This window comes from Anarrhichthys ocellatus, unplaced genomic scaffold (genome assembly GCF_004355925.1).
Source record: "Anarrhichthys ocellatus isolate YVR2014 unplaced genomic scaffold, GSC_Weel_1.0 scaffold1, whole genome shotgun sequence".
NCBI classification, from domain to species: Eukaryota; Metazoa; Chordata; class Actinopteri; order Perciformes; family Anarhichadidae; genus Anarrhichthys; species Anarrhichthys ocellatus.
The window spans coordinates 13,008,338-13,079,056 of NW_022280031.1; the positions used below are offsets into that span (position 1 = coordinate 13,008,338).

The 70,719-nt window shown below is 42.3% G+C and overlaps 4 protein-coding genes and 3 non-coding genes across 12 annotated transcripts in view; 2 read left to right on the forward strand and 5 right to left on the reverse strand.

Moving 5' to 3' along the window:
• Positions 1 to 3,543: 3,543 nt before the first annotated feature.
• eogt (EGF domain-specific O-linked N-acetylglucosamine (GlcNAc) transferase) lies at positions 3,544 to 19,896 on the reverse strand. 2 transcript variants are annotated; one of them, XM_031843013.1, is made up of 16 exons: positions 19,360 to 19,896; positions 17,569 to 17,821; positions 16,653 to 16,753; positions 16,267 to 16,375; positions 15,943 to 16,037; positions 15,762 to 15,866; positions 12,821 to 12,927; positions 11,900 to 12,003; positions 10,901 to 10,993; positions 10,525 to 10,596; positions 9,657 to 9,743; positions 6,390 to 6,458; positions 5,989 to 6,050; positions 5,690 to 5,809; positions 5,123 to 5,225; positions 3,544 to 4,866 (listed from the first exon to the last, which is right to left on the reverse strand). In XM_031843013.1, exons 2-16 carry the CDS (start codon positions 17,770 to 17,772, stop codon positions 4,720 to 4,722), a joined length of 1,578 nt encoding a protein of 525 aa, XP_031698873.1. In that variant the 5' UTR covers positions 17,773 to 17,821; positions 19,360 to 19,896; the 3' UTR covers positions 3,544 to 4,719. The 2 variants fall into 2 exon arrangements, with proteins under 2 accessions (XP_031698873.1, XP_031698880.1); XM_031843020.1 differs by having other exon boundaries at positions 17,569 to 19,896.
• trnae-cuc (transfer RNA glutamic acid (anticodon CUC)) lies at positions 7,932 to 8,003 on the reverse strand. The gene has a single exon. It is a non-coding gene; the product is annotated as a tRNA-Glu (tRNA).
• trnae-cuc (transfer RNA glutamic acid (anticodon CUC)) lies at positions 9,198 to 9,269 on the forward strand. The gene has a single exon. It is a non-coding gene; the product is annotated as a tRNA-Glu (tRNA).
• trnar-acg (transfer RNA arginine (anticodon ACG)) lies at positions 14,647 to 14,719 on the reverse strand. Its single transcript has one exon. It is a non-coding gene; the product is annotated as a tRNA-Arg (tRNA).
• Positions 19,897 to 20,004: 108 nt separating the features above from the next.
• tmf1 (TATA element modulatory factor 1) lies at positions 20,005 to 29,442 on the reverse strand. Its single transcript, XM_031842999.1, has 17 exons — positions 28,683 to 29,442; positions 27,207 to 28,585; positions 26,560 to 26,663; positions 26,122 to 26,248; positions 25,836 to 25,941; positions 25,329 to 25,471; positions 24,774 to 24,940; positions 24,107 to 24,263; positions 23,431 to 23,523; positions 23,134 to 23,290; positions 22,822 to 23,014; positions 21,887 to 21,956; positions 21,705 to 21,797; positions 21,465 to 21,587; positions 21,209 to 21,367; positions 20,843 to 20,968; positions 20,005 to 20,755 (listed from the first exon to the last, which is right to left on the reverse strand). The coding sequence occupies exons 1-17, from the start codon at positions 28,813 to 28,815 to the stop codon at positions 20,615 to 20,617; spliced, it is 3,471 nt and encodes a 1,156-aa protein (XP_031698859.1). The 5' UTR covers positions 28,816 to 29,442; the 3' UTR covers positions 20,005 to 20,614.
• A 91-nt stretch (positions 29,443 to 29,533) lies between these two features.
• Positions 29,534 to 34,461, reverse strand: uba3 (ubiquitin-like modifier activating enzyme 3). Of its 4 annotated transcripts, XM_031843054.1 has the most exons (18): positions 34,432 to 34,451; positions 34,269 to 34,307; positions 33,467 to 33,587; positions 33,282 to 33,362; positions 33,107 to 33,189; positions 32,914 to 32,994; positions 32,628 to 32,671; positions 32,181 to 32,245; positions 31,876 to 32,031; positions 31,658 to 31,760; positions 31,438 to 31,551; positions 31,141 to 31,194; positions 30,918 to 30,954; positions 30,730 to 30,811; positions 30,533 to 30,633; positions 30,323 to 30,386; positions 30,170 to 30,224; positions 29,534 to 30,073 (listed from the first exon to the last, which is right to left on the reverse strand). In XM_031843054.1, the coding sequence occupies exons 1-18, from the start codon at positions 34,449 to 34,451 to the stop codon at positions 29,985 to 29,987; spliced, it is 1,389 nt and encodes a 462-aa protein (XP_031698914.1). In that variant the 3' UTR covers positions 29,534 to 29,984. The 4 variants fall into 4 exon arrangements, with proteins under 4 accessions (XP_031698914.1, XP_031698923.1, XP_031698905.1 ...); XM_031843063.1 differs by lacking the exon at positions 34,269 to 34,307 and having other exon boundaries at positions 34,432 to 34,461; XM_031843045.1 differs by lacking the exon at positions 34,432 to 34,451 and having other exon boundaries at positions 34,269 to 34,419.
• Positions 34,462 to 54,350: 19,889 nt separating this feature from the next.
• Positions 54,351 to 70,719, forward strand: part of fgd5a (FYVE, RhoGEF and PH domain containing 5a) — a 30,449-nt gene continuing 14,080 nt past the window's right edge. For both annotated transcript variants that reach the window (XM_031844881.1, XM_031844891.1), the window contains exons 1-6: positions 54,351 to 54,827; positions 56,734 to 59,506; positions 64,853 to 64,970; positions 66,005 to 66,063; positions 66,448 to 66,478; positions 69,653 to 69,807. In XM_031844881.1, coding sequence (XP_031700741.1) covers positions 54,818 to 54,827; positions 56,734 to 59,506; positions 64,853 to 64,970; positions 66,005 to 66,063; positions 66,448 to 66,478; positions 69,653 to 69,807 — 3,146 coding nt within the window. In that variant the 5' untranslated portion in view covers positions 54,351 to 54,817. The remainder of the gene's footprint in view (positions 54,828 to 56,733; positions 59,507 to 64,852; positions 64,971 to 66,004; positions 66,064 to 66,447; positions 66,479 to 69,652; positions 69,808 to 70,719) is intronic.

Sequence of the window (70,719 nt, forward strand, 5' to 3'; positions counted from 1 at the left end):
CCCGCCCAGTTCACCAGCTCCCAAGTACACCCCCTCTTCCTCACTGATGTCATGTAGTTTACAAGTAGCTTGGACTGTCGGGGGGTGGGGGGGTCACCTTAACAAGTCATGTATCGTCATTGTGGAATACTTGACTTGTCCATTTTTTCATTTTTTATTGTTTTGTTGTTATGTTTTATGGTTTGTATCAGTTCATCTTAAAACGTACCAGGTACAACAGATCGGGGGAAACAATGCAGAGGGAGTATTTTGGGTGCACACCTGGTCATGCACCGTTTAACATTGTCATACATTTTACATGGGATATTGTCTTCCTAATTGAAGAGTTCCATTGATTTTTGATCAAATTGGTAAGAGTTTGCCCCATTGTGAAAGTGTTAACACGTCACCACTCCAGTACTTGTGTATAACTTATGTGTGTTGAGTTGAGGAGGGGTCTGGTGAATGACAGCTGCGCTATGTGCGCGAGTCGATGACCCTTGCTCATCACATAATAGTCCACCTCGTCTCCACACTTCGATCATGTTACAGATGGTGTCTGGATATCAATACTTGGGTCTGTACTTGGCTAATACGCGCGGATGGTGTAAATCTAACCCCCCCTCCCACTGCGATGTTAAACAGAATTTAATCACCGCCGCCTCTCCGTTACGCACCAGGAGACAGCCTATCAATTATTCCATCCCTAGAATATTCTAGTGTGTTGATGGCGATTGATTGCTTTGCGCTGTATTTGCAGTCGTTAAGACTTAGAGGAGGTCGATGTCTGCTAACGACCCAAGGTGAGGAGTATCCGATACGTTCTGACGTCTTCCTTGTTTTTTTTGTTGCGAGCATTGCTGGGCCTGTCAGTGGAAGTATCTTTTTGTTGGGAGTTGTTTAAAGATACGTGACTTTTAATTTACAGTAGCAAAAAAACATGAAATGTAACGAATTTCAAGACTGAAACATGGAGCGCTGGCATTTATCTAACACTAATCTTGTCAGGCACTGTCCTTCCCTTATGACCATTGTGCAACCTGTGCATGACTTTGAACTGAGACCATTAGTCACTGACGTATATGTTCGCCAGGACTGAGGTACAAGCAGCCCTTTAGTTGCAGGATGCAGAATAAAAAACAAACATTAAAATGAAGTAAAGATCCTAGTTTTAGCACCATGGACAGGGCCAGACGCGCTGCATATAAATTCAGAACGCTGGACAGCTCCAGACTGTCCTGTCACTGTGCTTTTCTTTTAGCTTACTTTGCTGTCAAGTGGCTAATCCGCTTTGCAGACAAAATAAACAAAAGTAGATGAACTGTGTTGAGTCTGCGTATTAAAAGGGAAAGAAAAAAAAAACACCAGAAACTTGATAAAACATAACATATCAAGTTTGCACCGGCAAGTGGTTGTGTCTACTGAACCTGTGTGTCACAATGGGGATCTGAGGCCTTCTATCTTAAAGTGAGGCCGCTAATGGATACAACAGCCCACAGCACTTATCTCATCTATCCATCCTCTGAGGGGCCAGGTGGTATCAGAGGAAACCCCACCATGTGACGTAAACACGGACTTGAAAGTGCAAGATTGAGCGGGGTGAAATCTAATTTACTTCCCTTATTCCCGTCACATTTGTAAGTGGTAAAGAGCCATCTGTTCACTTAACATGTTTCTCAGCTTGTATCCGTTTCAGCGTTTCATTCTGAAGCCGGAATGAGAAGTTAAAGGTTGCATCCTCATCCTTACAGGTGGTGGAAGGGGTCAAAGTATAGGCTGAAGTCTTCTTGGCGTGTCACGTATCGGAGGAGCGGAGTTATAGGATATCCTCTGGGATTGTTCCCCCAATAACCATCGCCACAGGGGAGAAAAAAAACATTAAGGAAATATCTGCTCACAAACGCTGTTTTCCTGGTGCGAGGGGACGCCTGGAAAAGTGGCCACGGTGAAATGATCGGGTTGTGATTGATTTGTCCGATTTCAGAGGTGAGAATTGTTTGTCTTTTGAGATCAATTAAATTATGCTCATGGTCACGTTATAAAAAGCGAAGATACATCATCTTTGGGTAAGAATGAAATAAATAAACAACAACAAAGCTGGTGTGGACGGAACAGAAAGTTCAGAATGTAACTGCAGATGCGGCTCAGACTAAAATAGGGCAATAAACAGTCGCCAAGCTAGTGAGATATCTCACGCGAAAAGCAAACTCGCATAACAACTCCTAATTCTAAAGTGTGAATCGCGCTCAGACGTGATAATGACTTTACTCACAGCTTCCACCTCAGTGATTAAACCTCGGCCCTTTCTTGCAATCAGCTCTCCTGTCCTGACGCGTCGACAGCCCGCTTCTTCTCTGCACAGGGTCTACATTTTAAGGGCGACAGAGATAAAGCAACTCAACATTTATGGAGGACAGCACACGATTACCCACGACGCGACTAAACGAGGCCACCCGAGACATGGCTGTTGTGGAACTGTGGGAGGTAAACTTCCAGCGGCCTGAGGCAGCGCATGTGGGGCCCGTTCATAGAGAAGTCTGCCTGTGCGACACCGCCAAGTAATTTCACCAGCACACGTATACGCTGCGCCCTGGCGGCCAATGAAGCAAGGTTATACTGTGCGCACGGTGACCACAGACACACACACACACACACACACACACACAGAGGAGATGATTTTGCACTGAAGATTTGTTTTCTTCACGCGTTAGGCTACACTTGAAATCGAAAGGTGGGTTTGGTGAACCGATGCGTTTCTGAACGTCTTCTCTTCCACTCAAGTGCTCCATTTTGGACATGGGCAGGCTTTGCGCATTAAAACAGGACTTGGTCATCGATTCGGAGCCGCGATGAAGGTTAATGAGAACAGGCATCTTGGTTCCTCTGCTTTTGACCCCCCCCCCCACTTCATGGAGATTCTTAATTTCTTTACGAGGTCACTGGCAGTAACCCGAGCAGGGCCATAAATAGTGTCCATCCCAGACAGGCCCGGTGTCTGTCAATACCCCGAAAGTTCAGACACAACATCCGCAAAAAGCGGACAGGAGCACGACTGCTGACATCAAACATGCGATATTGGAGCAAACACGGAAACAAACAGTGACTTCTTATGACCCGCTGGATATATTTGTGAAGAAATTGTTCTCACTCTCTACACACTGTTTGGAACAAGTCTGTCAGGGACGATCACACAGCGCAGGATTTGGCCTCATGTGTGATGTTGTACTGCCCCCGCGTGGCTCAGATGCGTCACTGTTCACTTAGTAGCTTTTGAGGTCATCCAGATTTATTATGGTGACAGTAAAAACTGGACTAGTGCCCTTTTGCGAAGAGCTCTCTCTCTCCTCAGACACGAACTCACTAAAATAATGAAACCCACAGCAAAGAGCTGTCCGGTGTCAGCAGGAATCGGCCTTCAGTCCCCCCCTTCCAAGGTCAGACTTCAAAAGATGATTGATTAAATTAAGATGAATTAAATTTCTGATGCCAAATATGGCCCGCACAGACAGGAAGACATTCTTCAGCATTTTTAAGAATCATTTATTTCATAATATTACACAGCTTTGAAATATGAAATCGCCTACAAGTTCAAGCACAGCCCCGACTAAAAAGTTCTGACCGAGTTTAACTCGGTTTCATCGATAAATAAAACATCACCTGGTAACACGAAAGTCATCTGATCGCTCAAAATACTCCTGTGCATTGCATCAGCCGCATGCAGATTGTGCTCATTCCATCTTAGTCAAATTTACCTAAAAATACAAAACAGCATTCCAGAGTTTAGAAAAGGTAATGTCACCAGCAGCACCCTCATCATTTGACCATACTGACAATGCATCACACCAACAAACACAGAAACGTTTAAATAATGAATGTTACGACTGTAAAAGAACACCATGTCAACTGTAAAGACAGACACACAAATAAAAGGTCGATTTAAAAAGTCCACCAGATGTTTTTTTAAATTTAGCTGACAAAAGCAACATTATTTTTAAGTGGAGTGTTGAATTTTACTGACAAATACTTGAATGTTTGTTCCACAGTGCTTACTGTCAATGTGTTGTACAAACACTAATACTGATATAAAAGAAATCCCTCTTGGCAGGAGGAGTGTCTCAGTTACCTTCTGTCTCTCACTTTTAAAACTATTTCGATGAGCAAAAACTTAAATTCATATGTCAAACTAAATGCAAAAAAACCTGTAAGCGTGAATCCAGCATGTGAATACTGCACATCATATTGGACTGGAGTGTGCTGGATGTGCTCAGAAACTCTTGTCGACAGCTCTGAGGAGGCTGGCGTCAAGGTGACACTGATGAAATGTGACAAGATGTCGCGTGTGAAGGGATGCCGTAACAGCTGCTCATTAGCTAACTTTGTCGGCGTGGAATGAAGTAGACGCAGCAGCGGTAATGAAGAAACATAGGACACATCGTATCGCTCTCCAGATGCTGCGACTGCACACGCCTCGCCTTTTAACTGATTTGACACTAATAAGAGCTGGTGGTGGAGGCTGTTCAACCCTGAGTATTACTTTTCACTCATCCAGACCTATCAAAGCAGCGGACAGGAGGTGACAAATACTCTACCAGACCACTGACGGATGATGTAACTTTTAAAAAACAATCGTATAAAATGACTCTGCCAATGTGAAGAGCGCTTTAGATCACAACAAACGAGCGGGTTGGTGTTAAAAGTTCTTCAGCGTCCGGATGTCTGTGTCCCACACTCACAGAGACTCTAGAGTTCATCATGAAGGGTACGACGCTGCCATTTGGGATGGTGTGTGACGTACTCAGCTGCCTCCAGCACAAGGCGCATGAACTCCCCCACATCAAAGGAGTAGTTGGTAAACTTCGGATGGTCCCCGAGGGTTGGATGGTGACCCTGAGGGAAGAGACGGAGAAACGTGTGTACATAAAAGCATTAAAATGTGTGTGTTTTGTATCGTCAGGGTGTCCTAGCGATTAGGTGACGAGGGATATAACATGCGCGAGGAATGAAGCCTGTTCGTTTGTTTTTGCAATGCCTCTAATTGCCCATAGTGAAATGAGTGTAAGTGTGTGAAGATAGGTGAGATGAATTGAGAAGGCTCACACTGAGGTGCCTGAGAGCTAATGGCTGGTACGGGAGTTTCCCCTACCTTGTCCTGTGGGTGCACTTTGTCCATTTTCTGCCAAGTCACGTATCGAATGCCCCGAAGCCGAGCCAAATCTCGATAGCAGCTCTCATCCTGACAATTATATCTGCGAGGGACAGATGCACACACTTTATCTCTTGCTCTACTCGGTCTGCCTCACTTTCTCTCTCTCTCTTTCTCTCGCTCTCTCTTGCTGTACAAACACTGTAGTTCTCGCTCTGTGCCACTCACCAAAAGTGCACACAATACTCCCACACATGCCCATTCTCTCTCTCTCTCTCTCTCTCTCTCTCTCACACACACACACACACACACACACACACACACACACACACACACACACACACACACCAAAAATCTCTTCTACCCAGGGTAGCCAGGTGTGATGGATGCCTGGTTAATTAGACAGTATTTCAAAGTCATACACCAAGTGTCTGAGGGCTACTTTGGGCACAGCACGCTGCCATCGCTCTCCCTGCTCCCCTCTCTGTCTTTTACAGTCTTTCACTCAAACACACCCACACCCACACCCACACACACACACACAGGCAGACAAAAAATGTCACTCACAGCTCAAAGATTACAGCCCAGTCAGGGAGGAAGAGGAGGTGCGTGAGACCCGCCCCGTGCATCCCGATAAAGATGTCAGAGTTGCTGGTGATCCTCAACTGCACCAGGAAGGGAACATCCCTGAAAGGCAGTCAGGGAGTCACACATCAATCATCTTTATTGTGTAAACACTGTTGCTGTTACAACCTTTGAAAAGCTTTACATTGACTTATTCATGTTCAGCACTGTTACATTGCTGACCAATGCCAAGCAGCACTGAATACTTCCCGTAGTACTGTGACAAGCACTCTATAACTCACTTGTATTTGTAGTCCACCACGTTGACCTCCAGTAAAGGCACAGTCTTGAGGGCATTTACCAGCTGTAACAACAACAGAGGGAGGTGTTCTCTGATCAATGAGAGAGCAAACAAATATAGGCAGCGACCATATAAATCACAAGCCTTTTTTACTTGTACGGTTTATAGCAAATACGATTTTAAATAGGCACTTAACAGATGTGGGCAGTAAATCAATGGTGGAAAGGAGGGACTGCAGGCGTGAGAGAGTTGTACAGAGAGAAGAAAGAGAAGGAGACAAAGAGAGAGAGAGAAAGGGAACGACAGAGAAGGAGGAAAAAAGGAGAACAGGATGGAGGGAAAAGAGCAAGTGCAAGAAAGTTAAGGGACAGAAAGGAGGAGGGAGGGCGGTGCTTCACTCACTTCCACTTGGTTTAATATCCTTCTGTATTCTGTGCTGCGTGCCAGCAGGGTGACACGAACACGCCCCTCCTGAAAACAGCAATGCGCCCAATAATCAATCAGCCAAGGACAGGAAAGATAGGCGGCTGGCAAAAGCCTCTATTTAAACTGTGTCATTTTTACAGCACAGAGGAGACGACACATCAGCTAAAATCACATTACAAAGTATTTTTACAGAGGTTTTCTTTTCTGACGAGCTCTTATTAGTTTATACAGTGTGTAGGTTTAATATATTCTTCTGCTGCCACCTTGTGTTCTGAAGGAGAACACCTTACTAAATGCAGTGGGCGTATATGTATTTAACACAGATCTCATGTATTCTCTTCTGCTTAAATATGTTTAAAAGTACTGAAAAAGATGCCATTCTGAGAAAGACCAGGACTGAGTAGAATCATGACACGGTGGAGATGGGAGGAGAGGGCCGGTCGAGGCGGATGAAGAGGACACAACAGAGGAGAGCAGCAGTGTGAGTCTCTGGCGGTGCCATTAATCTAGGGATGAAAGGAGGAGGGTCAGGGCAGAGAGGACCTCTCGTTCAGTCGCAGGCCTATCGCCAGCAGCCCCACGTCTCGCCGAAAGGCCTCTTAGCATATTTCCAGTGGCGGCCGTGAATACCCAATGAGCTGCTCTACAGGAAGGAAGAAGTTATTGGGCTTCGCCGGTCATAAAGATACATTCAAACGCTTCAAACCTGGGATCATAAAACACCTGTGAAAAAGTGCTGAAGAGTTATGGATGTAGGAGGAATAAGGAGGCGGCTGTGGCAGTATTCAAGTGTGCGCATCCATCTTTCAGAAACTAGAAGGCTATACGGTCAGCGAGGAGCTCTTTCCCTGAGTTTATCGTAGTAATGAAATCACCTCGTCGTAGTGAGTGGAGTGACTTGGTGCTCCATCACACACGGTTGCTCATTCTGCTCGTCAACATACATTTTACTTCGAGAACCTGATCTTTGCTTAAAACTGTAAGGAAAGCCTGATTAGTAAAGAAGTGAACAAGTTGTTTTTCTATTTTCTTCTGAAAAAATATTTTCACTGAAAAGATATTCAGTGCTTAGTTTCAGAAAAAAATAAATGTCCTAAGGTGTAAATTGTCTTAACAGCTTTTTAGGAGAAATATTGTGACATTCACAACATAGGAATCCGAGGTGCAAGAAAGAGTGACGGCGACATAAAAGTCAGTGATATTCAACAGAAAGCAGAGACGCTGGTGGAAGGGGTCAAACATTTTCTGTCACACATTTGAACTTGCTAAAGACTTGTAACTGGAGATCTATCACAGCAAACAACTTGCAGCGTTGCTTAGCCAGTTGCTCCTTTCACTCATGCTATTTTGGTGCAGGTGTAAAAGGACACCAAATCAGTAAACCTGATGTAGTGCTTTGGTTTTGGCACTTTTACTAAACACACTATCTTTCTCAGTAGGGGAAATTGTTGGGTGTAATGTGACAAGGCCCCTTATTGTGCAATCATCAGATATTAAATCAAGGAGACAAAGAAAGCGTTCCCTGACCGGGAATCGAACCCGGGCCGCGGCGGTGAGAGCGCCGAATCCTAACCACTAGACTACCAGGGACCTGTTTCCACTCTCTCAGCAGCTGAAAATCTAACATGTGGAGCAGTATAGTCATTTAATCAGGTCTGCACAAATTTACACGTTATCTCCAAGATCTTTCCAGGTAGGATCTATCGTTTCTACATAAGCACATACAATGTAAACAGAGAGGGTCAGTTATTAATAGTTAAAATCATTATCTTCCTTTTCGTTTGATTCACAGTGGATCTGTTCATGTGTCTGTGGCAGGAAGGAGCTTGTGTTTTGGTGAGAGAAGTGCAGGTATGCTGATGTGCATGTATGTAGTCTTTTTGCCATTAAAACGGTGTTTTTCTACGGCACAGCGGTGAAAGCCCCGAATCCTTAACACGAGACCACCAGGGAACTGAGTAACTAAAACAACATGCCTTCTGTGTGAAACAACATAAAACTATGATTGTTTATGGATAAACATGTGAACCAGAACCCTACTAATGGTTTTAAATGTTAAAGCTAATTGACCAGAAAGTGCACACGCTTTCTGTTACCGCAGACTATTTCCCAGTCCTGTGATTTCTTCCCTTCCAGGCATATAGTAGCTTCCACCCGTAACAGCAGGCTGCGACAATCAACGTGCAGAGAGCTTTAGATCACAGTGAACAACTCACAGTCTTGATTTATTTGTCAGTCTGTTGTCTTTGAGACGGTATCACCAGCCTTGTATTTTCAGCGAAGAGCTTTGCAAGATGGGAGTCTGCACGTGGATGTAACATATACATTTAATATCAATCTGCCCATTAACAGCATATTAAATACAGTTCAGTCACCTGTTTGTGTTGGTTGGTATGTAAAATTATGACCCGATGGTGCCACAAGATATCATCAAAGTCATCATGGATCATTTTCTGGTACTATATATATATATATATATATATCCATACGGATATCCATGGCAACATGTTGTTGACACCTCCCTGACTATCATTGTCATACTACAGCCTAATTTATTCATGCATTACTGCCATTCAGACTGGTGCTAGAACTTACACCAGCATTTCCCAGGCAGAGGGAGACAACTTGAGAGGTCTCCAGTCTATGAGAGTCGGATTGATCAGAATGAGTTTTCTTTTTCCTCTCCTTTAGTATAGTTCCGATGTCTAAATTGATGATAGATTGAGTGAGAAGATAAGCTGAGATGTGTGTGTGAGTGACCCTTTTGACATTTAACCATGCAGGTCCCTGGTAGTCTAGTGGTTAGGATTCGGCGCTCTCACCGCCGCGGCCTGGGTTAGATTCCCGGTCAGGGAACACCTTCTTTGTGTCCAGCATGATTTAAAATCCTGTTAAATGCACAATGAGGGGCCAACAATTTCACATACTGAGAAATATATGTGTGTTTAGTCAAAAGCTGACTGAAGAAGGCTTCTGGCTTGTTTCAATAACAGCTTAATTGATTTGAGAAGTTTTGTCACCAGCAACTGTTGATAGAGATGCTCTACAGCACAAAGTACAGCCTGAAAGATTAACAGTAAGAAGGATGAAAGACACGACGTCAGCTTCACTAAGATGGTACTATTACTACTACCTTTACTACTCTATTGGATTGTATTGGATTATAAATATGTTCATGAAACTGGGTCCATCCCATGCATATAAACAAGAAAAAGACAGATTCTGAAAAGACGTTCTTCCTACCTTTGGAGCGTCTCGCGGGATGTTCAGTCGATGAAGGACATGCTGGGAGAACGCCCTAAACATCCCTTCACTGTAGCAGTCTGAGATCTGACATCAACACACCGCAGAAAGTGTCAATTTCACTCACATATGCAATTTATTTTTCATCCATCCATTCAATTTAAAAGAGTGTATTAAAATGATTACTTTGGTTGTTTACAGTCATGCAAAAAGATGATCAATATTTGCATTTTTTTGAAAATGGACTCTGGTTTGGAATGAATTGCCACACTGCTGCATTTCACTGGGTTGAGATGAAGAACATGTAACACACTGGGGCTCTGGCAATTGTACACATAATTCTAATCTCCCTGGGATCAATATCATATGAGCCTATGCATCTCTCAAGTCCAACAATCTCACACATACACTGCTGCACTGCAGCTGTACATGTGAGCACATGAATGTAAACATGACATATGCTGCTGCAGTGGTATTCAAAGCATGAACTTGAAGCTGAGCTGTCAATATTTCACACCCCAAGGCTGAAAGCACAGGACAACACATATTTACATGGTATCATCTTTGTAGTAATCTCCTTGGAATTATCATTTAAATAACGTGAGCACCTGCTGAGCTTTTGAATACATCACATAAATATTTGACCTGAACTGCATATTTATGACTAAACCGGATATCATTGGGAAAGAAAGACCAATAAGTTATGTAAGATAAAAACATGTAAATGAAAACAGAAACAAGGCAATATTGAATGAGACCATTTGTTGAAAGCAAATACATGTAAAGTACATCTATCTGGTTAGTGGCCCCACACACACACACACACACACACATGCACACACACTAATACACAAAAGGGGAAACTTACAAGAGGCGTGTTGTAAAAGAGGCCGTATCTCATCCTCGGGAGGAGGGAGAAGAAGGCATCTTTAAAACACACCTGTGGACAAGAGTGAACAAATCAACCAAGTGAGCATTCAGAAATCTGTTATGTCACGCAAATGTTGTTGCTTTCACAAATATTGAAATGATGATGCTGGGTTGGGTTGGCTGCTGTAAACATCCAACCCAGTGCCAGGGGTCGGTGTCAACACTAAAGGCTTTTAAATTAGCTTCAATAGACGAAGACTACCAACCAATTTGGGTGGTTATTACTAAACAACTATACTTGAGTAAGTGATGAGTTCAAGACCGATATAAAACAGGAGCGTGCGATGACCACACAGAAGTGACATTCCACCTACTCTTTTCGAGTCATAGGTCTTCAAGTGGATGATGTCATCTTCCGAGAAGGCCCTCCATGTTTCACTGAACAGATCACCATAACCATAAAAACTCTGGGAAAAGACATAAAAAAAAAAGAAAGGAACAAATGTTAATCAAATTAATGTTACGTCTGAAATGAAAAACAAACCAATAAAATTAGAATCAACTACAGCCTTAAGCTCTGCCTTCTGTTTTCAAACTCTGCTGGTTGTGTTTCTCTGAAGCTGTGGTCTTATACAAAGTCTGTTATCACACTATTATCTGCCAGCCTGCCACTGTTTGGATTACAGTGTGCGGTTTGTGCTGAAAGGTCACTGCTTTCCTTCTCCCTGTCACTTTTCTCTCCTTCCCTGTTCCTCTTCCCCTCTGTGCACAGTCAGGGGAACAATGGGCCGGATAAAGCTGTCTGTAAAGCATTCTGTTTTTCAAATTGGTGTTTCCCCCTTGATGTCTACGTCGGGCACATATGCCACTGACTTGTTAAACAAAACCTGTGACTGAAGTGCACTGCAGACAAAAACATTGTTTGGCTTTCCCCGTTGGGTTATAGAACTCAAATCCAATCTCACTTTTCAGACACTTTTTTTTTTTTTCCATCTGTCTTGGACACAAAGCTCTGTCAGTATTTGTATGACTCTCTGTGTTTTCTGTGTTTTTTGAACAATAACATCAGAGAGGGTGTTTTACAGAGGAAGAAAAGCTCAAATATACGCCTGCATCTGACAAAATGATCGTATGCGTCAGCATTTTGAGATGTTGAGTTGTATCGTTGTGACCCAAGAACAGATGTATAGCTAAAAGAGGAAGTCACCAATTCACCAGAGGCAGCTGGACAAATGTAAAATCCTGCCTTGTGTGTCATTTTGACAGTGTACACTGTGTGCTGGTTAACCTTAAATAGAAACAACAAATTAAGAAATATCTAGATTACACCCTTGCCTCCATTGACTCTGTAATGGGAGACAGCAGGTACCCACCGTGTCCCACATGATGATGTTGATGTCTGAGCTGAAGGAGTTGTTTATGTGCTGGGAAATGTAGAGGTTGACAAAGTCACAGAAATGGTGGTACATGTTCACCCCTGTTAGGAAAACACACAAGTATTATTTTAGTGTTTTTAGAAAGTGTGAGTGGAATCCTTGCTATCCCACATTGTACATAAGAGCATGTGGTATTGTGTTTTTTTCACGAAGGTACAATAAGAGTAAAGGTTTTAGCTACTTGTTTAGGTTGCAGGACTTTGAATTAAAGGGGGGCATATCAGTGCTTGTGCACATTTATTTGGGTATCTGGAGTGCCTTCCAATCCACAAACTGTGAAATGAGACAACCCAGACAGTGTTCTTTGGGCTGCCTATGTCAGAAAACATGTGATTCAACAAGCCATTCAGATTTGGCTCCCCTTCCTATGACACATGCAGGCACGTTAGAATATACCGCCACCCATCTGACTGTCTCCACCCACAGCTTAAGAACTACCTTAACTAGGGGTGCAACGGAAACGGACTAGAAAAGCATTAATGCAGATGTCCTGATCACATATTTTTACTGACTATCGGCCGATAACCATCATGAGTAAAACTTTATTTCACACTGTGATGGTTAAACTGTGTAATTAATCCGCGGTTCATATGCATGCCGAACTGTGAGGGGGGATCCGTACAGATCACGGATCGACAATGATCTGTTATACCACTAACTTTAACATAAGGTGCACCATATTTTTCTCGCAAAGCCAGACTGGGCTTTTCGGGGATGCATCAGACAGACAGAATGAGAAAAATAAGTTTTTTTTTGAAAACTGAAGAAAGTAAAAATAGTAGAAACCCTAAAATACAAGAATGAACCTATAAATTAGCATTATATGACCTTTAAGTCATGTAAATCTTTATTACCTACCAGCATCCAGTTTCATGAAGACAGAGGGCTTTTCAATGACAACGTCACAGTGTCCATCCTGTATGGGATGAAAGTCCAGCTCTGTGTATGTCTGCAGCTCAGCATACCTACAAAAACAGCGCAGCACATGAAGTTAGTATCATAAACACAATTGTAAAAACTCTGCATGAACATGATGGCACGCCATGGAAACAAACATTACAACCCCAAAACGGGGATGTGACTTCCTTAAAGCTCCTTTGGGATGTGATTGGAAAATGTCTGACTTTGGGTGCTGCCAGTTGAAGCATCAACAAATTGTGACGGACAGCAATTCACCAAAACGGGGATGTTTTGGGGTAACTACAGATGCTTTCATACAAAGTATTGAAGTAGGTGTGCCATCGACGACTTAAGATTTTAATAAGAAACCTTCCTGAAAATGTTAACACATGATTTGGAAAGGGCTAGTTCATTAGGCTTGATAGTGATTGATAATGTGATTTGGGCTTTGCTTTCACACCACAGTTGATTACAGAGTTACAATCGTAATACTTGATTGCAATGCATCCTTCAGTATAGCGAACATTCACTACACAGGAACCTCACGGGCTAAACGATATCAGAAGCTTCAATTCAGCAACAAACAAGAAATTTTGGTCCTTGCTCCATTATTTCTTTTTCAAAGATGGCTTAAAGTGTAAGTTACCAAATTAATCAACTTGATTAAAATAATCAAGATAGGAAACCTGACAAGAAAATTTACAATACAGGAACCTCGGTTGCTGACAAAACCAGGCCCTAAAATCAAGAGAAATTTGACTGCGGAGTATGGGATTTACTGCTACAATAGCTCAGGTGCGTCTGATTGAGACAATTATTGGAGGTGTTGAAGATTAGCCCAGTTCACATCTGTGTAATAGAGTTCAGGCCCCCATGTAGTCTTGACTATTAGTTATAAAACAGGGCAAAAATTACATTCCCTGACCGGAAATCGAACCTAGGCCGAGGTGGTGAGAGCGCCGAATCGTAATCACTAGACCACCAGGGAACCATTTTCCTAAATGCAACACCCGAAACGGTCACATGTAGAGCAGTACACTCACTGAATCAAGTCTGTTCTGCACATGTCTACAAATATACTGTATATGCTGTGGTATAGGAGTTACATTTTATTTGTATCAGTGAGGTGAGGACTGACTCATGCATTCATATCTTCCAGCAAAAAAAAAAAAGGTACTTGCTTGTCCAAACCATTTGGTACCTTTAAATGTAGTATGCATTGTTGTGCGCACTAAATATTTAGTTGTTGTTTTTTTTGTCCCGTGCTTTAAGAGCGTGTTTAAAGGCTAACGCCTGGCCTAGCATACTGCAAAATAAATCGATTCATAAGTTTGAACACAGTATGCAGTATGTACTGTATACGGCATACAGCCTTCATCCGTAGTATTTAGTAGGCAGTTTCGAATACAGACAATGACTCTGACCGCAAGCCCGCTGGCAGACCTGCTGCGAGATGTGGCTGGCCAACTTCAGAGCTCTCTTCTGTTTGAACGATCTGTTCGAACTGTATGTAAGAAGTGGACGTAGTCATCGGGACGTCACCCATTGCTTTGTGGATCGCCGTTATGAAGCCAACATATGGGACCCTATCTTCCATGTATGATGTATAAAAGCCTTTTTTCTGTTATATCATCTTACGTTCCTGTTTTCATTATTTTCAATTTCTTTGACGTGTCATGTTATTATCTGAGTCAGTGATTGCCTCTCATTGGTTGGGAGTTCACAATAAGAGATTATGAACTGCTGCATTACATGCACATTTTGAGCAGGAGGAAAACATTTAACGAGCCAGCCAGGAGTCGAACCTAGAATCTTCTGATCCGTAGTCAGACGCGTTATCCATTGCGCCACTGGCCCGCTTGCCCCCTCTGAGCTTCAACCTCCCCTCCTCCCCGCATTCCTGACTGGCCCTGTCTCCCCTTTCCGGACTGCTTTGAGAGGGAGCAATGTGTGTTCCAGTAGCTTAAAAGTCTTTGAATACATCATATGTATGTTGTGATCTCGGAGTTACATTGTATTTATATCAGTGACGTGAGGAGGACAGACGTCATTAGTTCTGTTTAACAAAACAAGGTCACAACTCCCGCTGTGTCATTGATCTTTTGAAATCACAATGGGTGCTAGTTTTCTTTAATTCATACAATCACCAAGTCTCTATGGCAGTCGAATGGGGGAGGCTACTACTCCTACTGGGATCACGCCACATGCCTTTGTGTCTGTAACAGATTTAGCAGCCATCTATACACTGTCCTCCCTGAGAGGGACCCAAGAGGCAGGACATTAACTGCCTCTACGCTGTACAGAACAGCTAATACCTAAAGAGGCCTGTTCAGCAAAATTCTGGCAATACAGTGCACAGAGCACCAGCTAGTGACAGTCTGTGTTACTACAATCAGAACATCCCATACTGCCTCTTGTCACACAGGCTATTCAATCCACAAAGGCATTTCCCTGGTGGTCTAGTTGTTAGGATTTGACGCTCTCACCACTGTTGCCCCGGTAAGATTCCCGGTCAGACTGCAAGACCCAGAGCGTGATGCGAAACACCTGGCTGTCGCTGATTGGTTATCAGTTTAGTCAACAAACCATGTTTAGTAGAAAATCCTAATTTATTGTGTAATTGTAATATTTGACACTAGAATGGCTATTAGTCTCACGCTGTGCAATGAAGGTTTAGTTTGTTAACAAACGGAAAATTACAAAGTGTTTTACACAACAGCTTTGGGTCATCGCTCCCTGCTGCCAGGGGCCTGGGTTCGATTCCCGGTGTGGGAACATGCTTTTAGCCTCGATTAGTGACTATAAACCCGTGTCTCTTTTAATTTCCAAGAGCTCACACCAAAGTCATTGGATTGAGCTCAGTAACTGAGTGAGTGAATGTGTGTGTGTCCTGCCTCACCAAGATTGCAAGGGGCTCTTGTGCTCTCCCTCGGCAGCAAGTGATCGTTTGTTCAGTCGGCAACAACCACCGATCTCACCCGTCTGAATGAAGTCCTCCCTGTATCTGCAACATAAACATGGATGAGGTTGTGTCGGCATAATGTTTTATTCATGTGCATGTCACTTTCAAACATACTGACCGCTCATGACTTCTGCGCGGCTTCCGGAGGTCCAGGTAGAGGTTGGTTGCCTTACAGAAGCGAGTGTGGCTGCTACATCTTAACGATGAGTCCCCCTGGAAAAATATTAGGAGTAAAATAATATTCAGTGTTCAAGTGATATTAACTCTGGACCTTAGATTGTGAAAGCTGTCTCTATACTATACCTCCCCAACATTACTTCTTTTGAACAGCGAATTATGTTGAGGTCTATTGTCTGTGGACTCTTTTGTTTCAGTGTCTGCCTGTTGTTTCTTCCTGTTGGCTCGGTAGGCCCGTGGGAACTAAGGAAGTGTGCGGACTTACTGGCTTGCTGGCCTTGCAGAGTGTTTTGAGCTCAGAGAGGCGCTCCTTGACGTAGCCAAAATCAGCCTGCTTCCAGAAAAGCTCCTGGGCTGCCTCCAGAGAACGGGCCCTGACAGATCACAGATTTAGCCAAAACCATAATGGTTTCATCAATGATGCATGCTATGAATAAGTACACTTTTACTTTGGAAAAACGTATGTGGTTCAGTAATTTCAATACCTATGAATAAAAGATTTATATTATTTGTTAAATTTAGGATTGCTGAACACCTCACACATCTTGGATGGCTGCGAAGAAAATGTGTAAAGTAAATTATGTGACACGCAATCATCTGAGAATGACAAATTCAGAACGTAAAGTGTGGATATGATGTGAGGAACAGTACCATGCGGAGTCAGCTTTGGTACAGACTGGATAGCTGAAGCGCTTCCCTGGATCACAGTTGTTCTCGTAGCCCCAACAGGCAGGCAGATCCTGCAGTGCATCCTGTTGTAAAACCACGTATGTGAAGTGTGAATATATACATGTGTGTGTAGGTGTCTAAAACCCTAGGGGTCCGCGGAGGTACTGCAGGGGGTCCGCGAAATTTTTGGTTGATTAGACAATTAAAGAAAAAAAAAAAATGTTTTGTTTTTTTGCCCCCCAAACATGAATCTGTCCATTATTTTAATGGTTCAGTATTGTATGCAAGATAACAGGTATGTTTATGCATGGCAGTGGCACTAATAGGCCATCACTCATTTTTGTTTCCACATTTATGTTTAAAATGAAAACATCAATTTGAATAGCTTGTATGCATGATTATCATGCAATTGACAGACAATGTTGATATTGACATTGGTATCAGCTGACAAGGTATGTTTATAAATGGCAGTGGCAAGGCCACCCTACTCACTGTACCTTGCACATGTTTAAAATAAAAACATGAATATATGAACCTGTGTATTGTTTGAATAGCTTAGTATTGAATGCACAATAAAGAGGTATGTTTATACATGGCACTAGGCCCAGTTTAATATAAAACACAATTTTATACAATATATATAGTCGGGGGTCCCTGCTCCATCTCTCTATCAGTTTGGGGGTCCTTGGCCTGAAAAACGTTGAAGACCCCTGCTCTAAGTCATTTTTAGGACTTTTTTACACAACACATACACAGCAAGTTTCATGTTGTTATGAGTCACGATCTAAATCTCAAGGCACTTGGCAGTCAAAAGGGCTTTTTGAAAGATTTTCCTCACATTACAGCGAAACTAACTAACGTGTTACGGCTCTAAAAGTTGACAGAGTGCATATCTTACTTTAAAAGGGCAGAGCGGGTCCAGGCGGCATTGCTTGGCGACCCTCTCGTTGTTGTAGAGGAAGTAGGGTACGTGCTCCGGCGGCAGGGAGATCCTGCTGTGGTTGAGCAGTGGTGCTGGTGGCTTGTGGTTGATGTTCTCAGCCTTCTCAGTGGTGACCACAGCGAAAGAAGAAATGATGCCCAGCGCTACCAAGAGCAGCATAGTCAGAATTACACAGACATGGGAAATAGCTGCTTCTCTTCACAGCCCTCTGAGGAGTAAAAAAAAAAGAGAGAAGAAGAAGTGGCGAGACAGAGAGACACGGACACAGACTCAGACTTGCACTCTGTAATCTTGCTTGAAAGCGAGACACTGCAGTTTACAAGCATTTGGCCACAAGCAAAGTGTGTGGGGAAAGTAGCTCTAGGGGATCTGAGCGCCTCATGAGGAGAGGTCCTGTTGCAGGATGTATTACTGACCTTTTTCCGACTGTTGTCTGAGCAATCATAAACTGAGACTGAAGGAACAAATGAGAACTGCTGGCTGGGAACAATGGGACCTAAAGTATTACTATATTTCCATGATCCATGTAATTTAAGTCTGGAGTTTGCATCGTGCTTACACAGCCCAAAGCCAGTTACATTCTTCACACCACGAAATAAAATAATATTACAGTGATTAATGTTATTGCACTAACCACACTGGATGTGTTTTTATAACAAGGGCTCATAAATCGTTGCACATCTAAAAGGAGCTGAGAAGGAGTGGCGTTGCTGTGTATAACTTAAAACGTTTATAACACCCTCTAAACAGTGGGCTTGCTAACGACAGGTAGTTATATAATCACCAGTCATTAAGTACACATGTTCTCAATGAGTTACTTACAAGTATTAGTTACTAATAAGGGTTAAGTAACAGTTAAAACATTCTTTGCTACGGGCGTAATGTCTGAAACAATGGTGCCGCTTTGACATAACGGCTGCTTTAATATAACGGCTGCTTTGACATAATGGCTGCTTTAATATAACGGCTGCTTTGACATAACGGCTGCTTTAATATAACGGCTGCTTTGACATAACGGCTGCTTTGACATAACGGCTGCTTTAATATAACTGCTGCTTTGACATAACGGCTGCTTTGACATAACGGCTGCTTTAATATAACGGCTGCTTTGATAAAACGGCTCTATAAGATACTTCAGGAGTAAAGCTAACGTTACATGTGAAAACCGTTAAAAACACGAGGCTGCCGAGAGTCTTCTTGTGCCTAATTATCTAAGGTTTACAGTTACTGTCGAGGTTTTTTTGTCCCCCTAAATGTTAACTTGTTATATCCTCCCATATCTTTGTCGCGCGTCGGCTCTCAAAGAAGTCAACATGACTTTGGCCAGCTAATGAGCTAAAATATGCTAGTATCAAACTTTAAGCTAGCGTCAATTAACAGTTAGTTAACTCAGCTTTGAGATAACGTTCACGCAACCCGCCAGGACGAGTCGGGGACTTGATAGGCATGTGAGATAAGACTTGATATGCCGGGATAATAACGCATTACTTACTCCTGTTCTTTATCAGGGGGTATAAAGTCTTAAGTATTTATGTAGCGGCTAACATGTCACGTTGGCGTTAGTTCTTTACAAAGCCAAGACCCCTTCACGTTAATTTAAGTTACAGATTTGGCTGCAAAAGAACAAGAGCAAGGACATGTGCAACATTTCCACGGTGTAAAAAACGTGTGACGTGCACATATCTGTCCATCAGTGGTCGCTTGAATTTGGTTAGTTTCAGTTTGAGTGTAAGGAGGTTTCAGTACCTGAATGCATAGCCGGCAATTCTCCAAACTGAAGCGATGGTGTTGCCGGTGGTCGCCATAACACCGGAAACCTTGTGGCGGGTTGTAATACGTAGCGACGGCCGCAGGGTGGCGCTGTGGACCACACTTTGTCCTTAAGAGTACTCTTAAAGCCTAAATGGTTTCTTTTAATTAAGAAAATGTAAATGACATGTAAAAAACATGAAAATGTAAATGATATCAAAACCAAGATAAATCATCTATTAATTAGGTAGATGAAAGACTGAGCTCAGAAAACTCTTAAATGGTAAAACCTATTATCAGATTGTTCAACATTACACAATTGTATCAAAATGTAAACGATTAAATGTTTCCCTTAACAAAAAGCACAACAACTGTTCCTGTGTAGATTATGTTTTATACGTTTCACATATAAAATGATTGTTAATTTAAATAAAAGTGTATCGGTCACACTGTCACAAGTTATGCTAATCCTGTGTGATGAAATATTGATTGAACTGTATGAAATAGTTCAGAACATGGAGATTTGGGCCTATTTGAAGACTTTTGCACAGCATTGAGATAATGAAGTATTTTCAATGAATGTAATGAAAATGCAGACTTCTAATGTGTGAACCCACATAATTCAAATTAAGAATCATAGTATTTCTCACCACCCAAATAAATGTTTATTCATTTACATATTTATAAAAAAGGTTTAAAATCCAATCTTTCTCCCACTGGATTTCAATCACAGACTACTCTCCGGTCTACACCACATTCTGTGATTTGGAAGGACATAAGAACGATACATAAAATTCTCTGTACAATATTGTTTTATATAGTTCTTAAACCATTCTGATTATGCATTAAGAAATGAACAAGGAAGAATTTGTATAGTGCAAAAAAGCTTGACCATCTCCCAACAGTTATAAACTGTTTATACAATACTATGTAAAGGTTTAAACATGAGACATTACGCCAAAAGCAAAGTTCGTAGAAAGTGCCAAATATTTCCAATGGACACCTGAATCACAAACTGTGACTGTCCTTCATACTGATTCTGTAAGAATATATTGTATGTTGTGCATAATCCCAACATTCCCACATAAATATAGCATGTGATAATTAATGAAAATAAAATGGATAAAGATGATGAGCTTTCTTTTGACACAGTGATTAAACTAAATCCTCTACATATTCTTTTTCGGGTGAATGCATGATGGTCGATTGGTTTGTTTGTGAGAGTCCCAACAGTAACACAGTTACAAACGGTTTATTTCTGGTTCTTCAGCAGTTCATCAATCTGGGTTTTGTACATGTTCTTCACATCTTCAAGGTCCAGTCTCAGCTCCTCTGCCTCTTCAGCCTTTTCTCCGTACATCTGCAGGATAGTGTTGTGCCTCTGCTCCAGCTCCTGCAACGCACAGCCCCACACACACATTAGAAGAACCTCTGCAAATACAGCATCAAGGTATCCTGTATCTGCTTTCACAGCCTTTACCTTGAGTTGAACTTTCAACGAGGGGATCTCCTGCACCATCTCCTCCATCTCATCGTTTTGATTGGTGAGTCGGACCAGCTCTTCTGCCATTACAGCGCGACTCCTCTCTAGACTGGAGATCTCAAGCTGCAAAAACAGGAGGACAGGAAGCGGGTACAAAGCTGGGTTTTAGTGCAGAGCATGACCCGTTGTTTTCTATCAAAATGTTCATTTTCCTGTTGATGCGTTTGGTTTTACCACATTTAAAATTGTAAGGAAACATTGTAGATTTGGCCAGCCTTCTGTCTGGTGACATGTAGCAGAACTATCAAACTAATACATACATTTTTAAGAAGCTTTTACGTGGCTTTTGTTCTGAATTGCTACCTGCAGTTGTGCCATCTCTCCTTCTCTGAGCTTGAGCTGAGACTGGAGGTTCTCTACGAAGCTGGAGCCTCCAGACAGCCTGGCGGCCTCGTACAGGTTGGTCCCGCTCATCGTCATCGACATGGTCATGTTACCCAAAGAGTGGTCTAAACAGTCATCCTGTGGAAGAATAATACAAAAGTACAGGGCCGGTCAAGCTACACATATCCACGCACGCACACTAATCATCACCATCATTATTACTCCCAGCATGTACCTGGGAGAGCATAGAGGTGTGTAGAGCAGCAGTGTCTGCCCCACTGATTGAGCTAGAGCGGGACAGGGAGGGTGTGGAGGAGGCTGGAAGCTCTCCTACAGAGTGAGTCATGGTCTTCCGCTCCTAATGAGAGAACATTTCACAACATTTAGAGAACAGAATCAAGACATCTTAACTGTCTAAATTGAGAAATTCTGATGAAACAGACTAAAGATTGATGATCTCTAAATCATCCTAAACCTTATCCTTGAGTGCCTCATGTGCCAGGTAGCATTTCTTCTTCTCTTGCTCCACCTTCATCTTCTCCATCTCTAACTGATTGGTCAGCAGCAGCTGGTGGAATAAGCAAAAAAAAACGATGCACGTGAGGGAGTTGTTTCTTTAGAGGAGAACAACAAGAGTAAGAGGGAGCGTTAAGGTACCTTTTCTTTCTTGGCGTCTTCTAGCATCCGGATGTGTTCTCCTCGCAGATTTTCCAAATCGACGTGCTCCCTACGTTGAGATAACGAGCAATAAGTCACGACAAACAACCAACCGTATCACAGACACAAAACCGGTGAAATACCCCTGTGACATACCTAAAATGAAATGAACACAAAAGTGTGCAATATAATGACAATTCTCTTTGAGCTTTTCCACTGAAAAAGCAGCTATACTGTTCCCCAAGCAGCCACAAGCTGTATACAACATTACTTTAAGTAGTCATACTTTCAGACAAATTTACACCTTTCAGTATGAGCTAAAAATGCCCCGAGGTAGCCAGGGGTCAAACTTAGTATCTAATCAAATGCGTTAACCATTGCACCACTGGCCCATTAACGGTGACTTGACATCTCACAAAAGTTAACGGTGTGGCAGAAAGGCCAATGTGTGCATGCATGACTGCTTCTGCCAGGGGAGGTCCCCCTGGCCTCTGCTTCACACTCTGAATCACAGATGGGTTTGTTGTGAAACAAAAACACTCTCCAGGAATCATTAGCATTACAAGGGGAGATGTGGTGTGACTGTAAGTGTTGTTGTAACAAGAGAAACTATACCAGTAATATTCACACATATGTATCTGTAAAACATCCAACAAATGTTAGATAATCAGGGTAAAAATGCAGTGAATGCAGCATAAAATTCACAGTCTACTGATGTTTTAAAATAAGGTTTCTGGAAACAGTGACACAAAAAAACTAACTTCAGACAAGACAAAACTCAACCATGCATCCTCTCATCTATCTAATGCCACACATTCATGAATAAATGCCTTGATAGAAAACTAGTACAAGTAGAAAACAGGATTAGTGGCGATGGCTGGATGTACCTTATCACTTAACATTGTAGGCTTGAGTTTTAAGTTGTGATTTGTTACCTGCTGCTCTCATCCTCAAGTTTGTCTCTCTTGTTCTTCTCAGCATCCAGCTGTGCCAGGAGTCGGGCCTTGTCCTGACGGAACAGGGAGTTCTGGGACTCGAGAGAGGCCAGCTGGGACTTGATGGACAGAAGGTCTTCTGTGGCGGATCGCTCCTTCTCCACAGCAACAGCCAGCTGTGCCTGGGCATCCGCTGGTGAAAAAGAAAAGGGAGATAAAAAAAAAAGAAAGAAAGATGTAAAGCTTTTCGCTTACTTTGTACAATACTGGATGGTGGTGTTTGTTTTACACATAGAGTAAAACTCCTCTTACCTAGCCTATCAGAGATGCTCGTCTCCAGTTTTTCCCAGGATGCCGTCTGTCCGCCCAATGAGGCCTGTAAGTTCTCAATCTGTCGCAGTAGGGGTCGTGTTGCAGAGGTAACACTCTGACTGAGCTCCTGGTTCCTCGTCTCTGCCTCCTGAATCCTCTGTGGAAGATGAAAAGAAATAAAAACCGGTGTGCATTAAGTTAAATAAATTCTGCCCTGGTCAAAATTCTGGGTATTTCTACTTCTTGCCAAAGGGAACCAGCTTGGTAGGACATCTTCTACTCATCATATTATGTTACCTGCTGCAGCTCACTGATCTCCTCCCTCAAATAATCTTCTTTTCTTGCTTGCTGTTGCTCAGCCCTCTGCAGAGCCAGTCTCAGGTCCGCCACCTATATACAACATTAAAGAGAGTTAATAAAGGTTGTACTGTTGAACTTTGCAGGGTTTCAAATGAATGTCTAATACAGAAAATAAGGAACACTAAATCAGAAAGGCTTGCTTTCATGTGTGAAATTAAATACAAAATACCATATTAGCATGCTTTATTGACTTTGGTAACTGATTATTTCTGTCTAGCTTAAGTAGCGTCTTCAACAAAATGATCAAGAACATGCTGTAGACATTCACTACAATCACCAAAGCAATTTTGAGAATGAAACAAAATCTGGGTATAGTGATGGAATCACACACCGTCAACCATGTGTGCTTGTGTGAGTGAGTAATCATAACAGGCAAATGTTTGGTTATGGGCCGCAGCATCTCCTGTACTACAGGAGATCAAACAATTAGCAGCAAATAATAGCTGAACAACTGACTCCCATTTGAGGTTTATTAAGGCTGCACCAAAGCCTACTGCAGTGTAACGTATGCACGGTGTGCTGGGTTGCTCACGCAGCAGCAAACTAGCAGATCTGATAAGCGTTCAACGCATGCATGCCAAACAGATGTGTCTACAGCCCAAACTTGTGTTACCTGATTGGCAAGCGCCTCTTGGTGCATCCTGGCCTCCTCCTGGGCCGTCTCAAGAGTCAGGCTCAGCTGCTCCTTGGCCTGCGTTTCCCTGCTAAGGGCCGCCTCTTCGGCCTCACTCGTTCTGCTGACGTGTGCCTTGTGAAGTCCTGCCAGCTCCCTGACAACAGAGACGTCGAAGTAGACCATCAACATCACAACCCTATTACAGTGCCGTCCCTATTTCAAAGAACAGTGGGACATTTGCTGTTCTTGGGCTCTGTACTTCAGCACACTGGAGCTGAAATGAAACAATGACGATGGGGTATTTATTATTCTAAGTATATGCTAATTTGTACGATTTCTCTCTGTCCCCTTAAAACTGGGGGACTATGTATAAAAGTGGTTACAGTTACTGTTCACTCAGTGTCGATGTAAACGTCTCCAAATAAAAAGGTGGAAGTCAATACGTTAACCTCAATTTTCATTGCATCATTTTAAATCCAATAAACTCAAGTACCTCACAATAAATGTGTCACTTTTTAAATACTTCATCTGCACTGTTTCCTCTGCCAACCATGAAATAATACAATGAGATGTGAAGTACAATTGCTGGCTTGTGAGATTAAATGTAGGGTAAGAGTTCTCGTTGTTCTATTCAGTATCAACAGAAGGGTGTGTCAGTGTTTACTTATACGAGCCGTCCAGAGCAGCCTGGAGGCTCCTGTTGTTCTCCTGCAGCTCCTCAGAGTCCGTCTGCAGTCTGCTCAGCTCCTTCTCCTGCCGCTCCACCACAGCGTTCAGCTTCTTGATGTTCTCCCTGTGCTGTTTCTCCACCTCTTCTTTCCCATCTAGAACCTAAACACACAACAAAAACACGCAGCCATGATTATACTACATTTGGTTATTTAAGATAATCAGAACTATATAATAGTGAGAAGTGCTGTAACTGAGGAACAGATGTCAAGACTTTGGGGGAAAACAAACAATGTTTTACATATGTTGAAAGAAGAGAAAAAGATAGCGGCATTAAAAGTGGTAAATCAAAGTCAATTTAAAATAAAACTGGAAATTTAATTTAACACTAAATTGAAAAAAACTAAATCGGACTAAAATGTAGATACGGTTCCTCTGAATCAAAATTGATAGTAACTGATAATGACAACTTCTTCACATATCACCAAACCTCAAAAGTGTAATTTCCCGATTGCAGGGAAAACATTCATTCTCTGTACTAAAAGCTGACCTGCTGCAGTTGCCGGAGCTCCTCCTCCTGCTCCTTGATTTTCCTCTGCTGCTTGGTGATCCTCGTGTCGCTCTCCTTCTCCTTCACGCGCAGTTTCTTGATGATGTTGCTGTGCTGCAGCTGCTGCTTGGACAACTTTTCGCCTCAAAAGTAAACAAAAATAAACACAAGATGCTGAGATGACACCCACTATGCCTGAGCAATATTTCAGGAACAAGCTGTTCATTCGAACATTCACGCTCTACTGCTACAAGATTGATGCGTGCATAATGTCTTCCCTGATAAATTATATCCTACGATTTTTTCCATTAATTCATAACCTCAGTCAAATAATTACAGACGAGTCTTTCGGGGCTTAGTGCTGTACAGTAGAAGCAGCTTTGGTACTATGCGAGACCGTCCTGGCTTTGTGGCGAACATTTTCTCGACTCTACATTCTGTCTAGAGTGGTATTCTGTGGGTTGGTCGACTGGAAGAATTACAGTCTGCTATATAATTTAGTCTTACCTTCTTCCAGCAGGCCTCTGATCTGCTCCTCCTTCTCTCTGATGATCTCTAGTGTATCACTGGAGTGAAGTCTTGTAGAAAGCTCTTCTCGCAGGCCTTTTATTTCCTGTAGCATAGAGAGAAATGTCATCTTTCACTTTGGACATCTTAGATTTGGGATTTAAACATACAAGTAGATAAATATGGGTTTGTTGTAAAAAGAATAAAGCATTTGTAGCTCTTGGAGAACTATCTCGGTTTGCTGCTGAGGGAGAGCGGAGCCTCAGATTATTAATATATGAATTACCTTCTTGGCTATGTCTCTTTCTTTGCATGCCAGCTGAGCCTTCCTCTCTGCATCTGCTATGCGCTGCGTGAACTCATCCTTTAGGGACTGAACAGTGGAGCTCTCCTCCTTCAGGCTTATCACTTCACTAGAGGATGAACGGACTCATTAGTGGAAGAGCTCATTGTCAAAAGCCGTACAGCCTCAAAGCGAGGATGGCTTGTAAAGCTCTGCAGGAGTAGATTATTTAAAGCATTTAACAATCACTGTGACTTCATGAAAACATCACTTGATATATTCAGCATTATCTCTTCAGTGTAGTTACAATAATTACAAAAACAGCTTTCTTATCAACCTTATGTATTTACAGTGCCATTGTGCACCGTGTGTGTGTGTGTGTGTGTGTGTGTGTGTGTGTGTGTGTGTGTGTGTGTGTGTGTGTGTGTGGCGTATACTCACTCTTTGAGATTGTCACACTGCTCCTCCAGTCTGGCCTTGTCTTTGCTGACTGCCAACAGCTGAGACTCTCTCATCTCAAGGCGGCCTGATAGCTCGTCAATGACCTACAACATGTCCACAACATTTGATTGTGTCTCAAACAGCAGAGGCTGAACATATAAATGTCACTCATGAGGTTTAAATATACGGTGAGTTTTACAGTTCGTACAGCATAACAAATTCTGGGACTAATGGGAGAAATACTGATATTTGACACAATGTTTTTGAACAAAAATGCTTACAATATATGGGCAGATATTTTAAAATACACTAGTGTTCAATTGTCTTCAACCACATGGCAAAATTGTGATTAAAGCTATTAGACAGGTGAAACATAAAGTCTTGCTCCGGACAACAAGAACGGAAGAATTCATAAGATGATATGGAAATGTGATGCGATAATGTAGCAAAGCTATTCACTTCTATTTTGCATGAAGGCTATGCAAAATACTGAGCTGGTAGAAATGCATTAGTTGTTACCCCAGAGTTATTTACCATGATCCATGCAGCTATATTGACTTTGTCAACATACATAAACATATATGTAAATAAAACTAATCTTTACGATTGATACCGTTCGCTACCTAGGAACACAATGATTATGCTACCTTTTGAAACTCCAAAATCTGAACTGTTGAGACACTTTTCATCTCTTCTGTGATTGGTGGAGTGATCTGTTGCTCGGCTTTGGAGGTGGGATCAGACAGAGCGCCATTAGCCTCAGATTCCTGTTCCGTCAACTCTTCAGGCTGCTCACTATTGACAGGCGTAGCGCTCCGTCCACTCTCCTCCATCTCATCCAGCGACTGCTCCATCATGGTTTCAGTAAAGCCCTCTTCTCCTTCATCCTCCACCACTCCATCTTCCTGCTTCTGGCATACGGCTGACGACACTGTTAAAAGAGGAGGGTCTGCAGTGACGGACGCCAGTGTCCGACTGCCAGGGACGTCATCATCCGAGTTAACCTCACTGACACTCCGGCTATCCAACGACTGCATGCTGAATGAATCTATGCGTTCAAATGCATCCGAGGAGGAGCCAGAGCTCTCTGTGAGTTTGGAATAGTCCTCCAGACGGGGGAAATCTCCACAGGTGGAGGCAGTGAGAAGCTGGAAGGAGCCCTGCATCAGGTGAAGGCCAGCCTTGCCCTCCCCCGTTTCCTGTCTGGAGCTGGCTGAGCTCTCACTCAACACAGACTCATGGTCAAGCACTTCAATGTCACTGGTGGTAGAGGTTCCTGAGGAGAAAGCGCTGACTGGTGGAGAGGGGGTATCATTTTGACGGTCCTCCCCCTTTGAGTCTTTATGCTCTACGAGTACTTCCTTAGGTGGCGGGGAGGGCAAAGGATCACAAGGTGGAGAGCTCAGAGGTGGAGAGCTCTTAGGTTCAGAAGTGACCGCAGCAGGTTCTAGTGAATCTGTAGTATCTTGCTCAGTCTGGTGATCTGATGGAGTCTGTGACGGCTCCGTTTTTGTGTCTGAAGACACTGCAGAGCCAACATCTGTCTTTTCACTGCTCTTGTCGCTGTCAGGGTTACAAGGAAGGTCGCTGGAAGAAGATGGAGAAAGTGGCTGCAGGAGGATGGTGTCTGCGTAAAGTGCTGCTGGTTCGGACTCCAGCTCAACTGGCTGGCTCTCAGCTACTGTCTGATTCTCACGACTCTCATCAGCAGGTGCTGACTTTTGAGTCTCCACTTCTGTTAGTGCCACAGCGTCTTCGCTGTTTCTCCTTTCCTTCTCCTGGGGCCGCCTTTGAGACTGAGCAGGGGGTGCAGACACCACCTGGGTGATGGAGACACCATGTACATCTCCGGGAGGCAGAAAGGTAGTGAAAAAGTTTTCGGATTCATCCACAACTGTGCGGGTGACAGGCGTAGTGATGGCCTCGGAGGAAGGAGGAGGAGTGGTGGTCTTTTCCTCAGGGGGCGCCTCCCACTGCGTCATTCCCCATCCTCCACTCAATGACAGCTTCCCAGGTATGGTGACATCTGACAGAAAATAAATTGTACCACAAGTTGTAGCAGTAATCCGAAATTTGCATCAGGCAACATTAGCTTTTTTACTATCCTATGTTACCCTACTTACCATCAAAGGGCATTACAACCGTGTTACCCCATTGGTCCTCTTCTTTGATGTCCAGAACTCGGTCGATTGACTTCTGAGCTGTCGTTAAAGCTTGTTTGGCGAAGCTGGACAGAGATGCGTTGAACCAACTCATTTTGGGCTGTCAGGCTAACGTTAGCTTAGCTATCACCAAGTTGTGAAACGGATCTTACGGGGAAATTTAGAGTTACCACACAACGTACAGTCACTTAAACCGTGTTTGCATGTTTCATTATCAACGATAACCTGCTGCGAACAATACTTTGCAATTTCCAAATGTTGTTCTGTCCAGAAACGCTTTGTTGACCGCTAGCTAGCTACCGCTGTACTAGTTAGCAAAGCTGTAAATCAGCCAACGCATAGCGTTAAAGGGACAGATACAGTTACAGTCCGCAAACTGGCCAGTTGGCATTCAAAACCGCATGATTTCTCATGTAGAAACACAGGTATCTCTAATACCACATCTAGAACTCTACACCAATTAAAAGCAAAATAATCAGAGTTTTTTCCGGCTCCTTTGCTCGGCTGTCATCGTTTGTTTTGGTCGCTCTCAGCTTGTAGCCCCATTAGCGTTAGCCTGCTCGCTACTTCCTTTTCCACGTAGCATGGTGACGTCTCGGCCCGGTCTGACGACAGTCCGCTGGTCTGACTCGGGATGAAATCCACAAACATGCATTTTTAATATTTAACTTCCCAATTATAGGGATTAAGGATGAGTGCATTAATGCAATACGTATATTTGCGTTTTAGCCTTCTTTAGTTTATCAAATCTACATGAATACGTTTCAATTCCCACAAATTAATGTGAGTACATAAAGAAAATAGAAACTTTGTAAGAAAAACATTTTTTATTCCAGTTCACACATCATTATTATAGTCTGTCAATTACCACATCTGTGGTCTCTGAAACTAAAAAAAGCTGTGTTGGGATAAATAAATATTCAAAACCAGAACATGTACACAATAATATTTACCAAAGTAACCATTTGTTTGTCTCTTTGCTTGCACGTTAGCACACTTTAGGTTGTAGTGCAGACAACACATTAATGCAGAAATCCTCAACATTTGTATCCCCAAAAGAAAAGACATGGTATGAAATATGATTTTGGCTTTTCAGTGCAAAACATTAGTCAATAAGTACATTAAAACAATTAAATTAAGTACACTCATTTACACTGTGACTTAACACACTGTAAACGGTTCCAGTTTTTAGGCCATTTTAAATATGCTGCATCCAAGAAACAAGAATGACATCGACTGGTTGTGGGAGTGCTTGAGTTCATCCTATGAGGTAAAGCAGAGTCTGAACAACATGGTTTGGGGTGTGGTGGCATCAGCTACAGCCAGCTCTTGTCCGTTAGTCAGACCCAGCTCTGAAAAAAACATGTAGTGAGTCAGCATATTCACAGTGTATTCAGCTCACCAATTCAGAGTGTAGGCAAACACATTCAGTAAATAAAGCACCTCACCCTTCAGGGTTTTGGACAGATTTGGCCGTGTCCTCTGCTCAATCGAAGCTACAGACTGTAAGACAAAATACCAACTGAATGTAGGCTCAAACCAAAACGGGCATGATTGCATATTAATAGCAATAAAAACACAAACAAAAAAAGGTTATTTACCTGTAAATATAATGTTTTGTTCTTTCCTTCCACTGTCGCGGTTATAGCAGGTGATTTCATTTGTCTAAAGAAAAAGAGTATAATTGGTTGTTGAAGGTAATGTGTAATGAACAAAAAAATATCTAACAGCAAGCAAATATAACCATAAGTTAGGTCGGGTGGTACAGTGCAGTGATAAGTAATAAATCATAATAAGGAAGCTAAACCTACAGGGAGGCACTCTCAGTCAGGTGGTCCAACATCTCCTGGAGTTTGGAAGATGGAGAAAAGTGCAAGTCCAGAGGTATTTGGCTGCAGGCTGTACAGTTTTCCTGCATCAGAAGTGAACGTTAACATGTGTTTTATAAAAAAGGTAAATTTATCACTGCAGCAATTATGAGCTGGGCAGATGAAATTCCGGGACAAACCTTCCGTTCTGCTTCAAACGTGTAGGTGTACAGGCCGTCAACATCGTTGAAGACCATGTAGTTGTTGAGAGGTATGTAGGCACTGCAGATGCAAAAAGTAATACCATGAGAAATAATGACAAGCACGCATGGTCCATACAGATCTTCACTTTGTGCGTACGGCTGCCAAGCAGAACCTGCAAACTCACCTTGATGCTATTTTGAAAACCTCGGTTGCGCAAGCAGCTGGGTAAAATAAAATATGGAAAAAACACAGTTACCTCGGGGTACACAGTTCTGTTTACAGACAGTAACTATACTCATAACTGTTTGGAAATGATTAACTCTCAAATGGCAGAGCATACAATCTTTGATAGAGGCATCAGCTCCACAGCTCTCTAGCACACCGCCACATTTATTCAAGCTACTTACCAGCTATGACAGCATTGGTAGACGCTACAGCAGGAATTATCCTCTTTACAACACCTGCAACATTTAAATAGAATATAAAAAATATATACATTTTGTATACTAAAAATGGACAATCAAAGATATAAAAAATCAGAGTGAACATCAATAAGACATGAGAGAGAGGCAAAGGTATCAAACCTCAAAAATCATTTCGACAACAAATTTAGCCGTTTTATGTTTTTTTATGTCTTTCAGCGGAGTTGCAAGTACATGAGCGGTGTTCTGTTGGTGGCGGAGAGATGTGCCTCGTGTGCTCACCCTGGGTTAGTCTGTATGTGACTCCTGTTATGTTGAAATCTGCTGCCCTCTCCAGGGATCTCTGGTACACCCACTGGATATGCTCTGGGTCATCCCCGTCTAGGACCACACCATCTACTCCACATACACACAAACGAGAAGTTTTAAAAGCCCCTTAATGATCATTCTAAACATTACAAAGCCCATTGAACAGAAATGATGACTGCCATGTGATTCATACCTCCAAAGGGCATCTCTTTGGGCCACAGCAGCATCCGGACGTACTCAACGCAATGTTCTGGCAAGCGAGGCATTGAGGCTATTGTACACATGGGGAAGTTGATCTACAAAAACAGGTGGATTTTTTTAGCCACAACAAACAGACCAGGAGAGGATTCTGTAAGACCTCTATGTCGTGGTTGTAAACATTATTTTATGTTTAAAGAAATGCTTCCTCACCTGAGGAGGGTAAAGCTGGAGGGTACAGTCGATGCAGGCGGTCATGCCAGGGAGGATGACTCTAGCGTTGCCTTTGAAGCCTTCCGTCCCACCATCAATTAAAGGAATGATAGAACCTGGGTCTAAGACACCATCCACATACACCAGCAAAGACAGCTGCAGAGGAAGACAGAGGGTCATTACAAAAAATATGTTCCTTGTAGCACATGTACCAGCTTTGCCATTTCAAATTCAGACATTTATGTATAGGAATGCATTCGGCCAAAGTTTCGCAACAGAGATTGCAGTGAAGAGCAATAACTTACCAGCATACCATTCATCCACCTCCTGGCAAATACAGAGTCCAGTCCACAGACAATTATATGGAATTCTAGATGAATGAAAGAAAGATAAATTAATTTTAATCTAATGTCTGATGACGACAAAGTCAAAGCAGTAGGGGTGTAACAAAATCGTATGACGCAAAAACTAAATGCATTGTAGCACTGAAAAAATGGAACGCTGTATCATTTAAAATAATCTTATCAGTGGCTATATGAGAGGAACACCGCGGTTTGTTGTAGAAAGCGAACCAGTGTTCTCCAAAATAACAAGCAAGTTGCAAGTAAAATGAATGTTTGGCTCTTGTTAACTGATGAAATGGCTTTTTAGTCCGTTTCTTTTGGTCACATGTATTGTACACGGGATAGTTACACCCTCTCCCACTCCACATTAGTAAAGTTGCAACTAAAAAAAGTCTTAATGATACTTACGTCTGTAGAATGTTTCATCTATGTCTTGTATTTTCTTAAAATGTCTGCACAAAGCATTAAGGAGAAGTTTAGTTTGGAGAGAATGTCAGTGTTGCTTTCACTACCCAACAACTAACCAACTGTCTATTCTACTTTTTTTTAAATAGTGATTTTTTGACATGGGAATTAGCTGCTTGCAACATTTTACACCTTTTGATCACGTGGATTGTGGTTTGGACTTTTTAAAACAACTGCATTTATATCAAGCGTCTAAAATCTTGCAATAGTTGTTCCATCAAAAGGATACGGGACTACACAGCATCCAGGTATGCGGTTGTTGACGAAATCAGCTGCAACGTCCGCCTTGGGTCGACCTACATCTTTTGGCCTGGTCAACATCACACACACATTAAAAGAACAAATCTGACTGCTTCAAACACTACATTTATCGATAATACATGCATGAAATTTACATTTAATTTTCACGTAATTTTTCTGACCTGAAGAGAAACTGTCGATTTAGGTTTGACACATCAATGGTGTCCATGTCGACAACATGAATGTTGCGAAAGCCCGATAAAGCCTGAGCAACAACACAAACAAAAATCAAACAAAGTGTTGGCCATTCGTTAAAGCATAAATCCAAATACTTCTAAAATATAATAGTGATCCTACCAGGTCTTTCAGCAGCTCACATCCCAGACCACCAGCACCAATGACCAGGATTTTGCAGGTTTCTAGCATAAACTGCAATGACTGTGGGGAGAAGCGATGAATACATTATGTATTAAAGCAATGCAAGATGACACAGGTGACAAATAACAACAAACTTGCATGATTCCGATCCCGGTAGTTGTTACCTCTGTGCTGGGTTCAAAGTCAGGATGCGTGAAGGGCCCCGACCTTTCCAGAAACTTATTGATATGGTTCCACCGACCCTCCCACTCACAGGTGCGTCCACTGCCTCCATCCACCACCATCCTGTAGACAACAACACAAGCACATTGAGGATGTGTCATCAGCAGTATTTGATGGTTTATGGCATGCATAACATGGTTTCGTTTGATATCACACAAAAGCCTCTACGTCTACTGGGATCATGCAAAAAAAATAAAAAATCAATCAAAACCTAAACATAATACTGTGGTTATCTGTCACATAGTAAGGGCGCTATTTACAGTTCAGAGCAGGTAGTGCAGTTATTTAGCATTCACTCGTGTTCTGATGTCTGTCCTATCTGCTCTAACGTGGGTGACGTTGAGTTATTTAAATGCTCCATCAAATGTATTAAATCATATAGCATATTTATGACATGTGGGCTCTTCTGACCCTCTGGCTTTTTAATGGTTTCTAGCTTTCTTCTCTTGACAGGACAGCTCCACCGGCTGCTAGGCTAGGTGAATAGCTAGCATGTCAACTGTAAGAAGGTAGAGTATAAACCTCTAACTTTGCATAGAGGTGAAAGATACCTTCTATTTTTTTTTACTGTATAGACGTGTTAGCTACTCACGAGCAGCTGGTCAGTATTTTTTACCCTGGTCTAGACTCTCTGTACGCTCTTTATAACAAATGTCCGATTAGCTTCTTCCGATAGCTAACGTTAACCTTCACTGTGCCTGGTAACCTCAAACCTTCCGCCAGTTCTACCAATTCATCACTAACTTCTCAGTCAGCTCCACTACTCTCCTTCTTTTCTTCTCCCTAAAAAGAGAGAATAAAAGAAGGTTCATTCATGCTGTGCTTTCGTAGGTTAATGGAGATTTGAAAGCATCTTTCGGTCAGTTAATGACTGTGTTTCTTGCTTGTTTCTTCGGCAGCTACTTACGGCTCATCCGCGTCCGCCATGTTTGGCCACTTATATGCATTCAAATGCCGACGTCAACGGTAGTAAATACGAGTTGTCGTGGGCAATACTATCAAAATTGACCCAAGGCCAAAAATAGATTTAGAAACAGTATTTTATATGAGCCCAACAGAGCTATTGTTGTCATCTATAGCTTTGCACTGGAGATAATAAAAGGCATACAATCTAACTTAGCATTAGCTATGCAGTTTTAGCTTAGTTTCAATATGTCCGATAGTTCTGAAGGCAGCATTGTCAACAGTCCACTACAAAGACGGTAGATACACCTGAGATCCAACAGGTGGCAGCATTTACCTTTTATTTTTTTGTATGGCTCAGAGACGGACAGTACATTTGCCACTGTGCATACCGATGATATCAAACTATATTTCGATCACAAATGTTAATAGTTAAATAGTGTATTTAGCACAGATGTCCAAATGTTGGCACGTTTTCATGAAAAATGTGCAAGTTTGTAAGAGTGTAGGACATTGGAGAAGTGGGTTTAATAATAGCAAAGACAGTTAAATAATTGACTCTACTAGTAATTACAAGACAATTGCTCTGTTCTGTATGGTTCAGCCCTCTAACTTAAGCAATTACCTATAAAACCATATAAAAGTCAAGGAGGGACATGAGGAGAGAAATGACCCATTTGAGTTAAATAAACCTGTTTCAAGAGCATAATCATATTGTTATGGATTCAAACTGTAGCTGGATCAATAATTTAATCTTTCAATTTATTTACAGCACTTGTCATTGTGTTGTTATTATGTCATCTATTTACAATAAACATCTGACTGCATAAGGATTAATTTTGTCACAGATTTATTGCTTTGGGTTGCTTTATTGTGAATGGCTGCATGAGGCACTTAGCATGAATAAGACATGAAATTAAGATCTTGTTATTAAGTTTAATGACTTTACTAGTGAGGGCATCTCCCTCACGTATCTGATTTACGGTGTCCACATTGTGCTAATGAATCTGTGTTTAATCTCTCATTATAGAATGATTAATAAACCTTGGACGGGCTTCTTTGCATTTTAAGAGACATGCCTGTGGGCACATGAACATAATTAATCCATCTGTCTGCAACCTCTCTGATATTATAGGAAATGTAGTAGACACCATTTGCAGAGGTCATTAAATGTCTGCCTAATGTATGTGCACTGATAGCATGGTGGTACTCTCAAATGTTTGGGAATACTGTGTGTGTATGTGTGTGTGTGTGTGTGTGTGTGTGTGTGTGTGTGTGTGTGTGTGTGTGTGTGTGAAAGAGAGAGAGAAAAAGAGCGAGAGCACGCACAGCATGATATAGAGCTTTTTTTCCCCTCAGAGTTTTGATGATTTGAATGGTTTGATAGAGTATCAGGATTTTTTTTCAGATCTTTAATGAGATGTTCCGAATGACAGCCTCTGAAAACTGACAACTAAAAATAACTGCTGTGGCCATGTCCTTCATAGCTGACTGCCTGCCATCTCAGCCCTCCTCTCTCAGCCCTCCTCTCTCTCTCTCTCTCTCTTTCTATTTGCTCTGTCTGTCTTGTCCTCTTTCATTTAACCTCAGCTATGTTCTCATGTTAAACAAAAGGGAAATGAGATGAAATCTCATCAAAAAAAAGGATGGAAGATAGAAGCCCACGAGACACTTCAAAATCAGTTATATTATGAATGAAGACTATTGCTGTGGGAGTATTGCGCAAAGGCACTTCAGTGATTGTGCCCAGATCTACAGGTTCAAGCAATGTTGTTGAATGCAGACTGGATCTAAAGTAGGGCAGAAGGGGGGTAGAAGTCAAAATATCTTCCATTGCTGACACATTTATAGATTCCATTGAAATGCCATCTGTCATTCCCCCACCATAAGCAGGGACGCTCTGAATGTCACTGCCGTGCCTTTGAGGTGACCCAGCTCTCTGCCATCTATCACAGCCAACTACAGTTAGCGCGTCCACGCAGAGATTGAAGAGTCCAGTGGTAAACTTGAAATACTTGATCATAGCGGGCTATCAGTAATGCGAAAACCTTCCTGGGTAGAAGAACCTCAGAGGAGCTGTTGATGTTTTCCACTATTTCCTCATCGAGCTCTCCAGTTATTCAGAAAACCTTTTCCTCTTGCATGCACCCACATGGGAATCAGGGTTTGTCAGCTTTACGGCCTCATATATCTCCATATCCATTTGCCATTTGATGGCTCTCTGTCAGGACGTTCAAAGTGGTGTTGATTGTGCTAATGATAATGTGTCAGCAATGTGTCCCGTGTTAGGACCAGAGCGGGGCTGCCAGCCAGAATACAAGGAGACGCTGCGGGATGATGTTGTGTTCTGCTGTAGTAAGTGATTGATGACTTTCTCTGTTGTAGTGCTTTGATTAGGACTACAGTGATTTATAGCCACTGCTCACAATTCAATTAGACTCCATATAAACACTCAACAAAACAGTGTTGTGTTGCTATATGAGCCCAATATGTGTGAGTTTGTACACATACTTGTGTGTTATCTTCATATATTATTACATTATATTGTGACGTTGTGCATCTAAATGCTTCCCAAATCTGTCTGAATAGATTCTGCAGGGGGAAAAAAACATACCCCTCAGTTCACTATTTTTTCTTTTAAAGCAGGAAATGTGTTGCATGTGAGGTATTTATTAAATAATTTAATATGTGATGGATGTGTTTACCTTTAACGGAAATTGCCTGGAGTGTATTAGCTTCACTATTGCCAAGAAGCGTGATAAATAGATGTGCAAATGCAACCATGCTGTGTTTGATGGTTTGGGACTGTGGGTTTTGGTTTGTCTTGATCTCTTTAGTTTGACTGAAGAAGAGGCAAGATAGCAGATACCATGAGTGAGGGGTTGCGACTCATTCTAAAATGTGTTTATTTCAAGTAAAAAATTTCATATTATTTTCATATTGCTATTTCTAATGCAGATGCATTCTTTTTGAAAATGGAGTATCGCAGCAATAACAAATAGGGTCCCACTGCCAATGTCAACAATATATCTTACATGGGGTTGTTGCAACATCACCAAGGTGTTCAACAACACAATCCATCTCCCTTGCGTGAGGGGTGTGGCATCATTGCTGGTTTGCACTTTGTTCTTCCTGTTTCCGATGGGCAGAGCCCCACAGACGATTTGTGCTCGGAACTTCCTGCCTACAGGGGTGGAGGATTTGACCTTGCTTTACATAGATTCCCCCCCCCCCCAATGTTTGGTCCATTAAAGAGTTATTTCTAGACGATTTGCACTGAAAAAGTGCCCATCGTGTGGAGACTCCCTCACTACACTGATGATGATATAACTCAGTGTTGTCAGACCTTTAAATGCAGCATCTGCATTGATTAGTGTGTCTTATAGGTTCAAGTCTGACCCAAACACTGCAGTTATATTTCACATTAAAACGTGTTCCTTAATGACTGACTATTGTTAACCTTATAGGTTCTTATTAGTGTTTGTATATTTACAACATATGACTCCAGCTCTGAAAAAGAGAGGGGGGGAGAGAGGGGGGGGGGGGGGGGGGGGCTTTTACAAAAATAAAACCAGTATATTACCACCACTTCATTATATATTTGTATTCATGTTATTTACAGATTGCAACATACAACAACATAAAAGCAAACCTGGCAAATATATACGCTGAACTAAAGAAATACCTTCTCAAAAAGCTGAGTAAGAAAAAAACAATAAACTAAGATGCCAAATCAGAGCCACAATCTACAAAGACTAATGAAAATACAGATCAGATTTTAATGTCCATCGTCTTTTGTCGAGATTAAAATGATAATTCGACATTTTGGGAAATACACTCATTTGCTTTCTTGCTAGTTAGATGAGAGGACAGACATTTTTCCCTTTGGTCAGAGTCAGGTTACCTGTTTCCCTCTGTTTCCACTCTTTGTGCTAGGATAAGCTAACCACCTACTGGAACCACCTATATGTTTAGAGTACAGTGTCAGTGGTTTCAATTTTCTTATCCAATTTCTGGCAAGAAAAAGAATAAATGTTGAACTCTTCCTTTAAGTTTCAACCCAAGTCTTGACAGCTAAACCATTTTTTTAAATAGCCACCAGATTTTTAGTACAATCTCATACAGCGGACTGATGGTAGCGCTGTTTTTCAATGGATTTAGCACTCAGACTTGTGTCCATATGTCACAAGACAAACAATTGCATGGACCCATGTCCCCCTTATGCTGATTTGTATCAGTGTAGTGTTAATATCAACCTTGATACATTCCTCCTATCAGATAACTCATCTTTGGGAGAGGCTCGCTCTCTGTGTCTTTCAAGGACAGCAGAGGAATTACTTGCAGGAGAACCTTAAGACAGTGAACGGAAATTTCCCTCCGGCTATTTCAACAACATTTGTTCCTGCTTGCGCTTCCTATTTCCTGTCCTCCTCAGCATGCTTCCTGCTCGACCATTCCTACTGTTCCTCCATCACTATTGTCTCCTCCTTGCTAAAAAGAGACATTGTGCATTGTGAAGACAAACATCCAGTTTGTCAGCAGTCACCCAAGAATTTCCCTTTCAGGAGTGAAACACACCTAGAAATGAAGTGGCAGACAACAGACACTTCAAGGTTCAGATTTTCCATCCAAGAAGGATGACAGAGAGGGTGCTTATAAAAAATGAAGCTCCCTTTTTCCTAAAATGTATTGTGTGGTTGGTTTTATCCAGAGTTGTCGGTTAACTAATGCAGTTAGCCTCAGTACAATGTAGACTAGACCAGCAGCACTCTGTCAGCCCAAATACCCCCATGGTCACATCAAGTACCACTCTAATGTCACCTTAGGGAAAAAAAGAGTGCAACCATATCCTAAGAGTCCATTTCTCATTCCTGCCCCTGACAGAGTCTGTGGCGCAGGGAATGAGATTTTCCTTTTCCTCAAACTTCCCATTGATCAAACTCAAAAACTCAAACTTCCCATTGATCCTGTATATTTTGATGTGACAAAGCAGAGCAATGACTCATTACTCATTTGATCAACGGAGGAACGTTGCGTCTGGAATTTCCTCTGACCCTTTTATTTGTGGAAGTTCTGCTTCATCAAGTAAATCCAATGCAAATCAAACCAACCAAGCTGGAACTCACTCAGGTTAAGGCATGACCAGTTACCTTATAAACAGCCATGATATACGATAGAGACTCTGTCCGTGCTGTTCCCACCCTCAGGTTTATCCCCCATGGAGTCCCTCAGCCCTGCATTTTACGTTCTCCTCTTTCCTCTGCAGAGCATGGGGCAGGTTGGAGCTTTAGGAAGTATGGTATATCCTTCCTTATCACTGAGAATATGACTGAGGAGCGAGGCTGGAGGCCTGAAGGACCAGCGATAGGACGACAGATACCACTAGCTACAGCTTATCTCCTTAGTGGACCCACACATTTACAAGTAATATTCACATGAAACAGTCACAGGAGATAAAGTATCCTGAAATCTTTCCCCACTCAAGTAATAAACAGCAGTGCACCTAGCAGCCCTTAGAGTTAAATTACCTGTAAGATTTGCATTGTAAAATTGACACCTCAAAGACAACATGCTCTTCTGTCATAAAAACTCCATTGCAGCAATAGTGTAATAAAATGTTTTCAGCCTTGTAATATTGTAGTTATCTCCATTCAGATCAGTGATATTTAGAAGATCCATCCACTAAAACAATTGCTCATTTTTATATGCACTCATATGGGTGTTTAAGATCGTCTATATCACATAATGAAAAGAGTAAAAAAAATTGTATTTGCTTTTCACTTCAATTCATACAAAGTGGCCAACCATACTAATAACAGCAGAGACTGTTAGCTGAACATTACTCATGTTGACATATCACACATGAATGAATCATAAGATTATTCATTTGTGTTTTCCTCTTGACTTTTAATCTTTATGGTGGCTGTACATCTGCAGCCTGCATTGTAACGAGTCATAATTTATTCCATTAATACACTTTTTCACAAATTTATCATCACATTAAACAGCCATAATGAAAATATGATGTGACTGCTTGTTAACATCGCAGTGGTGGAGTGACTTGATTCTGTTTGAATTCCTCGTATCCCTTTAATGGCAAGAATGATGCAGTTTAAAAGACACTCCAAGTTTATTACAACTTGGATTGTATTTCTGCAGTTTTGGTAATCATTCCTAGCAGAAATATTTTGGCGATGTGAGATCATGGAGATAAAAAGTGATGGGGCAAACAATGTTCATACAGCTCTTGTGAAACCCCCAGGTTAGCCAAACATCAAAAGCAAATGGTAAAATGATAAAAAAATAAATAAAAGAATTGTCTGCAAATACCCATAACAGTTAAACGCTTCTATAATCAATATTTGTTTCTATGGAACAATTTACCTTCTTTTAGCTCATTGTTTTGGTTTTGCAGCCAGAATGTTTTGGTTTACTGTCACCGCTCTCATCAAACCCACTGCGGTTTTCAGTAACAGCATCAAATGGCAGAACGACAAAGTTAGCAACAAGCTGGCGAACACAGTGGAGCATTAAGCTACTAAAGAGCCTGATATTTTTCTCAGAGTTTGGTGGAGACCAAAACAGAGCTAAAAGGACAGCAACTATAAGACTGATGTCAGGTGGACACAAAGACAACTCCAAATGAATAATGGTCCTTTTCTACCGGATATTTAAATAAGCAACTGTTTGCTAGCTGTTGATAACGTATTGCCAACATTTCGAATGTGTTCCCACTTTTAGTTTTAACTTCAAATGAAGTTTTTGAAATAATATGACTACGTTTGTATAAACCTGTCTGGATGTAGCTGTTCATGTTTCGTGTCACTGTGTTCCCAGATCTTAGCAACTACTTTAGTGAGTGTAGTATAATCATACCTCATAGAAATGATAGCCAAAACTATGATAAATAAGACCTGTTTATAAAAACAAACATTGAATTTATTCATCAGAATGATACAAGGTAAAACTTGTGATTATCACGGATTGAGCTCGGTTTGATGACACAACGGAGGATCCCTTAGTGCGGGGGGACTTGCCAACCAGTGTTGAGCTCATTGCTCTCCCCAACCCACCATAATGAATTCATTAGAGCGGAAGTAAAATGAGATCTTGATTAAAAACAATTTGGGTGCTAATTTATTTATTAAGGTGGTGGCCAAGTGGTGTTTACCAGCTCCTGTGGGCCACTCAGGAAATGAATGGTCGTCACATGATTTAGTATACTGAATGAATAATACACAAACACAGAGGCAGGCACTCACACATTCATATAACACTTGCAAGTGTATGTTGCACACATCTCTTTTCTCAACTCAGGCCAGCTGGCACCTCATCATCACCAAACAAATTATTGCTCTCTCCCCCCCCCCTCTCTCTCTCTCTCTCTCTCTCTCTCTCTCTCTCGCTCTCTCTCTCTCTCTCCCCTCTCCATCGTATGTCACTGTCTCCCAGCATCATCCTGAGTGATTGCCAGTCCTGACACCCACCTGCTTGTACCACTAACCCACCCAAATATCCTTGAAAATGAAATGCTCCGCTGAGGTAATAAAGAGAGTAAATCCTGGTTGTGCTCTCGGCCGATGGCCTGGGTGTAGTGGGGGCAGGTATTACCATATTAAGCCAAGGGCAGAAGGGGATCAGAGCCCAGCACTCCCTCATTACACCTCATCTAGTGGGGATTTACTGCTTTTCCAAAAACTGCTTGCACACAGCTGTAGTTTTAGTCCGTGCTGTGTTTGGATCATATGCCAGGTAGTTCATGTTTGAGCACAAAAGTGGGAAATAGTTTTGTGCGTTTTACTGTAAATTGTTGAAAGTGGTGGTGAAAGTCCTGCTGCTCTGCTATGCTCACATGGCATGTTGGCTTTATGTATGAGAGGGTTTTGTGCATATCGGATGGAGACAAATTCAAATCAGATGTTATTCCCATCATTAAATGTCACCTGAATCAGTATATGATGTTTAAAATATTCTTTCTCCTGTAGGATTTTGTATCTTTGACCGTAAGATCTAAAAAACAGATTAGACTTAATAGTAATATTATTTTCATGATAGTCATCATACTTGTGTCTGTTCAGTATTAGCTAAGGCAGTATGACCAGCTTGTACAGTGACTGCAACAAACATGATAAAACCATTAATTTTGAACCGATATTCCCTCCTGATAACAGCTGTCGAGGAACAGATTAATAATGAAGTAGAAAATGAGATTATACTGATCCATTAAATTTATAACCCTCTGTAGGAGTAGAAAATGGTTCTGCTACTGATCATAACTGTTGGCACAAAGTCTTTATGAGGTACCAACAGTTGTTTGTCTTTCAAAAGGGAAAGAAGTTAACAAAAGGGAAAAAACGTAAAGGCACAGTGTGTAGGATTTGGTGGCATCGAGCTGTGAGGTTGTACCCCTCCGCTCACTCCTTCCTTTCCACTTTGGTAACGTGAGAGTGCAAATCTGTGGCAATGCCGTTCACCTCGCTCAGGGGCATCTTTACCATAATAATGGTAGCTGGCAGTACTACGGTTTTGCACTCAACGGCTCACGTTACCACAGTTTCACAAGCGTGTCAGAGAACTACGGAGGCCTTCAGGTAACATAAAAGTGCAAAAGGCTCTCTCTTGAGCCAGTGTTTGGTTTGTCCATTCTGGGATACTGTAGAAACATGGCGATGTAACATGGGAGTGCAATTTGGCTGTGTAACGTGGCTGTGTAACGTGGCGATATAACGTGGCTGTGTAACATGGCGATGGCGATGTAACATGGCGATGTAACACGTTGAACTCCATGAAGGGGACCCTCTCCCTATATGAAGGCCTCATTCTAAGCTAATGAAAACACAGTTATGAATAATATATTCCATTTCAGCTAATGGATCCCCCTAAATCTTTCACACTGGACCTTAAAAGGAATAATCGGTCAACTCAGTTCTACCCTTAAAATGAGACAAGAAGACTAATCTATAGTTTCTTATAATTCCGCGGTTTACATTTGAAATGTTGTTTCAGGTGCATTTCATTTGTACCTTTTCATCAATGCTCCACAAAATGTAGCTCACTGATTCAAAGACTGTAAAAGTCTCCTGCCAGGCGTCTACTCCATTTCCACAACAAATAGAAACTTTTTACACACCTAACTTCACTAATGGCCCTGCAGACACTTAAACAGCCCATGGCGTGCCCACTGAAGGTTTTAGTTGTATCTATTTGTATTTTACACATTGTCTTCCTGGAGTCGTTGAACCAGGCTGTTTTAAGAGTGAAGCAATCCATTGGCACAGCAGGGGACAAATGTTTGGCATCAAGCTATATTTTTAACAAATTTATTTACCACAGAAGATGGAAATTAAGTGTATTAACCTTTTGAATGAATAATGAATTTGTATTTGGGAAGGCACGTTTTTAAACAATGACAAATGCACACTTACCAATTTTACACACGACTACAGTAAAATATGAGGCAGCAGTTAAAAAATGGAAGCTCCTAGTTTAAAATATATGTCTGCAAAATTCTGATAATTGCTCTTTCATGTCAGGTTTCACAAAAACAAACCCTTTGTTGAAAGTTGCATTTTCATTCTAAAACTAGACTCATTTGCTGACCACAGATTTCTTCATCACACATAATCCACAGGCAAATATGTGTTCAATCACAGTTGTCAAGATGGGGATTTAGTATGTGGGGTGTTGATGGAGGATCAATACAACTCCATCATGGCTAAGCTGTCTTCTCACTGCAAATAAACACAAACCATTCCCCACTTTACGATGTTCAGGGACAAACCGAATCCAACACACACTGGAATTCAGGGGCATGATAAATTAACAGAGAGGTGCTTCTGGGGATGTGATCACACACATCGCAGTTGCTCATCTTGTGTTTGTTTGTTTTTTCTGCTCAAATCTGCCCCAAAATATCTCCAGCATTTGATGCCTTGCCTACAGCTATCTCAGTGTTGAACTAAAGCATCCCCTGCCGCCGTATGATAAGAAACACAAAGGCCTACTGTACATGCCTCGATATGAATGGTGAGAAATCAAATAAGAGCAGGTGTACCAATGCCATGTTTTTCATTATGTGATATTGCAAGTTATATACGTACCTGTGAGTGCAGGCCCTTGCTGAAATACGGGGACCCTTAAGCTACTGTGTGATAAGAGCCATATATTTGTCTCGGTTATATTCTTCCCATGGTGATACTGAAGTTGAGAAATCACACCATGTGTTAAAGGGAAAGCGATAAAAACACAAATGGGTGTAAAACGGAGGAGATCATTGTTTATTGTGGTTGAGGATTTTTCATATTGCCTGAAACCGGTAACATAAACAGAAATAGAGATTGGGATTGCCAGGGTGGTTTATATGAAACATATATAAAGTTCTCTCAGATGGGAGACCAGCCCTGCAATGTGGGCCCAGCCTCAGGTGGATCAGCACAATATTTGCTTTGTCTCTTGACTCAAAGCCTGCAGCCACATACTACAGTTTTACTCCTGTCCCACAAAGCAGCACCTTCTCGTAGAGTTTCCTCCTTTGTGTGTCGAGCTGAAAAGGTGAGAGACTGTAGCAATTAAAAGAAGAAGAGCAAAAGAGAAAGTTGCTAATGGGGGTGGAACATAAATCAAACGCATATATTTTCTGAAAAGGAGGAATGGGAAGGTGGTATTGGAAGGGGGAGGGTGTGTCTCGGGGGGGGGGTTGGCAACCATCTGTCTCTGTGCACAAGGTGGTACTGAACACTGCCATTTAAACACATGCTCGAGTGATCACAGATACTATATATTAGATCACTAGGTGTATTTGCTGAGGTGGGATGTTCCTGTGAAAGGCTGGTGGCTCACTGGAGGTGTTGGGACTTACACTTTTCTGGGCGACTGCTGCTCCCTTCAGCAGTGGAGGATCCAATCAGGATGTCAGGCTGTCAGGCACATAAATAGTTGTTATAATACGCTTTAAAACATCACACTCAGAAATTAGCATAGACTTATTGTTTACCACATATCATTCCAATCCATCCGATATCATCTGAGAGAAATACAGCTCATTCTGTAATCACTGCATGTATTTAGATGATATAAATGTGAGAACACATAAAGCTAAGGGAATGTTTTCATATTTTTTCACTTTATCATTTTTTTGCTATGCACAATGTTTTTAGCAACGCTAGTAGCAAAGCTCTACCGATGACAAGTCTGTCGTTTGCATGCTAACACACTAAACTAAGATTGTGAATGTGGTAAACATTAAAGATGCATATTATATGCATGCTAACATTGTCTTTATCAGCATATTGACGTTAGCATTTAGCTCAAAGCATTAGCAAGCAAAGCGCAGCTTCACAGAGCCACTAGCATGACTGTAGTTCTTGAATTACATTTGCTCGTACTCAGACTTCTTGCCACTTTGTGTGATTAAAAGCACTATTATCAATGTATTTTCCATATCATGCCAGAGGAAAATCATAGTTTTACTCCATAGTGGTTTGTCATCACAATGTGACCCCCTTGGGAGTGTTTAATCTGAAATTGAACCAGGCCATTTGGATGCTACAAATATCCTCTACAGATCTCTTACATGTAAAATTGTGATTCTAGCTAATTACATTAGCTGACAAAGTGTGAACTAAATGTTGGCATGATGAATTGTATCCTGCCAAATCCCCCCACCTCCAACTCCATGCGTCACAGTGATTGAATAGCTTTAGAAGTATCAACAACATTCACCAATCACTTGTCTACCAGAAGTGAAAGTCAATGACATTATGGCTATTTATGTGTTTTGATTAATTGTTGGGAATTGCCTTTTCCTTGCACATCTCCCTGGCACTGAGAGGTGTAGCTGTTGGCAGTCATTACCATAATCATGTTAGTGTTTGGCTCTGCCCTTGTAGTGGCTCTGTCCCATTATAATTCCACACAGTAGGCTAATGGATGCACATCGGAGATGAGATTGTGACAGCCTTGTCCTCTCTAGGTTAGGACACATGGTCACAGCTGAAGAAAACAAAAATCTGTTGGATAAATGTGCTTTGATTATATCAGATTTGATGCTTCACATTTGGAAACATGCTGGAATTCCCTATTTATGTGCACCCCTTTAGCCTGATGTTGCTGTAGCGTACAACCCACTGGTGCAAATGCGTTTGTCTTATAATTTACGTTGTGCTCTGCTGACAATCTCTGCAGGAAGCTCAGGGGCTCTGCTGTTAGCTTGCTGTTATCTATCTGACCGAGACATCTCTTGTTCCATCTCAGCGGCCACTGAAAGCTTCATTTCCCCACCTCTCACCGCCACAGCTCACTGTCTGCCGCAAGGACGCATTGGTTTGATAAAAGCCACTCCGCCACGCCACATATTACATCTCATTTCACTGACACTGGTTGCGCACCTATGCTGTGAGACCCAAGCCGACCTCACCCCTTGACCTCGAGAGAAATGAAAAGTGCAGCTGTGGATAATTGTAGACCACCTCCCTGTGCGCACACACACACACACACACACACACACACACACACATTCACACCTCCCAAAGGCAGGAGGGGAAACATTCTGAAAGGTGTTGTTGCTAAAGGGAGCTGGGGTTTGTTCAGCACAATAAGCATGTGTCCATCCTGAGGAGAACAGGAATCCAATAGCGAGGTTTGCCCCAAGGATGATATCTCCGGTTTTATGGCCTATTTATGTCTGTGTTTGCACAAACTTTGTAATGGAGGTCATAAAATGTGCATACTGCTTGAAGGTACAGATTTTCTCACAGTGGGGACCTATTGCTGCTACAATGGAAAGAACAGTGAAGCTTGTACTTTCTGAATGTTATATTTATTTATCTCTTTTATTTTCATACATTACCAACACAATTGGCAAAATAATATAATTTATGACAGTGAGGCATTCATAGCTACATTTTCAAGTGATACATACAACTATTATATAAAAATCTGCCTTGCAACATTGTCATCCTTATGCCAACGTTAAATCTGTTTAATATGACGCAGTCTGCAGAGCTGGAGAGGCTGTAATGATGGCACTGACAGTTGTGTTTTATTACAGTCTGCTGGCTAACTCAGTGCATTGACAGCAATGCCATTTGAATATATCTAGTTGATCCAATCAGTCACATTTCATTGGCTTAGTCTGAATTGTTGCTGCTAGTGCAACATGTATTTCTCAATAACAGTCAGATATGTTTTTCCGCGGCTCAGTACTTTGGGTTGAATTTGGCTTCACAACAGGAGAACCTAACTTAATTGAATAAAACATGACAAATGAATGTATGCCATGCCCATCAACATACAATACAGCTGGAGGTTATAGCTGCACCACATTGGTGGTCCTGCTATAACCTCCAGGTGCCACTTAACCTCATTAAAGAACAATGAAAAAAACTACCCATGCACACACACACACATGGAATATTACCAAATATTTCACAAATTACTCACTCAACGCTTAAAAAAGACACTTTCTCGACAGCAGTATATCTTTATTACCTACTTATGCTTTAAGTGGCTCCATCACCTGACATTTAAATCTCGGTTACTGCACTGGCGCCACAGTGCTGGATTCATGAACCAATATGATCCAGCAGGGCCAAGACCCCTCTCAAGGGAACAAGTGTGAGCATTACAGACAATGGCCGCTGGGTCAATGAGGGGTGAGCAGAGAAAGTGAGTCCCAGGAGACGGAGCAAGAGGGTTTTTCGCCGCACCAAATAATGACAACTCGGGCAATATAACCCTGCCAATGTGTTGCGACGACAGTAACGATCGGTTGTGGCTCATTGTATCAGAGCCGACCCTTTTGACCTCTAGGTTGCCATGGAAACACACGGTCTCAATAGGAGTGAAAGCTGCTGATTGTTTGAGAATGACACCCATCACTTGGGGCAGATATTACTTATAGATAATGCAATCGTAAGCGTCCTCGCCCTCTTCTGCTCCCCATTGAGAGACAGTTTAACCACACCAACGGACTGGAGCAATGTTGTGACCTATGCATTGTTGTCGTGATAAATCGCACGATCAAATATACACGCAGAAGCATATTACACACTTTGGTGGTTTTGCTTCTTCCATAAATGAAAATTGACCAGGCCGTTTGTGCTGATGTTGGTAGAAAACCCCAGCAGTTTGTGCACGAAGCATCCTCCCCCCCGCCACACCCTTCATCCCTCGAGGCTCACTGTGCATGAGAATACACGAGAGCCCGGCTTAAACCACCTCAGCAAAATATCTGACCAGCGACAGGACAGGACCGCTCATGTCCCTTGAGAGTGTTTCACTGTGTAGGTGTGTGAGAGAAAAGAAATTAAAGAAAGGAAACCGACAACGTGAATGAGGATGTTAATGGCAATGAAAAGAGAAAAAACAAGGGGGAAAATAGATATTAACAGTCAAATATATTAAGAAAAGCTTCCACATGCTGCCATAACAGCCTCCTATAGGGTCACCTTGTGTTCACAGATTGGACATCAATGTCCAGGGAAATATAGTCACAATCACAATGACCTACAGTCAATCAGTTGGCACGACATACATTCAGAAAGGAGACAAAAACAAACACCGAATAGATATAGAGGAGAAAATGAGCTGGCTGAAGTGAAGTTAAAGGTGAAATAAGAATTAAAACTGATGAAGGAAAAAGACTGGTGATGTTGTATTGTCAACAAAATTGCCAACAATTAATTGATGCTACTACAAATACTGTCTGTGTTTGCACAGCTTACTCCTCTGTGCCATAGAGCTCCATTGTTGTCCGAAAATTAGAAACACACCAGCGAGCCACGCTGTTGCACTGGGGGACATGTCCCTTCATCACCATGAACATGGGCAGTTTGAGTCAACCCCACTTACACCGTCACAATGCTGAAAATATCTATTTGAAATTCAAAGGTGTATTGATCCACAGCTAAAAATAACCCCCAAGAAATGCTTCATTACTCCCGTTGGAGTAACATTTTCTAAAAAATATACAGTGCCCAGCTGTTAATGGAATTTATTGAGTTTTCTTTAGTAAACAGATGTGACCCATTTTAAAAGATCTGGTTTGAGTCTTTTCATTAGTTTTCTTTCATGTGCAGTCTTATCCTTTAAGATATATAATTTAATGATTTTATCTCTGGAGTCTGAAAACACATGGAATGTATTAAAGTAATCTACATCATCTACACTTGCTGTCGGAAAGCTGAGGCACACAGTACAGAGATGCAGAGTGTGAGTAGAAATTGAAACAGCACAACGATCCAAAGTGGAGGCCAAGTTTGTATAATTTAAATTCAAATTCCTTGTGATGAACACAAATCAATTTTTTCTGATTTCAATTCCAAAATTTGCTCAAACTTATGATCTGCACATGTGTTGCATGACATGAACAGCGAGTCTCCTCTGAGTGCAAAATATACAAGACCAGCGAGTTAGAAGGGGTCTCACATTGTCGCGATGGCTACATCTCTTATTTTAATGCAGATCTCTCATTTCCTGTCTGTCACAGACCCGTCTTGATTTGAAAGGACTTAATCATTCCAAAACAAAAGCCTGGTGGAGACACAAAAAGGGAGGTTGTGGTGCTGGCTGTTGATATTGTTCTATCAGACAGCTCGAAGGGAGGAAGTCCTCTGTCTGAGCTGCCAGGTCTGGCTGTTTTTTGGGCGGGGGGGGGGGGGGGGGGGCGGGGGGGAAGAGACCGCCCTGTTATCTTTGTGAAAAAGGTCACACAGGTCTGGCGGAAGAAGCAAAAGCAACAACCATCTGTGTTTTCCACACACTCTGGTGCCTCCATCTAGAGCGAGGACAGCCGGGCTGAGTGAACACACACACATGCACACAGACATCACATCGCTCCCTCATATCTGTGCATATCTGTGATGAAACATGCATTGTCACAAGAAGTTGGAAAGCCCCCAGATTTGTTTTCCCTCTTGTGATGTGTGCGTGGGAGTATCATTTTTTTTTTGAAGCGCACACAATTTATGCACATGCCATTGCTCACAATGAATGGTACTGATTTATCAGAGGACTTATGGTTTGTGCTGATATTGTGTGTTATTTTTTTTATTCATGTGACACCTCCAAGGACGATATTTCATTTTGCAACTGTCAAGTATCACAAAGGAATAATTGCTTTTTGCTCTACAGTGAATGCACTCCAGCATTACGACGGACACAGCCTTGTACATGGGTTTAAATCACACAGTTTCTTCTGTTGCACGTTGTTACATAAGTCATACAATATTGCTTACACCCACAGCTAGACTTGCGTGAGACTGTACAACAGCTCTGCCAGAGGCGTGTGTTTCACTAGCAGGAGTATCTGCATCCTTCCAGTCTCAAAACGCAGGAGTAAATTCTGGCTCCGGGCTTTTTTCGGGATCCTGTGCACAACCAGAGTGGCGATAGTGGATCGCACACACACTTGCTGTATGTACACTCATACAGTATGCACAGCACACACATGCATGGACACACACATACACCTTATGTTCAGAGCAGATTTCATGTGGGGATTGTGTGTTGTATTGCCACGTGGGACATGAGTGTTCGAGGCCATTAAAATGGTAAACACAAACTCACCGTGGAGATTGAGGAAATATATAATGCAGTAAAACCCTACAGAGACACAGACCACATTAACTCAATGGTCCCTCACTATGAAAAGCCTTGACGGTGCTCGTTAATCTGTGATGCCAAAAACCCCAGTATATAATGTTTTGACTGTGCTATTGTGCTTTATTTGGAGAGGACATAAATGCTTCTTTTTTTTATAGGGCTCCTTGTGAGTTTTTATTTTGAATTAGTAAATCATTGTTTTTACAGTGCAGTTCGGAGGATTGTCTCTGCAGCAATAGAGAAAAAGAATAACACACTTCATCCGGTATCAGAGTCTGACCTACTCTCTTGGCTTCTGGCTAATTAACGGCAGTGTGACAGCTATTGTGCCTTAGCCGTGGCCTTTTACTGCTGAGCAATAATACTTTGTTTTTTGGTAATGGAGTAGCACCGCCACTTTATCTTAGGTCAGGTTCGAAGACTTAACACAAACAGCTCTTCTGAAATTAGAAGTTAATGTGATCAAATGAGCCACTGATATAACTCTCAATCATTTTTAAAAAGTGCCTACACATGGGGAAAGTCCACATTGTGATGACTACAGCACTGTAACAATAACACGCCTCAGACATTTTTTAATGTAATATAATGCGTCTTTGTTATTCAAATGACAACAATGATATGAGCCAGTTTCATTGATTTGCTTTGGAGTTCTGAAGGCCCTGTGGGGAATTAAACCTGTAAGTGCTGACTTCCATGGTCCACCTGTTTACTGCAACGCTTTGTGTGTGTGTGTGGGTGGGTTTGTGTGTGTGTGTGCGTGTGTGCTTGTGTGCATGCAAAAGCAGTCACTGGGGGTTGGTGGGAGGGGATCCTGGCTTAATATTGTTGGGAGAGTGGAGTATACACTGCTGACAACAGGGTTTTCTTATTTCACTCAGGTTACACAAAACTATTTTTCTGCATAAAGACACTTGAGTTTCTTTGGCCCCAGCGGTTGATGTGGTTCTGTGTGATAATGCATTATCTATCTTATCGCAGTTCTTTGTAAACACAACCAAACTCCATTAATCTGAACATAAACTCTGCCTGTGCGGTTTTCTGACATTTTAATAAAGTCTGATGTCTATTGTCTATTGTCCTCTTATACACATATCCTATACTCCGAAGTCCCTTTATCAGAATCTAAAGCTCAGGGCTGTGGTCCCACCGCTAGGAATCAATAAAACATGTCAATAATGATTTGATCCGTTACAGCAGTCAAACGCTTTGCCATCCAATTACAAAGGTGTTTGGATCACTTTGAAGAGCGAAAGCCTGATTGCCCTTGAGTATCACATAGATCAATACCTGAACTTATTATACTATAGCTAGTTTGCATAACGGCGTGATTAAGTGCCTTCTTTTCTTAGAAATATTTTCTCTGTTGCAAAGCCGCCACTGACATACATTAGAGAACACACTGTGCCACAATGGGGGCAAAACCCAAAGCATGTGCTTTCCAGTTATCAGCAGCATTAAAGTGTGATGTCACATAGCTGTAGTCTCAGAGGGGAATAAAAACACTCAGCACATTCATTGAGTGCAGTGTCCAGTGGCTGGCAATGCAGGTGTTTATAGATTGTCTCAGCTCTGGGAACAAGTTGCTGACCCCTTTCCCTGATCCCTTTCCTGTTTGGCATTGTGTGTGCAGCCGAGTTGAGGGGAGATAGAGTCTGTTTGTCCCCTGCTACTATGGCATGTTTTTCCTAATGTCTCCATTCCCCTTTTCTCTCCCAGTCAAGTCATGTTCCAGGTGGGGTGACAGAGCACAGCATGCAGCTACAGGCGGTCCAGGAAATTTTGTGTCCTCCGTCCAAAAACATGTTTTGACCGTCTGTGCCACATCTGGAGGGATATTTACTCCTAAAGCCATTCTTTTCTGCAGCCACATGACACAATACTCGTGACAGGTTCTATTTGCACACCCTGCAAAAGCAAAACATATTTTGCACAAATGAAACAAAAACAAAAAAAGGTTGTATGTAGCAATTGTGAGTAGAATACTCTTGAGAGAGGCAATTTGGCACTGCTAAAAGTCCAGTGGAGCTATCTTTAGTCATCCAGTTCAAAAACAAAAGATTACTTTATGGCAGCTATAAATGTGCTACTACTGACAGATTAGAAATGGTCTTGGCATCAACACTCCGTAATGGTAATTACGTGGGAGCAAAACAATTGACTCACAGTGATATCATTGTTTTGGTGGTGTAGCATATTGCAAAATTCATGATTCAGCATCCTATCCACACAAATAAACAGCTTAATTACTGCAGCAAACACAATGGGCAAATCTTTAACAGAAATTATTTCAGATTTAATACCCTCTTTAGTAATTTAGAAATGGTATCATTATATTTAGCATTTAATGAGATACTGTAAAGATAACATGAGGTGATTATGACATGAACTCTCTCTAACTACCTCTTTGAGTCTGACAGAGCTCTGCACCTGCAGCAGTGCTAAATTCTTCCTGCACCAAACCATCTGGAGTGGGAATTTTGCCGTGTGTATAATGTATGGGCATGTATGCCGCTGCAGCAGCCAGGACCAGAGCCCCGCGGTGCTACAGCACAGCTGATTCTTCTGTTGAGCTTCTCTACATTTCAAATCTGCTGGAAAAATCCCCAAAGTCTGCTACATTGTTTGACCTTCAAGGTGTGGGTGTTTAACCAGCGTTGGGAGCTGACAATTGAAAAACCCCAAAGTGGGAGACGATCAGCCCCCCCCGTGTTGCACAAGGTGCCTCTGTCCTTGAAAGCCCACATTGAGTCCCAGACTAAAGCTGGTCAAGGTTTGTCTTGTTTCTCGAACCATCAGGTTCTGCACAGCACCAGTCAATCAGCTCTGTGAGAGGTTACCTAAGGGGTTAACGCCGCCAACCTTTCCCATCTGTTGCTAAGGAAGTGTTGCCTGTTGTGCAGGAAACAGGGAGAGCGGTTTCCTGTTATGAAGAGAGGTTTTTAAAGGCTTGCATTCATTCAATCATGCAACAGATGCCGGGCCAGGAAGCCCTGCCAATAGCAAAAGCTTTGGTGTCCTAGAGAAATTGTATTTGGAAACTGCTTTTAGGAACCTTTCTATGCACTGTTCTGGTTCAGGAAATAATAGCATAGCAAAACAGGCTGGAGAAAACGCTGAGGAGAATATATGCTTGATTTCTGATACATACTCTATGATCCTCTCTACATGTGTTCCAGTCCTTCCAAGCATAAAGATGTGATCTAAAAAAGCAGATTTAAATCTGGCCATCATCACAATGAAACACGGGCTTATAGTCTCATATTTTTAGTCCAAATCTCTCACACTGAGTGGATTTGGTGTCAAACCGTTCCGCCTCTAATATGGCACAGCACCGTTGCCCCACATCTGTAGAGCAGTGTCCTGAAACGGAACATGACCAGATGTGAATATACAATATCCCAGATGTAATGATGTGCATTGAGCGACACATATAGAGAGTGGGTTTGGTTCGCGCGCCGTGCTGTAGGCTGGTCCTGCCTCAGGAAGCGCCAAGCAGCACCTCCCGTTTCCACACAAGAGCGCACCAGTTTACTGCAGCATCAGCACTGGGGATGATGCACGCCGGCTGAAAGCTCCGCTGCAACTCTGCGAACAACGGACGTCTTGCACGAGTAGACTTTGACTGGAGAAAACAAACAACATGATCCGAAAATCTTTCTTTACCGCTTGATTTTCCCGCAATGTGTTTGTATCTGGATTAAGTTTCCACGTCATTTCGAGCGACGCGGTCGGTGTGGGGAAACATGAGGATAACTGTCGGTTCCCGTGGATGATGATGCCCCATAATGAACACAGGTTGGGTTTTTTTTTTAATATTTAATGCTCATGTTAAGAGTCCGGAAAGCAAACTTTAAAATGTTTTCACAGCACACAAAGTGAGACAGCGCGAGTGTGTGTGCAGGTGTGTTTTTGTGTAATTCTTGAAATTGGTTGATCCTGTCTGAACACTGTTTATTTTCCACCTATTTCACATACAAATTGATATCCAATGCAACTTGATGCAGCCTGTTGTATTAGTTAGGCTACGCCATAGGTAAAGATACATTTTCATGGAAATGATGGTGCATGGTTTTTACCATAACAACAATGCAAATGTGATGAATTCTATACACAGAAATTTGGTGTGAGTTTAAATCCATAGCACTGGATAAAGTTGCTTTCCATGGAAGACTCCACTGGGGAAATCTGTTCTAGGATTAGTAATAGGGTTAGAGCTAGGATTATAATCCATGTTTGTGAAATTAGACAGAGAAGGTCACCTGTCTTGCAAGTGCAGTGTCCTGTGAATTTATTAAGTGAAAATATAGTTTAAAATAGTTCTCTTGTTTGTGATTTCTGTCAAAGGAAACATTTATTTTGAAAACAATGTCTCATTTTTGTTCTACAGCCTTGTCACATTGTATTTTAGACGGGCATGTTCAGACTTAACGGGTGACATTTCATGATGAGACAGGGTCTGAAATCATATCCTGTGAGTTTGGCACAGCCAAGGTCCCAGTGTCTATCTCTTCCTTTGTTTTCAAACATTTGTTTTAATTTAATTCTTGTTGCATAATTCATATCCTGTTGTTTGCAGTTGGGTGCTTTGTCAGAGCGGGACCCTTGTTTTCTCTTCCAGTTGTATTGTTCTTTGACGCACTCAAAGGACCTTTTCAGAAAAAAAGTGTGTGCATGTGTGTGTGTGTGTGTGTGTGTGTGTGTGTGTGCTGCAGTAGGAGTATGTTTCATGAGAATCAGGGAAGAATGACGAGAAGGAAGTCCATTTGTGTTGTGAAAATCTGTACTCCTAGAGAGGTTCATGGAAGAGGGATGGGGGGCCATGGCGTTAATATCCTCCCCCCATGGACATCCTGTGCGGAGTCCAAGGAGGCTCTGCCAGAGCAGCTAATGAACTTGGGCATCTTAAAAGAAAGAGCGGGATGACACTAATAGAGAAAAAATATGTATAATTGTGGGCGGAAAGCTATATGGCAAAGAAGGGCAGTTTCTTCAAAAGCTCATATTAGACTGAGAGAGAGAGAGAGAGAGACCATGACAGGGAGAGAGGGAGAAACACTCAGAGATAGCCAGAGTGCACACAGGGTTTAATAGGATGTGCGTCAGGGCAGGTACTAAATAACAGGAAGAGACAAGGGGTGTACACACTTTATTAAGTATGGGGTGTGTTTCATGACAATTCTAAATTTTGCAAGAAGTGCTCTATAATGACTTCACAATTTTTAACTGGATACTAAACGTAAAGTCTAAATTCAAAAGCAACACATATAGACGCTCATTGTCAAAAGCAGGATGTAGTGATTTCAGATTAAAGCTGTAAATCATCCTTCATGTTTCCATTTCAATATATTTAAATGAATATAAGGACCAATAACAAAATCATCTTCAAAGGTTTTGATGGCAATTAGCCATCATTTGTTTAATCTGCCATAAGCATCCAACCTGCATGTGTCATTTCCCAGACAGGGAGATGTTATTGTTCCTCCTCTAAGTACCCTGTGGCTCTGTTGTTTTTCCTGCTGATAATGTCCCCTGCAGCATTCTGCATGTCACTGACTATTGTACATGACTTGACTTCCTCTTCTATACCAAAGCAGGACCTACATTTTTATCCTTGTGTAAGCTGATATTATGTAAAAGAATGTAGAAATATTTTAAGTATCTTTTACTTTTTATTAAATTAACTTTTACTCTCTTTGCACAGATTTTCAAAATCAACTGCAAGTCCCTCAACCAAAGGTTCGCAGTCATCTGACCATCAAAGTGCAGTCCAAACTGATGTCCAGGCAGTGTCCCCCTGTCCTTCATCCAAAACCTCCTGTCGCCCCCAGACCCCTGTATGAGCCTCATGCACAAGGGGAGTCCTGCCCCCTACAGAGCCTGAGTAACGGAGACCTGGCTCACTCTGATGGGGAGACGGAGGATCTTCATGAAATGGCTGCGGAGAACCAGGACAAAGAGGAGAAAAGCGAGGATGGGGTTAATGACACCGGCACTGGGCACAATGACAAAGAGGACATAGCAGAAGGAGAAATTGAGGAGGAAACAGAAAAAGATGTAGATATATTAGATAATGATGGCAACCGCATTGGTTCTGAGGACACAGTCGAAGCTGATGATGGTTCTAATGTTGATACTACTGAGGATGAAAACACTGACAATGACTTCATCAAGCCTGCAGTTGGAAATCACACTGATGATGAGAAAACATCATCGCCTTCACTTAATCCTGCTGAGATGGAGGATGAAACGGGAGAGGAGGCGGAAGAGAAGGAACCAAGTTTTAGTGAAAAAACTGACATAGTTTGTGACTCTTCAGGACACGAACATGTGGAGAAACAGAATCTTGACCAACCACAATCCCTCAGTCAGGGTGATGAGGACAATGATACTGGACGTAATGAAGTAGACAGTGAACAAAGTGAGGACTCTGTGCACTGTTTACACACAGATGAGACTGAGCTAGAAGCTGGAGGATTTGCATTTGGATTCAGTGTGCTTCCAACTGTAACTGAGGAGTATCCCTACGATGTGATTGGCCCCACAGATGATGCTAGTGATACATGTGAGTCATGTGACCCAGCTGAAACAGGGGAAACAGGGGTATGGCAACCAGAACGGGCCACCAAGGACCTCTCTGGCTGTTTCCGATTCACATCCAGCACTGAGGATGTTTTTGGGCCTTATTCGTTCATCGAAGCTGTTCCACCAGATATGACCGGCACCGCTGACCCAGAGTGGAGTCAGGATGATACTGATGACAAACCCTCAAATGAACCGCAAACGGAAGGTGCTTCTAACCAGGAACCTTACTATGTGACATCAGATGACGTGGACAAGCTAGAGGATAAGCAAGCCTTCTCAGAACAGGGTGAGATTGAGGAGGGCACAGAGGAGTCGAATCAGCACGAAGGCAAAGCAAATGACAGCGAGTCAGCAGATGAGTATGCAGATATTGACGATTCACTCTGCCTTCAAGCAGAAGACAAGCAGCTGGAGTGTGTCTCATCGGAGGATTACGTCGAGATAGGCGATGATGACGAAGAGGAAGAAACGGAAAAGAAGCATATTAAAGGAAAAAGTGCAAAAGAGAGAACGGCTAAACGTGACGAGGCTTTCCTCAGCCAGCGACAGAGCTGCCAGCCTCGCCTCAGGTTGTGCAACATCACAGTGCCAGCAGACCTAGATGGAGGCCGCACCCCGGAGCTCACCAACAGGGTAGTGTTTGCCCACACCACTGAAGCCTTTGAAGAAGACATTGAGGAACTGGACTGCCATATTGTGCCTTACGATGAGGACACAGACTCAGACGGCGAGGACCATATATACGAGGAGGCGGGGTTTGACTCAGAAGGGGAGAACTTTTTGACAATTGATCGGAAGACAATTGTCACACGATCACGCTCTTATTCTGGGAAAGTTCCAGGTTACGTCCCAGAAACTGTACCAGAGGAGACTGGGACGGAGTACCAGACTCATGACTACTGCACAGTGGCCTTAGATAAAAACAACGAACCACTTAGCGATTCACAGCAGCCTGGGGTCAAGTGTTCGATCCCGTCTATGAAGTCTCAACGTTTGTTGTTTTATTCCCGATCTGCAGAGGGTCCAGAATTGACCTTGACCACTCCCACAGAGATCAACCACTCTCTGAAGGATGGCATCCGGATGAAGAGGAAAGATGATACGCTTTCTCTACCATGTGTCATAACCTCTTCTGGAAGCTTCTCCCAGCGTAGCCATCAATCATCCAGTGGTGTTTCCACGCCAACCTCTCTAGTGGACATCCCACCACCCTTTGAGCTGGCATACATCACTAAAAGACCAGTCACCAAGAGTTCCCCATCCCTCCTGATCCAGCATGATCCCAACGACATACCTAAGAAGAAGTCCTCCTTCAAGCGCTTCCTGGCGCTCAAGTTCAAGAGGAAGACAGATTCGAAGGGTTTCATCGATGGAAGTGTCCGCTCTTCTCGTTCTTCCTCCGAGTCCAGCCACCACGGCCCCGGGAGAGTCATAGAGCTTGATCGTAGAAGCACCGGCAGCTCTCCTCAGCTTCAGAACCACATTGTGAACCCCCAGCAACGTCCTTTAGAACTGCCATCCCCCTTTGTCCTATACAAAGACCACCAGAGGAGGAAAGGTGACCCCAAAGCTTATGGCGGAAGCGTCTCCAGAGTGGAGTCCTTCGAGGAGCGTTCTCGGCGCTCCCCCATGCCACTGCCTTTGACCAAACCCCGCTCCATCTCCTTCCCCAGTGCGGACACCTCAGACTATGAAAACATCCCTGCCTTGAGCTCAGACTATGAGAATATCCAGATCCCTGTCAGACCCACCAGATCCCACACTGTCACTGAGTTTTTTGAGGACCCAAATCGCACTACAGTCGCCTGCAATGAGAATGATGGCTATGTGGATATGAACAGTTTCCCTGGGATTGAAGGCATAACCCAGACATCAAAAGACGACACTGAAAGGTAAAGTAAAAGCTCTGTAAAGTTAAAATGGCTTTGTATCTTCTTAAGTTAACCTGAAAGGGTGGATTCACTCAAGTTGCAAAAAACACATATTACATTATCTCATGTTTTAACTTTAGTGGTATAGCCATACAGCTACTTGCCGAGATGTTTCTCTGAAATGTCTGCAACTCACTGGACCCAAAAGAACCTCTCAATGAAAACTGCTGTTGAACTTTTTTCACCTTAATTGTATTGGGGCTGAAGCAGAAATTTCAGAGATCTCTTAAAGTCTGGGCAAATAAAACCAAAATTACCTGCATGGCTGGATACCACAGACCTGGGTATACTGACCCTTTAATGTATTAAATATTACGTATTAATCAGCACTATCCATAACTAAGATTAGAGATAGTCGATTGAAACCATTTTCCAGCAAAGGTGCCAAATGTTAACTAGTTTCGACTCCTCAAATGTAAATATTTGCTTGAACACATTTGGGTTTTGGACTGTTGGACAAAACAAGCAACTTGAAGAAATCAGATTGCACTCTGGGTAACTGGAATGTTAAGTTTTCACTACATTATGACATTTTATAGACCACACAATTAATCAATCTGCATAAGTCAATAAAGGAAACAGTCCTCAGTTGCAGCCTTAGATTAGATGTCTTCAACATAATAAGCCTGAAATGTGTTTTTGTTTAGGATCGAATGACTTTACAGCTAATCTTCTTATACATGCCAGGATTAAACTATAGAAACAAAGCAGCATCTCCTGCACGTTGTAGTCTATAAAAGAAGCAAGCATGTTTATCTCTGGAACCCCTCTTAAAATAGCTGAGTTGTTTGGCCTGGACCTATCTCCTCAGAAGGGCAATGTTGACCCCTGAACAGCTGACGAATATTCCCACACTGTATCTCAGATGAGCGGAGGGCACCTGGCTGAGTAGAATCGGATCTCCCTCTTGTAGAATAGTGTTCAGTGAGAGATGAGCAGCTTGCTGTGTCAGGCATCACTGGCTTTGGGAAGATGGACAATGCTGGTGGGAGAGCTTACTCCTGTTTTTCATTTGGTGGATTAAGAGGTCGCATCTGGTGCTGCTGCTTCCCATGCAATTCTGAGGTGATAAAACAGGTCATAGCGATTGGGTAGCTCACAGAGCGCAGGTTACTCCTCACACTAGATAAAGTCATTATGGGCTGCAATTAAAAGTGAAGAAATGTGGGGGAGTTCCTTTCACACAAGGAGGTGGAGAAGGATGAGAAAATGTGAGAGAGCAAAGGGAGGGGATTTGTTAATATGAAGGTGCAGAAGAGAAAGAATAGAGGGAGAAAGGCGATAAAGTCATATAGAGGAGGGGGAGGGGGAAGTAAGAATGGGAGAAAGGGAGCAAGATCAGTTCTGGTGTAATTGCTCTCCTGTACCTGACACTTGTTGTTAAGTTTAGGAGGGCTTTTATTGAAGTAGCTCTCTCCCAAGTGCTTCTCTTTCATTGGACCCTTAAGGGGCCGCAGGATTTACTGCAGTGTGTGATAGAGTGAGGAATCACCGCGGTCAGACTGTACAAAATTACCCCGGCCTGCGCATCAGCTTTAGCCACTACGGGCTACAGTCTTTCCCCAGTCTTAATAAAATAGTTGTGTTTGATGACCTGTGTGTAGTCAAAGAGACAGGCCATTACCACGAGCTTCTTGAAAGGCTTAAGATAATCTTGGGGCAAAATGCTTCTGCATTTGTTTTTATTTCTTGTGCTATACTTTGTTTATATTCTTTGTGCAGCCAGCTTATTTCACCATTCTATTCTGCTTACATACTGTCTTTCGTAACTATTATATCATGTAGAAAAGGTTTCAGCTTGCAGTTAAAATCATTTATACAACTTTTCACACCCATAAAGCTTGTCTCCTCCAGTCATCCTGTGCAGCAGTAGACACTATACCATGATTTCCTTACTGTTTATTTACAGTGTACTTTACACTTTACGTATATCTCAACATTTAAAACCCTTCCATTTCCCAGACAATGGTCCCTCAGTGAGGGCTCTTGTTCTCCCGGTAATGTAATCGATGTGCATCATTGTGTGGTGGAAGTCTCACACCACTCACAATGATGCAAAGAACCTATCTGTCCTGTCGCCTTGCCTTCACCGCATTCCCCCCGGAGACGCTTCTGTTGCCAGGGCCACTCTTTGGTGTGTCTATACTGGGCTTTTTATGTTTATTTGAGAGTGAGTGCATGCATGTGTGTATACACTCAATGCAAGTCATGTGTAGTGAGCGTAGGTGTTTGTCCCTGCCTTTGTGTGTACGTCTTACAATAAACTCTGTACAAAGCTTGACATCGCTGCTGCCCCAGCGGCCCCAGAGCACAACACACAAAAGGACCGTGCCTACAGTAGCAGACATGCATTTTAAGAACTCACAAAGTTGCTGTTCCTAAGGCTTGGCTTGTTTCCACCTTGTGTGATTAATGTATAAAAACATTCAGACATTACTTCTGCACAAACATGTATGCAAGGAGACATATTCATTAGCAAGCAGTGTACAATGGAAAAAGAACCGGCACACTAATGATTCATCTCAAACCCAACCAAGGTGTGTGCGTGTGTGTGTGTGTGTGTGTGTGCGCGCATATATGTTCATGCACACTAAGTTACAACTTAGTGCTGCTACGGTGTTATGTTCAGCATGATACTGCTAATGCATGCAAACATGTACATCTCTTGCTTACCGTTTGGTCTAATTTTCACTCCAAACAGTTCAACACAAACCTCTTCAGAGTGATGACAGAGCCCTGCCATGGCCTCTAAAACAGCTCCTCCACCCACTGTTATGTTAGCGTTAGTAGTGATGAGGGAGCCATCTTAAGTACATTGTTGTACTGGGTGGTGGCTGTGTGCTGTGTGGCGAGGTGATGGACGGGGCGTGTCGTTGGCTCGCCAGGCCTGGTGCCATGCGCTCTGAGGTCATTGCCAGGTCATCCCCGGGGAGGAAGTGTCCAGCCTAGGAGCTTCCCACCAGTCTGTTTACAGGAAATGCAGGTCGAGGGTGGGGCACTGGCGGGAGGCAGGGAGGTGGAGATAGGAGAGGACAGATAGGGCGAAGGTAGGAGTAGGGGGTCACCGTGGAGGAGTAGGGGTTCCCACAGACTCTCCCTGGAACAACAAGAGGAGGTGTGGTTCCGCCAGGAATGCCAGGTCTGCTGTTATTGTTGCTCCCGTTTGCCAGGAATGCCTTCAGCCTCCCACTTCATACACCCTCAAAGTACTCTTGATACAGTGGCATAGTGGGTTAAACAAGTGAGTAGAGGTTATAACACTGTTGCTTATGAGGCCCTGAATCCCAAGATGTGGGGTTATTATTAGCCAAAGACGTCAAAGGTGAGACAGCAGCAGTCTGCGTCTTCACAAATCACTTCATCAAACAATGTCACAAAAGCAGCAGCACAACAGCCACAGGCTACATGTAATCATCATCATTGAAAGGAGCAAACAATTTAAAACTACCCACAATCTCTTCATCACCTCTTCTATAGTTGGCAGGCTAATGAACCTATTCAGCTGCTCCCATTTCTTACAATAGTGCCATTACAAGTTGAAAAAGACCCGTCTGATTGCACCTAATACATATTTCAATACTGACGGTTGAGCTCAATTGAATTACATATTACAGGCATCATCAAATTCACAGGAGAATAGTGGAATATTGGTCTTTTTCACAGAGAATCATTGTGAGCTGGGAATCTGACACAGTAGATTTAACTCTGCCATGTTATAAAAGACATTGCAATCTGCTGGAATAATAGTATCACCTTAATGGTCTTGTTAAAGGGCTTCACATATTACCATATTACATATTCGCCGATTTGAATATGGACACGTTATCAACTGAAGCTGACTGGAGCTAAACTAACGCTATATTTGGGATTGTTATGGCAGGAAATTACCTATATTGGTATAGAAGAAATTCAACTTTAAACGTTATTGTTTTCTGTCGAAGAAAAGTGACATGTAATTCAAAGAAGCAACTATTTAATTGTTTTTCAGTTTTCTGTTGTGCTTTTCTGGGGAACATTATTATAGATTGAACAGAACCCTCCATTACAGCACGGAAGGCGTGTTTTCAGAGACTGTGCTGTCAGTGCTCTCGGGTGAAACGGTGAAGGTGAGAATCTGCGGTGCATTCTTCTTGAACACATGAAGGAATTCCCCTCACTCGCAGACTAAATCAGACCTTAAGAATGAGTTGAACGAAGACCCATCCCTTCTGCTCTCTTTCCCTCCCAACATCACCCAGGAGCCCACACCAGGTTGATCTGTCTGCTCTGAGGTCAAACATGAGTAATGGCCTGTAGATGCTTTCTTCAGCCCACCCAATGTGTGTGTGTGTGTGTGTGAGCCTCATAAACTGCGACTGAATGGAGATGAAGTCCGTTGGGTAACTCTGTTAACCTTTGGTCCTCTAATAGCCGTCTACTCTCTGCACACACACACAGGGAGCTGTTTAAGACATCAGGACAGGACAAACATTCATTATTATCTGTAAAATGCCCGAAAAAAATTTAAACAATCACAATTCCCGTAAATCCTACGTGACGTGAGAGCGTTTGGCATTTTTGCTCAAAAGTATTTAAAACCCATAATCGATAAGAAAAATATCTCAGATTATGTTTTTGTTAAACGACTGATAGTAGAATCCGTAACTCGTTTGACAATTATTGACAAAGTAACACGATTAACTTTAAAATCTTTTTCTTTTTTCTGAACTTGTTCTTTACAACAAATCAAACGACAAGCTGTCCTATAGCTGCTTTGAGCATATCTGTTGTCCAGTTATCATTGTGGCAATGTGAGTTTGGTCAAACATACTGGATGGGTCTTAATGGGCCAGAGGCCATTAATAATTACCACAGGTAGCATTTAAAGGGATTACATGTGAAATGACCTATAGCGTGCCCCCCTCAGGTACAGCAGCACACAAAAGGATTACCAGTGTACCAACACAATGGCGCCATCTGTGAAAAGAACTAATGATGAAAGAGATTACAGTGGGCCACTGGAGGACGCCATATGAGGAGTGGAAATGTTCAGAGACACACACAGGAAAAGTGTATATTTATAGTATAGGGGACATATTGCTCAGTGTTTTGAGACTATGCTGCTGCAAGGATTTACCGTAAATTTGCTATTTGGAATTAGTGTCATCAATGTCTCCTTCTCCACCCCAACTGAAAATATTCAGTGTCTTTCTCTACGGTTAAAGCAATGCTGTTTAACACATGCTGTAGTGTAAATGGTGTTATAGTCATATTAATATTTACTGGTCCTGTTTGCTGTGTTCATACTGCCTTTTCTTCCCTTGGCAGTGCCTACACAGAGCCTTTCCCACTGAACCCCGTCTCTGCTGGGCTGTCAGCGGACGAGGACCACGGGCGTACGTCAGAGGAGGAAGAGGGGGTGGCTGAGCCGAGTTATGACAGTCAGGTGAGATATGGCACTCAGAGACAAATGAAAGCAGGGTAGAAGGTGGTTGAATCAATCCTTTGAGCTCCCAACTGGCACAACAATTCAACATGATCAAATGATGAAGTCCAATTAATAGGCCCTAGATTGGACAGTTGTTATTGAATAAAAATTACATCATAGCATGTGAGCAACAGAACCCTGCATAATTACTGTGCACATTTCGATGGGAAGATGATTATGAAAGCTATAGCTTACATTCACAAGCCTACATTGCTTTGCTGGAGCGTTATGTGGGACATGAAGGTCCAGAGAGATCATGCTGGAATGTACCGTCTCAAGTTCCCCAGACTTCCGTACAGTAAAAAGCAACCATTTTACAGTAGATCAGAGATGGACTCCACCCGTCCTGCTACCATAAAAATATCAGGCCACAGCTCCCACCATGCGACACGCATTTCCTTCTTTTCTTCTTCTTCAAATAATAAAAAACACAATAAATTGAGGAAAAAAACAGAGAGGAAAAGAGGATCAGAGAGACTTGAGCTGGCCTCAGGAACAGTTTCATTTAATGGAACTGTGTTTTGTTTCTATTTCGAGGAAATGAGGATCAGCGTGCTTTTGATGCAGCATTTGTGAAATGGCCCACGTAGGAAAAAATAACACTGACAAAGTACAGGAGCCTTGCCGGTAAACCTCTAAATGGCTTCAATGTTATGTTTTGGCTCGGATGTTTTCAGACCCTGTGATTAGCCTCTCAATCAATGGGCAGCATTGCGGTCGCCACACACGCAGCCGCTCATACATAATGTATCTGCATTTAAAAGTCCTGTATTTGAGAAAGCCCTCATGTCTATGCAGTCCTTTAATGGAATAATCTGTCTTATTTTGACAGAAGAAATTCTAGAAAAAATAGTGAATTTGCTTTTTTCACCGGTCTTCTTGGCTGCTGCGTCGCTGTTCCCATTAATGTCCTATAAAAGTGTCCACAGAGAGCCTTTAAACATTCGCTGTGTTCATTCATCCTCCCGCTGTTCTCTCTCGCTGTCCCCCAGATTGATGGCCGATCGCGAGCGTTCTACGTCGCCAAAGAGCTCGTCGACTCAGAGAGACTGTGAGTATCCCCCCGCTCGTGGATTTCCCCATTGGCACACTTCCCCTGTATGTCTTTCATCACACACAAACATCTGATGTATTGTCTTTTCATAACCTTATATCTACTCTCCTATTCCTTCCAACTGTATCTCCCTTGCTCCTTAGCTAATTCATCGTGTGTGTATCTGACAGCCAATTAAACGAGTGTCTCGTGTAACCTATTAAACACAGCAGCCTTGGCCTGCTACACACTTAACCATTCTTCTGATGGCGTTTTCTCTATCATGCATAATTTAGATCATTTTAATGAGCCTTGCAGAAAGATTAACGTATTTGTGTACAAAGTTGTGAATTACTTTTCACGGCGTAATTAAATCTTGTGTTTCACTCTTTGTGTTTTCAGACACGTCAGCGCCCTCAAGTACCTTCAACAGGTAAGAAAAGCTTCGCTGACACCACAGAAGTGTGTCACATTGGCTTTAAATGTCTCCTGCCTATTAAACCTTCTTGAAACCCTACTGATAACATCATATATCCTGTGTGTCTGCTCCCTAGTCTCTGTCTCCATCTTCTCCCTCCCCCCATTATAAGGCTCTGCTCAGGTTTATCAGTGTTGTTGCAGCAAGATCTACTTCCTGGTCTTGACAAAGTTGACATGTTGCACTCTGGAGTGGTCAGTAGTACGATGACGCAGCGTGCGTACACCAGGCGCTGATGCTGATGCTGTTCTTGTATTCTTACTCAACTGATATGTGTACTCTGTTACTTAGCTGGCGAACGGCCACAAAAAGGCTGCCGAGGTCTTTTATTGTGGCTGTATTGGATGCACGGTATCAGCCCCTATTAGAGTCCTCCAAGAAACCCTAAAATCTCGGTTTCTCAAAGTCAATTGGTTTTATGAATGTGTTTTATGGTTACATGACTGAAAAAAGGTCTGTGGTTAACACAAGCTCAGGCGATAGTTTTGCTGTACGATATAAAATACAGCAGTAAATACACCTCTTGTGAATTTTGAAGCGTTAGCTTTTTACTTCTGCCGAGTGCACTTCAAAAATCATGAAAGTTGTGCTCATTTGTGAAGAGTAACAGATGAACCCAACTTGTAAGTACCATAAACTCAACAAAACTGTGTTTGCCATAGAGTTTATTTTCTTCATCAATCCCCCCAAAAATGTGACTTTTTGTCGACGGAACGAGTGGGACGCTAACTTCCAGGGTTGGCCTACAAAAACACGTCCTCCATGCAGCACTCTATTACCTGGTTGGTCATAAAATGGAGAATTTGTCTCTGACTAGAGTAACGTAGTTAATGCTAGACAGAGGATTTAAAGGTGAGCTGTGGAAAACCTCTCCATGTTGTCAATGCACCACTATCAAATGTTGTCATCTATTTCCATCGTTTCTCACTCACTGCCCAAATGACGATCAAACATTTAAAGCATTTATTTAATTCAAATCAGAAAGGAAAGTCGTACAGGAGAGGTCAGATAGGCAGCAGCTTTTGAAGGATGACGTGGAAGAGTTGCTATTAAGGTGATGGTTGCCAGTACACATCTGACAGGTAAAGTCATTGAACCCAGAGAGACCCATCAGTCAGCCTGAACCTTATAACCTTGAACAAGGTCCTAACCTGAATGTCTTATGTGTGCCCCTCACCATGATTTATGAAAGCCTGATGTGGATTCAAAAGCAGCTGTCTGGTGTAATGTGTAATGGTGATGCCATTAAACAGCAAGTAATGCAAATATTATACAATGGACGGCTATAATAATCATAAATCTGCAATCTCATCATGATGCTCAATTGTACTAATTAGCTGCTGCATGCCAAAGCACAGACGGAAACAAGTCAATATGGGCATCAGTGCCACAGAAGTGACATTTTGATAGTGTAGCCTGAACCAATGAATTACATTGTTCATAGTAAATTATCTGTTTTCACAAATTCTCACTTTCAAAAGATCCTGAGTAACCTTGGCTTGCGCTCCTCTTCAGTGTTACCATACCACCTAATTGAATCTCTTGGCCACCTTTCAAAGGTGACATTGCTTGCTTGTGTTATCAAGCTGTTGCATAATGCATTGGTGCTGTGCTATTATTCAAACTTCAAACCGTGATGTGTCAACGTATTAGTTACTGTTTGATGCAGACTGATGTCATAATTAGCATGAAACTGAGCAATTCAGCTGGGAAACACTCCAGCGGCACAACATGCACAAACACTGGGGGGGGGACACAGGAGCAGCGTTAAGTGAGAGGCACACAGGGGCTATTGTTCCATTGTTTGATAAGGAATAACAAGAATACAAAGAATTTCCAGACCCTGTCTCCACATAGGAAGGGAGGCCATGCTCCTCTGTTTAAGGACTTTCCCTGTAACAGCTTCAACATATGTACGGCTTAGACTTATTATTTGTTCTCGTTTGTAGCCCGTGACGTCTGAACTGATTCTCTGTGCTGAGTTATGACCAAGCATGACTGGATACTCAACCAACTGCTTAGCGTTGCTTCTTGACCCGCCTTACGTGAGAGAAATAGGGATAAGGTGGAGAGTGGACCGGCGAAATTGAGAGCAAAGCTTCTCTCATTCATGGATCTGAGTGTGTGTGTGCGTGTGTGTGCGTGTGTGTGCGTGTGTGTGCGTGTGTGTGTGTGTGTAACCTGGGAGACAGAGCCAACCAGAGCTGTTACTGTTCTTCTCGCCGGCAGATGTGATGAATGTTAACTCATACGCCATTGATTGTGTATGATGAACGGCATGTTCTGAAGCACCCAGTGTCACCACATTATCTTTCAACCGACTGGGACAGCTCTATTTGTTTTATGTCTGTGCTTTACACAAAACTTGAATAGATGAGCTCCAGACACTTATCCCTTAAAGACATACAGAAGCTATATACGCTAAAGTCATGTATATATATATATGACATTAGTTTGCCAGACAGCTTGGCCCCAGCTTGGCCCCAACAGAGATTTTTTTTAAAAGCATGTTGACACATGATTCACTTACTTTTATCCATTTCTTTTCTTAATTTGCTGAGTAGATAAATAACCTCTCCCCTGGTTTTTTCTCTCCCATGTGCCATAACTCCTCATATTAGTCCTCTTAGTCTCTGACACTGCAGCTATTAATGCCTATCGCTTATGTTTTATGTGTGCTGAATGGACTTCAGTGGACCTGAATTCATTGTATATGAATCACTGTATCAGCTCGTGTCTTCAGAGAAATGAAAAGTGGGGGACTACGTACAAAACAGCATTATGTCATTGAGTACCAAGGACTTTATGCAACAACACCTTGGTGTGTAACTCTTGTGCAAGCAGTGCCGCCTTTCCTGAATGCCTGGACAGAGCCCAAAGTGGCGAGGAGGCACTGAGGTGATTTGAAGGGAGGGTGGCAGGAAGGATGTTTAGGATCTGACCTTCCTTCCTTCCATTTTTCTCCCCTTATCATTCCTCATTCCTCTATGCCTTTCATGTCTCCTACTCTCCCTCACTCCCTCCTTTCATCCTAACAACAATTTCCTCCATTCCTCTCTTTTTCTACCCCACATTTTTGTCTTATTATAAAGCTCTCCTCACAAATTCTTGTTTCCCTCCCTTGTGCAGGACTTTAGGTCCGCAGTGACAGAGGCGGCGGTGGGTGAGGAAGGGGAGCCTGTGCTGGAGGAGCAGAGGTTAGGAGAGATATTGGGCGTGCTCCCCCAGGTCTACACCCTCCACAGCAGCATCCTTACTGAGCTAGAGGAACGCATTAGTCAGTGGTAAGAAACACCATGGGCATTACCCTTGGTTTGTCTGGGGTCTGTTGTTGTGCACTACAGTTGATGCTCAGTTTTCATAGTGGTGGATTTAGTGTGTAGCCGCAATACCCTTGAAACTCAGACAGACTTATGCAGTATGTTAAAGAGACTTCAGCTATAGCCATCATTCATTCTCCAATGAGGTCATGATAATCACAGCAGGATGATATCATAATTTCAGAGGTCTTTCTTCAACTAGGAGGCTTTGTATGGCGGCAAACTCCACCACACTGAAGAGCTTTGGAGCAAGTCATTAATTAGCTCTTAAAGCATCGGTGCTGTTTTCTAAGGGATAGTTTTTCATTTTGGGAAATAACCATTTGTTGCTTTCTTGGGGGAAGTAAACATTCTGTACTCTTATGTATTTGCACTAAATTTAAGACTAGTTTAACTTAGCATAAATACTGGAAGCAGGGGGAAACACCTATCTTGTCTCTAGCCTAAATCCTACCAGCACCTCTAACGCTCACTTCACGTTTGTGCTAAGCTAAGCTAAGGTAAGCTAAGATGATTTTATACAATAAATGGACAGATATGAGAGGTATCAATCTGACTCTAGGCAAGAAATCAAATAAGCATATTTTCCGAAAATGTCAAAGTAATTCCTTTGAACCAAAACATTAATGGTATAGTGTTTGGAAACTCTCAGCAATAATTTATTTCTCGACTCAACATTTTGAGATATTCACAATCATAGGGAAAGAGGCCATAAGAGGCCATAATATAATGAAGCCACAATTAATTTTGTAAACTCTCTAACTCACACAATTTACAACTGAAAACTAAATGTTTGTTCAAGGTTGTCGAGCATTATTATGGAAAATGTGGGAAATCAGTAATTTGGGGAGAATTAGGCTGGTTGAGGAGAAGAAA

Bases quoted from the DNA above. Each gene is read 5' to 3' on its own strand.
- eogt (XM_031843013.1), bottom strand. From the start codon at position 17,772: ATGCTGCTCTTGGTAGCGCTGGGCATCATTTCTTCTTTCGCTGTGGTC. The intron at 16,754-17,568 runs GTAAGATATGCA...GTTTTACAACAG, and splicing joins ACCCGCTCTGCCCTTTTAAA to GATGCACTGCAGGATCTGCC. The intron at 9,744-10,524 runs GTAAGTTTCCCC...TGTTGATGTCAG, and splicing joins TCTTTTACAACACGCCTCTT to ATCTCAGACTGCTACAGTGA.
- tmf1 (XM_031842999.1), bottom strand. From the start codon at position 28,815: ATGAGTTGGTTCAACGCATCTCTGTCCAGCTTCGCCAAACAAGCTTTA. The intron at 26,249-26,559 runs GTGAGTATACGC...TTCATCCTCTAG, and splicing joins CAGTGTGACAATCTCAAAGA to TGAAGTGATAAGCCTGAAGG. The intron at 20,756-20,842 runs GTAAAGGCTGTG...TGTGCGTTGCAG, and splicing joins CGTTGAAAGTTCAACTCAAG to GAGCTGGAGCAGAGGCACAA.
- uba3 (XM_031843045.1), bottom strand. From the start codon at position 34,336: ATGAACCTTCTTTTATTCTCTCTTTTTAGGGAGAAGAAAAGAAGGAGA. The intron at 32,246-32,627 runs GTAAGTATCATT...TCATTCATCTAG, and splicing joins AGATGAAACATTCTACAGAC to AATTCCATATAATTGTCTGT. The intron at 30,387-30,532 runs GTAGGTTTAGCT...CTTTTTCTTTAG, and splicing joins CTGACTGAGAGTGCCTCCCT to ACAAATGAAATCACCTGCTA.